General features: G+C 41.9%; 1 protein-coding gene across 4 annotated transcripts; it reads left to right on the plus strand.

Annotated features, from left to right (window-relative positions):
* The first annotated feature begins 466 nt into the window (after positions 1–466).
* On the plus strand, positions 467–29,686 carry CDH17 (cadherin 17). Of its 4 annotated transcripts, XM_009676020.2 has the most exons (18): positions 467–757; positions 2,875–2,944; positions 6,058–6,156; positions 6,811–6,948; positions 8,557–8,695; positions 9,570–9,728; positions 10,447–10,646; positions 12,330–12,461; positions 13,466–13,616; positions 14,313–14,528; positions 15,805–15,881; positions 17,334–17,525; positions 18,856–19,100; positions 21,085–21,215; positions 22,502–22,738; positions 24,776–24,892; positions 25,000–25,116; positions 28,817–29,686. In XM_009676020.2, the coding sequence occupies exons 2-18, from the start codon at positions 2,888–2,890 to the stop codon at positions 28,927–28,929; spliced, it is 2,520 nt and encodes an 839-aa protein (XP_009674315.2). In that variant the 5' UTR covers positions 467–757; positions 2,875–2,887; the 3' UTR covers positions 28,930–29,686. The 4 variants fall into 4 exon arrangements, with proteins under 4 accessions (XP_009674315.2, XP_068789128.1, XP_068789127.1 ...); XM_068933027.1 differs by lacking the exon at positions 6,811–6,948 and having other exon boundaries at positions 636–757; XM_068933026.1 differs by lacking the exons at positions 467–757; positions 2,875–2,944 and adding an exon at positions 2,655–2,830.
* Positions 29,687–54,953: the final 25,267 nt, after the last annotated feature.

Consider the following 54,953-nt stretch of genomic DNA (forward strand, 5'->3'; position numbering starts at 1 on the left):
CTATTCACCTTACTATAGGTGCTATAGCACAGAAAGTAGCAGGCATTGACTCCCTTGAAGAACTGAAAACCTAAATAGGCATGAAGGATGAAACATGGGGGAGAAGAGTTTTTATATTCATCATGAGATGATTATCTGGAAACAGGCAGAGAGATTTGCCTAGAATTACCCGATGTAAATTTATTGCAGAGCTCACAGAGAACTTAAACTTTTTGAGTCCATGTCTGATAAATTATTCCTATAAATAGGCTGAGTCCTCCCCATGCACAGATCTGCTGTGAAAAAAGTCACTTTAATGTCCAAGTTCTTGTCTTCTGACCGTGAATTATCACTGTGACTAGGAGAGTAGCAAACCTGATCTCCACCAGAGGCCCACGCCTTCTCCTCTCCACCTGCTCTCCTACAGAAAGGACAACTTGCCCCTGGGGGCTCCAATCCATGCATTGCTTGTTCATTTCCTGCAGCCACACTGAAAAACTGAATTCAGACAGAAAATCCCAAAGGAAATAAAGAGCCATGAATTATCTCAGAGCCACACTGCTTCCTTACATGGCTGCTATTTCATACCACACCTAGTCATTAAGGATCAATAATTCTCCATGCTGTTAATGTTTGAGCCGCTGAACCTCTAGGGTGAGTTTGAGAAACTATAAACTGTGTGGAGAAGCACAAACGGACACTACCAACCTGCAAAGGTGATTCTCACAGCTAAAAGAAAGAAATATTTTTAGAGCAAAACAAGATTTTCATGTTACAGGTAAGAAATGATCTGTCATTTCACTGGAAGAGCTTTAAAACCTGAAGCAAAGGGTTTCGTGAAGGTTTTTTCTGGCAATGTTAGGAACTTAGCTGTCCACGTAAAATGGATGACTGCTGTGCTAAGGCTAAGTCTGGTTTGTATTTGATTTGGATCAATTTCTTCTGTTTTCTCTTTACTGAGTTTTAACATCTGAAATCAATCATTTAAAGAAAACCAACATTTTTTTTTTTTTCATAGAACCACACACTTACGACTAACTGATCTTTAACCTCTAGGAATTTTCTTTGTTCTCTGAATGTTTATTATTGAAAGTCACTGGGATAATTTGTATGTTGGTTATCCTAAAGATTTCCTTGCAGGTGGGGAATCCATAAGGGATTATGAGGGGATATAGCAGTTAAATGAAACCAAGAAATGAGGGGAAATATGGGTCCAGTCCTCAGCTGGATCTCAGGCTCCTTTCAGTTAAGCTGATCCTATTCTAATCCTGAAATTTATCCTGTCTATTATTGAAAATTTTTGCATGAGTCTCAGGGGTTCTAAATTTTATACCGGACTCTATACTGGGTGACAGAGGATAATGCGTTTTGGGGCTCAGGTCCTTGGCAGTGCCATGAGATTTCATGAGATTTAGTAGCAGCTTCCAGTGGCTCAGCACTTGGCACTGAAAACACCCAGGATAAAGGTTCACATGCTGACCAAGCCATTCATCCTCATCCTACAAGAGGCAAAGTAAATGGCATGACATTAGGCAATTATATTTGCTTTCAAAGGAGAACAGTAAAGGCATTTATCTTCCAAACCCGCAATCTACAAAATGGCTATATTTCTTCTGTTGTATTTCGCCATCGGTTCTGGATGGGGATACCAGACACAGCAGACTAAAACAACCACATGAAGGAGTACATTGTCCGACAGTTCCTATCTCCTACTTTAAGACCGGATGTGTTCCTTCCTTAAACTTTCTCCTTTCCTTAACAGGCCTGGCTCCTTGTCTTTTCCCTAAAGCCAAACTGCCATAACCCCAGACCGCCGATATCCTCTTTCTTCCCCTCTTGGTAGCCCCCGGTACTTCCAGCTCCCTCCCGGCCTTCCAGCAGTGGAGTTGAGGGCAGGGTGGCCATCCTCCCTGGGATGTTGGCGCGGTGGGGCACAATGGCAGAGCACACACTGCAACCACCTTACCTGTTACCTCAATTTAGTAGGGAGCTGATTTTTTGAGGCTTCTGCTCCACAGTTAAATGCAGCTGAAACTGGCCAACGTATTCCAAAAGTCCTGGGAGGAGGAGAAAGAAGAGGCTGTCAGGCAGAGAGAGGAACTGAACAATTTTTCTTAGAGTACCTAACTGAATTATCAGCTATATGTGGTTCAAACTGGCTTTTTCGGTGGATGCATCTAGGGCCTTACCCCTTTGCCTGGCTTGTCGCACATCCCGGCTCCTCTGGTTCCCAGCAGGACAGCGAGGGATTGCCTCAGCAAGGACCAGTGCCCAGGAGCAGGGGATTACCTTCAGCCCCAGCTTCCTGACAAAGTGATTTTTCCGCTTACCTCGTGTTTCAATGGACTGCCATTTTTTCTCTTCCAGTACCCATGCAGCTAACTCCTATACATGGAAGGAGCCTAGTAATTTCAAAGGGCATAACTGCATGAGTAATAAAAATCCGCTCAGGATGGGATTTGCAAGGTGAAGCCCTATGGCACATAGCAGCAGGAGTGCTGGGAGAACAGCAGTGTGGACTTTTTCAGCTTTTTGGTGGTTATAATGTTTCCTGTGAATGTATCGTTGCCTTTAGTAAAGCAGAAATGAAAATAAGGGTTGCGTGACATCAGTTAGCCGAGTAGTGAGGTTACGCGACTTGATGGCTTGTGCTGGTTTTAATCTCTTTTTGTCAGCTCTGTGAGGCTGCCGAGGCATAGAGGAGCCCCACGGGAGCCCCTGCCACTGCAGGGCCAGAGCCTGCTCTGGCTGGCCCGGTGAAGGGCTGGTCCCTTCAGACTTCGATCCTTGACTGCTCCTTCCCTCCAGCTTCAGAGAAGTTTAGCTACAGCTTTACTCTCAAATATAGCAGGTCAGTCCTACCAAGTTAAAGTGTCTGTTACCTCTTCTTCGCAGGAGTCGAAGCAAAATGTCTTTCAGTATGTTTGGACTGTGTGGATTTCAAATTCTGCTTTTCATTCACTTGGTGAGTTACAGCTTTTCTTTTATTTTTCTGGGAACAAACAGCAAAAGTCACATGTGAGCCTTTAGGCTATAACTCACGAAGGGCATCTCAGGTCTGAAAGCCAGACTGGCAGCATGCTGCAGGCAGAGTCAGGGGAAACTGGACGTGGAAGTATGTCCCCAACACATGTGCCCCATGGCCATGCCCCATAGCTTTAGAAGTTATGTCAATCTTTAGGAAAAAAGCTTAAAAAATTGAAGTAACCGGCTACCTATTTTGCTTCTTATAGTTCCCCCTTTGATACTACTTTTTCCAATAAATGGATTTCTTGCTAATAAAGAGTTGAAAATACTGCAACAAATCATCAAACAATGCAGACATTGTTATCTTCCTAGTTCCAAGTCCTATATTATAATCCATACATGTGCTGATAAATTGTAATCTATGATAAATGTACTCTATGTATTCTATATTAATTCTATACTATATAGTGGTATATGATTTAAATCATGCTTATTACTTATTTATCTTCATTTTTCTATGTGAATCCATTTTCAGAGGATTTTCTGGAGCTGAAATGTATTAATTATGTCATTTATGAATCTGATCTATTACATTAAGTAGGTTTATTGGTTTTTGCTAAGGCTACAGAGATGGTTCTTACGTTACATTTGAAATTAAAAGTAAGGCTAAAAGAAGAGTCAAATTTAAATATAATGAAAAATCCCTCAGAATATGGAGACCCTGGAAGTGGGGTTCACGTGCGGTAGTGAACTCCTAGTTTTTGCTTCCCATTTCAAAAATTTGCTTACTAAATTAGCGCCAGTTCCTGGGAAGTCACTCTATAGCCATTACAGCTGGCTTCAAAAGAGCTGTCAACTAGATATGGCCTAAGGAGAAAACCCTATTTCCCCTTCAGGCCCCCGAGTCATGATTCATACTGTAGACATACATTTGGAAATATTTATGGTCCATATAAAGTAATTTTAATCAACAGGAAGAGATAACTCTTACTTGCTTCACAGGCTGCACTTTGAACCTGCTGGGTTTTATAGTGCCAGCCTTTGTGCTTTCATGGGGAAGCAATACACGCTATAAAACGTTACAGAGCAAAAGCTCCCCACAAAATGTCCCTGGGAAAAATATCTAAGTGCCACGTTATGCCCACCAGTGTGACATGGGAACAGCAATAATGGGTCAGATCCAGGGTCCTGCTAACCTGGTGTCTTGTCCCTGGCAGAGGCCAGAGGTGAGCAGTTAGTTAGGGAAAAAGTAAAGTGTACCCATAAACTACACTTTCCTGACATGCCGATCTATTAAATAGCTTTTTCACAAAATCACAGAATGGTTGAGGTCAGAAGGGACCTCTGGAGATCCTCTAGTCCAACGTCCCTGCTCAAGCAGGGTCCTCTAGAGCACGTTGCACAGGATTGTGTTCAGGCGGCTTTGGAAGATCTCCAGAGGAGGAGGTTCCACCACCTCTCTGGGCAACCTATTCCAGTGCTCAGTCACCCTCACAGAAAAGAAGTTTTTCCTCAGGTTCAGATGAAACTGCCTGTGTTTCAGTTTGTGCCCATTGCCTCTCATCCTATCACTTGGGTACCACTGAAAAGAGCCTTGTTAATACGTTTCTAATGTCATTAGTAGTCCCTTAGCATCCTTTCCCCTCCCTCCGCAGCTTTTCCCCTAATTCTCACAATATGCTAGCTTTCCTGTTTGCAAAAAAGTCACAAACCCTTGTCGGTGAGGAGGGCAAAATCTCTGGCTATTAATAAGCAGGATCTGGCGTTATTCAGACACAGCTTGTGACATGCACACAGCAGTGCTTTTGGGTAAATTATGCTGAACTTGGTCACGCTTTTGTCATAGTCTGAACTAAGTTTTCCCTTGGTAATATGTAAGCTGTGCCTTTCTGTGACAGGCCAAATAGCTGTCCCACAAGCAATGGGATCAAATTCAGGGGAAAAGTCATAGGGCAGAGAACATGCACAGGACAATATCACTACAACATCGCTCCAAATTCATATACCAGAATAAAGTCATTTTTCCTCAGGAAGAATGGGTCTCAGCAGGGAGTTTCATCTGCTCAGCCGAGCGACAGAGTCTGAACTCTGGCAGGAAGCTCCTCAGTATTGGCGAGACCTCAGTGACAGGGAGAGAAGAACAGGAGTTTAAGGGAGTTTTATTTTGCCTTTTAAGATACAGGTAGATTATCCAAATCGTAGGCTGAATTGTCTTGTATGCAAAAGCTGCTTTAAGAGACTAATTCTGGTTTTGCTATTTTTGATTTGCAGCTCTGAAATGTTAGGGCAGAAAAACGCATCGGAGTGTGCCCAGAAGTCTTCAAGAGCTAGGGAGGGTGTGGTTCCTAAAACTCATGAAAATTTTGCCAGATGAAACAGCATGTGAACTGAATGCCAGCCATTAGGAAAAAAACAGGCTGAGACAGTTTTATATGTCATTTTTGCCATGAAGCAGAAGCCAGAGATCAGCAGGACATCTTTGCTTAGGCTGCAGTTTATGCTTAGCAGCAGCTGAGGTGAAGGGGTAGGGCCTGAACAGCTTGCTCAGGTGGCCAGAGCACCTGAGGGCAGCGGGGTAGAGGGCCTAAGGAAGTCCACTTTTTCCCTCATAAAACAGCGCATGGTCATGTTTGGATTTACTGAGGAAACTGCAAAGAGTGCAGCCCCAGTTTTTCCCCTTCCTCAAGTCGCCTGTGTGGTGTTGGGTCTCCCAACACACTCGTGGCCGCAGGACTGTGCAGCTCCTAGATGGGATGTGGCTGGTCCTACTGGGGACCCAGGTGGTGCTTCAGAAATGCTTTTATGGATTTCCTCTTGCTCTCAATCTGTCCTCAGTTCGTTGGTGCATGTGTTTGCTCTTGAAGGCAGACAAAGTTGCATTAAATTATGTAGTGTTTAGGAAAGGGCAGGATCTAAACGTTTGTTTTGAAATCAAATTAAGATGGATATGCACTAAAGAGCCAGGAGAGGCTCAATATAGGCCAGCAAGTATCTCTTACACTATGCTACACCAAAATAATCTGTGACAGCCTCTGTGAGGGAGGGTTGCTGATCATGCGCGATGACGCTAGACACCCCTCAGCCAATTTCCTCCACTCGTCTCTCTCACAGGCTATGAGCCAGAATTTCGGGGACCTACATCTAACTGGACCTCTGAAGGACATGAATTTCTCTGTTCCAGAAGGACCCGGAGTGCGCCTCATATACCAGGTAATCAGTGTCTCTTGGTATCAAAAAAATCAGTGTTTCTTGGGGTCAAAAACCCCGTAGTTTTCACACACTGATCTCATAGTGTTGTCATCCATGCTGGTGGGGCAGTCTCGAGACATGATCTGAAATGGACTTTGACTTTCATTATCTGAGAATTCAAGTGTCTTCACGCAAAAAAAAGAAGACAATCCCTTCTCTCAAATACATTTTAAGAGGATATCTTAAAACAGGGATGACCACAATCAGCAGTCCTAGAGAACGGGCATCCATGTAACTTGTGTCACCATTTTCTTCAGGCTCTGAGGTTTCTTTCCCAAAACCACAACCACAGAAGGGCAGATCCAGCTCCCAGGCAAATGGAGGATATGTGTCATTATTTTCCATTGCAGTGCTCAGATAAACCCCTGTCTTAGGCAGACATTTTCTTTGGAGGAGAAACCACAGTTCAGATTTCCTGTAGCCTTTAGGAAATAATGTGAAAACTCTGTTGAGGATCAGAAAAGAGCAGCTTGCTTTGAGTGGACTCTTAGAATACCATTCCTCCAGAAAAACACACTGTTGGCAATAGATTTCAAAAGACATAAAAGCATTAAATTCTTTAAATTATTCTTGAAAAAGGCCTTGATTTTTCCTCTGATTTTTCCCCCACTCTAGTTCACAGCTGAGCCACCCGCTGTGAGTTTCAGCATAACTGGTGAAAAAGACGGAATACTTGACATCGTGCCGAAGACAGGAGTCCTGTATCTCAATGGCTCTCTAGACTGGGAGACCAAATCAAAGTACAGTCTGCAGGTGAAAACTCAATTAAAAACAGGAAGAGAGGGTTATTCATGTTTATGCATTTTTTTTTGCTAATACTTGAAAAGAGTAGAAAACTGTGCTGATGTTTCAATTGTTTCTTACCTCTCTGTTTACAGCCACCTTTTTTACTTCTAATAATGAGTTTTTTCAAAGACGCATGATTTTACAGTCCTGGAAGACTTTGCTGTTAACCTAATGATGGCTGTGGACTGTGAGCAGTTAGAACAGGAGAGTGCTCTTTAGCACAGAAAGGTTATGTTGAAAACAATATTTACCCTGTTTTCAAAATCAATTCTATAATTCTCCTAATATAAGGAAAGCACTTGATTGGAAGTGAATAGACTGATTTGGCACCATGAATGAGACCTGCTTGGCATCATCCCCACTTGGGTGGGGTGAACCTCATAGTTGGAATGTGAAAATAAATGATTATAATCTATTTAGGAAGATTATAATTATCTAATGACAAATGCTGTGACTAAATGACATTTAGACACAGAGACACGGATCTAACCTCTGGCAGAAGGCTGTTTGGCAGACAATGGAGGCTATTAGAGGAAAGATCACTGTGTGCCTGTCCCATTACTATATTCTTTTCGTAAGCATCTCCTTGGGAGCTCTGTTGGGAGTGGGATGCTGAGTAGGAGATCTCCTTATCAGACGCAGTACAGCCCTGTGCTCTCATTCTGTGTCAAAACTGGCACTGCCTTTTTCTGAAGCACTATCAACTGAGAAGAAGATGATCATGAAAGGATCAATGTCTGAACAGACAAAGTACATGACGATGTTTTAGCTAGCCTCAGCTATCTTACTAAAGAACAAGATGCCTAGCACTTCAAGCTTAATGATTTCATGTTCTCAGCTCTAAAGCACCCTTGGATTAGTAATATTAAAGAGGACAAATTTTCTAACCCCAGAAGTTATTAACCCAAAGCTTAGAAATCCTTTATAGATAAGAAGTGATGACAGAACTAAAAAATGATGCTTGTTTAGGCAAGAACAATCATGATTTGATCTATTATGTGCAAACAAAATAAAGTCTGACAGACATACTATATACCTATAAAGCATAGAATGTTCTCTAAAAATCACACAAGGCTGAAAAATGAGAAGTCAAACTGTTTGGACAAAAATGCAATCTGAACTAAGAATTAAATGTTCCTAACAAATTGTTGAATCAGCTTATTTTTGTAGCTGATATTTACAATAGCACATTCAAGTCCTCTATATCGTGTTCGATTTTCTCCTTGTTCTTTAGAAAGTATCTATTTCTATTTAAAGAAAAGCATGAGGTCTAATTGTACAAGAGTCCAAGTAGTCTACTGAGACTGGAGGTCAGAAATAGCTTTCTGAAAAACATCAGACGAAGCAGGGATAGATTATTATGTATTGTTGGCATTACATACTGTTCACTATTGTCAGTGAACTACCGTGATGAATTTGTCCCTGTGGATGGAGCCACCCAGGGATGGCTCTCACCAGATTTGCATCACAGTAGGAATGACTTGATGTTTGCCATCCTGACTGATTTAGATCTTTAAACTCAAATTTATATATTTGAAAATGCTTCTTTGTTTTTCCTTCTTTTTCCAAATCAAGGTGGAAAGTCTTGACGAAAAGGGAGAGAGAGTAAAAGGTCCATACACTATTATAATACTTGTTGAGGATATCAACGACAACCCACCAGAATTTGATCAGGCAGAGTACACTGGAGTAGTGAGGCAGAACTCACGTCCAGGTAATTGTCATCATAATTAAGTTTTATAGTTAACAAGAAGTGAAATAAAATGCTCGTGTAGCTGTGTGATATGAATTTACTGCAACTGATACTTCTCAGAATCAGGCAGCCTTAGATTACGGGCTGCAGTAATCCTGTCCAGAAATCATGGGAGTACAGAAAAGCAGTACAAGACTCACATCCTGGAAATGAAACAAAGAACAAGGCCAACTATTATTACTGTGAGCATGAAATCAAGAAGAAACTTTCACTAAAGAACGAGCATGTAAGGCTCCATGGTGCAAGAAAATCATTCTGTGATTTTTTAGTATTTAATTCTTCAGCTTCGTCCAAACCAAAAAGGTTTTGAATGTTGCACAAATCAACCAAGGGCAAAAATTCATTTACGTGGCCATGAATCTCTATTTTTTTCCATTATCTTTCACTGTGCCATGGCAGTGTATGATTGTTTGTATGATTGTTCCTTTAATCACAACTGTGTCACAATTGCCAAGCACTTTTCTCAAGGTGTTTTTCGTTGAACTGATTTGTGTAAGGACTACAAAGTGGCCTAAAGGAATGAGAGATACCAGTGGAATACAGTCCTGGTGGAGGCCCTCTTCGGCTGGTAGATAGCTCCTTGAGTTAGTTCTGTCACCTTCTATATCTGCTGCTATTTGCCGCTGGTGTGACTCTACTGAGCAGGGCTAGTGGAAGGGTGACCCGCGAGACAGTACACAAGCAATGTAACCTCCACGCACAAGCACGGCTTGCTGGGAGTACCGTGTCGCGGAAAAACAGCAGCTTCCCGTGAGCGGCCTTCCCTGCTCTGCTCAAATGTTCATGTCGAGGTTTCAATTTTTTCTTATCACAGTCCCTTCTCTAATCCAAACAGGCAAGCCCTTCATGTATGTCCATGCCACTGACCGTGATGATCCTTCAACTCCCCATGCACAGCTGACTTACAGCATTCTCCACCATTTTCCCAATCCTTATTCGAAAATGCTTTTCCAAATCGATAATGTAACTGGAGCTATCTCACCAAGCAGGACAGGTAAGTACAACGATCTTATTTTTTGTTTTTCAAAAAGTAAGCATGAATTCCTGGGTGTATGCAGGAACATGGAGACAACAGTTTTGTTGTCAGATTCTGAATAAGGGTAGTCTGTGGGACATACTCCACTGTGGCCCTGTTTTTGAGTATTTTGTTCATGTTTCCTATCAAATTCAAGTGAAGTTAGCAGAGCTGGAAATCACATCTGAAAGCAGAATGAGAAGTGATGCAGATCCTCTGGCGCTCTGGAATATGCACAGTCAGATCTTAGGGTTAATTCTGTTCCTTGAAATCAAGAAAACCAAAAGCGGTAGCATGAAAAATGTGGAAAAAATTGGGCCAGCCATGTGATCCTACCTAAAATGCAATGATGTAGATAAGCAGGCTCTTTCGCTGGGCTGAGTAAATCCTTAAAGAAAAGAATGAGGGCTGTTCGATGATGCCTCTGCACAACAAAAGACTGCAGCACAGAGATCTCCTGAGCTTAGCCAGGGTCAGTGGAATGGCTATGTCCACATGATGCAGCTCTGCATCGTTCAGAGAAGCCAGAGAAAACAGCTTGCCAAGATCCAGTATAGAGGTCCATCTAAGGAGCGAGCCTGGAGCAGATGCAGAAGCAAGGTGCACGTATGAGGCAATGGGCCAGAAGAGACTGTAGTTGAACAGTTACCACAGCCTCTGCTTCATTTCACTTACAGCTCTTTGTTCCGTTCTCTAGGCTCTCAATACTTAGATCCCAAAAAGCAGGACACCTTCACCCTTGTGGTCACTGTGAAGGACATGGCAGGGATGACAACAAACGCTTTCACCAGTAGCACTGACGTGGTCATTACTGTGAAGGAAAGTCTGTGGAAGGCCCCCCCTATAATCTACATCCAAGAGAACTCCACCCAGGACCACCCCATCAACATCAGCCAGGTAGGGCCTGGAGCTGCAACAGTGATGACTGGCAGCTTGGCCTTGATCCTGGCATTTCTCCTGAGCACCACTGAATCATCTTCTCCCAGCGAATGGTGAAGATGCGCCCACTGTGCTCAACACCAAGCTCTGCAGAAGCTCTGCCTGGCCTGAATCTGAGTAAAAAGAGGCTTTGGCACCTCTGAATTCTGTTCCATGTGGCATCCTTTGGAAATGATCATTAGTGCAGATCTCATTAACCCATCTTTAGTTTGAAAGAAGTGGTTTCAATGTGACAGCGATACAGCCTAAGTCAATATAACTATCAGACTGACCAGGCACTGGCCTTCAGTTTAGAGAGGCTATTAGCATTCTCCATGTGTGAGAACATGCTATGAGCACAGGAAACCTTTGGACAATTTTGTTACAGTCTAATGACTGGAAGAAAAAAGGTGCTTTGCAAGGCCGTTTGGCACAATATGAAAGATAAAACCAAGGATGCACCTAATGAATTAGTTTAGGGACTTAAGCAGACCTTTGAAGTGTACTAGCCTGGAGGAAAAGTTCAGGAGGACCGTAATAGGTGATACTTCCTGTGACAGTAACTGTGTGGCCTGATTTCCTCTCCTGATGACATGCCCTTGTGTAGGTGTCGAAGAGGAAGGAAAGCCATATGTAGCTTCTGTCAAGAGGCACGCTGCTGCCTGGGAGGATGAGCAGCGTGTCCTGCTATACGTGGAGCAGTTCTGTGCCTCTGCAGACACGCTGCGGTTCTCTCTTGCTGGGTTTCTCAGCACTCCCAGCCTTGCTGTGACACCAAGGGCTTTGAATGAATCAAGAGCTAACTTCTTTAAGGTCGTTTTGAGATTACCTTCTTCCTTCTACAAAAGGCTGAAAGGGGACCAGCTCAAACCCTGGTGTGATCAGTTCCCCACATTCAGAGACATCTGCTGCGACCAGCTTTGTGTGATACATTGCACCTGCTATATTAAAAGGACCTAAATGCCCTACTTCAGTTTCCCACATCACCATATTATCTTTTACCATTGACATTTCACAGTGCAAATGCAAAATATTTTGCCTATAATTGCACAGCAAAAGTGATGTACACAGCAGTAAATATTGACTAATAGGCAAACACCCTTTCAGAAATATTTGACTTTCTATTTGCTCCATTTCTTTTTAAATGTAAAGATGCCTACTAGCGATCCTTTGTTGCAGACCTTGATGAATGTAAACAGTATGCACACACATATGTACAGATAGGTACTGGATATTTGCTTTGTTATTCCCCATCTGTGAGCTAGCTAAACCAAAACAAGAGGCAGGAATAGATGGTTTAAGATGGAATAAATTAGTGTCAAGACATTCAAATAGTAATAATACTTCCTCCTTTCATATCACCTTTTATCTGCACATCACAAAACTCCTTCATACAAAGGTAAATGTCAGGGCCCATCTTAGATAGCTGAAGACGATGAAGTAAAGCGGCTTTGCTGCAACAGTTTGGTGAGCAGATGTGGATTGTCAGCCTGGTTTTCTGAGGCCTGCTCCCAGCACTGCCAAACTGTAAATTTTCTCATTTATGACCTAAAGAGAAGCTAACAGAAAAGCAATCTTTTCTGTTCGTGGTCCAAAAAGGATTCTTGTCAAATCTCAGTCCGCAATTCTCACTTCCTATTTTAACTTACTTTATGTTTTTAGGTGCGCTCAAATGAGCCAGATGCAATATATGGGCTTTTTGAAAAAGAAAACCTGCCCAGGCTCCCGTTTTCTGTTGATCAGCAAGGGGTTATTTATGTAACTGAGCCATTGGACAGAGAAGAAAAGGATGCTGTAAGTAAACATATAAAACCTAATTGATGGGAGATACCATAGCAGGAAGCTGATTACTGGTGTATAAATAAATACAAGCAAGCTAGAGAGGACAGGAAAAAAGGAAAGAAGAGCTTGATTTTTTGTCATTTCTATACGGAAAAGAATGGCTTAGTAGATATGAAAGCACATTCATCAACTACACTGTAAACAGTCTTCAGCTTGGTACTTCACAACACTTCTCTGTGGTCTTGTAGCAGTCACTGCCCGCTGCATATGTGCAGCACAACATGGAGCTTGCTGCGGCAGAGCTAAAGGAATTTGAGCTGTGGCGTAGGTGGAAGCAGGGGCTTTTGGCATTTCACATCGTCCTAATTTACTCCAGCACGCAGCTCAAAGGCAACTCTCGCAACAGAGAGAACAAACAAACTTAAGAAATGAGCTTGCCGTTAAGAAAGCCAGGAGCTTGCCGAGCACTGCGACCGAGTCCCAGGCACTTTCTCTCTGCCTCTCAGTATGTTCCTACAGGTCACTCCACCAGGAGAACCTGTGACCTTCCTGTACCAAGCTAAGCTGCAACCACGTGCACACATGTGCATTTTGCTAACTAAAGGAGTTTAAATGGCAGTTGCAAAGTTACCCTGAAGTTTCCCATCCAGGGTTTTTCAGACAGAAAACCCTCTGCCATTCTTGCTCTTGGAGGAAATTTGTGCACAGAGAGGCCAAGGATCAGCTATGCTGGAGGAACCCCATCCTCTCATGTGACAGATTTGTTTTTAAAATTACAAAAACGAGGTATTCTTGCCTTTCTCGGGGTTTTGAAAGATGAAGTTCACAGGACAGTGAAGTATTCAGGCCTTTTCAGCTCTTTTGAGAATCCAGGTCATAAGCAGTAAGATGTCATGGAAGACCTCTGAAGTAAACAGTGTGAAAGGATATCTTGTTGTATGCAAGGCATCCATTTAAATGTAATCCATTGTCATTCTGGAAATTCAACACATCTAGTAGCAATGTTCTCGTTGCAGTATTCATTCTTTGTGATCACAAAAGACAAAGAGGGAGAACTGGTGGACAAACCCCTGCAGATTTCTGTTGTCGTGGAAGACATAAACGACAATCCCCCTGTGTGCCAGAATGCTCTCACTGTCCTTGAAGTCCAAGAGAATGAAGGTGCAGGTAAGCAAACAGGCTCTACTCTTTTACATACAACATTCTGGGGCTGTTATTGTTTCCAACTGAGCGCAAATAAAGCTAAAAATTCTCATCCCAAACAGTAAAATGTAGCTCCCCTGAAGGAAAGTTTCCTAGTGCAAACAGCCGGGTTGTTTTCACTTTGATAATTCATGTGAAAAGGATTTTAGCAACTTAAGAATGACAGACCCCAGACCGGTATTTAAAAAATGTTGTTTCATTTAAAATATAAAATTACTTCGTCCCACAACCAGAGTTTTGTACAACGGTTTAGAATGTAAAAAGAAAAAAAGCCCTCCGTTATTAGTGGGAGAAATATTGTTCTAAGTGGCATGAGCCCATTTTCCCAAATTCTGGTGCTCCTCCAGAATAATTCCTTTTGACCATTACTGAAATCTGCCCCTAAGTGCTCAAGGCTAAAGTGATCTGCTGTGATTACTTCTGGGCAAAACACATAGCACTGTCCTTTGGATTACTCAAGCCCAAAATCGGGCTAGGATGGGATACTAGAGGAAAGACTACAAAAAGTTAAATGATTGTATCCATTGTAATGTTTTGCATACAGTTATTTTTTTATTGTGACTCTATTGTTTGCATTGGTATCACTGTAAGCACTACAGGCGTATGGGGAGGTAGGGCTACTGCATTATCTGACTGACTCCAATCTTTTCTTGGCCACAGGAAGCAATATTGGAACCGTGTCTGCTACAGACATGGATGAGAAAGGCACCCTGAATTCTCGTCTGCAGTTCAAAATTGAAAGCCAGGTTCCTGCAGTTCCTGCAAGTGATCTGTTCTTGATTCAGCAAGACACTGGGATATTGCAGTTAATTAGCCGTTCATTAAACAAGCGTATTGCTTCCAGCTATTCCTTGAAGGTGCTGGTGACAGATGCAGGTATGCAAAGCCTGTTATAGATTGGAAAAATTTTGTTCACTCTGGCACCCCCAGTGTTCAGTGTCCAAGGGGTTACAGGAATCCTAAAGGATGTATTAAAGGGAGTAGCAGCACTGAGAGCTGTTTTTCTCTGGAATTGCACTTTCTTGTTGTAGAGATGCAGGGAGGTTAATGTTAATTCATAATTTAAGAATGGAAAGCTACAAGCTCTAGGGCAGAGCACAGATAAACCGGGTGGGCAGTTTGCTAACAAATACTCTTCAGTAAGAGATTTCCTTCCGTAGGGGAAAACACTGAAGAGATCATATGATTTAGGGTTTATATACTATTTTTCCCCCCCAAAATCTCTTAAAAGGGGTCATGAAAAAAAATGGATGCACTAAATGCAGCTGCCCAGAAAGTCCAGATAATATATTTTAAGAGATTAAGAATAGAAACTTATCTTTAAAAATAATCTTGTCCGTCATGCAAGATCCCGGGAATCCCTTATGGTTCACTGAATGGAAAGGGAATCAAACTCCATACTAAAGTTTAAAGCTTTAGCCTGGAATTCTTACAGTTTGGCAAAACTTAGGCAGTGGAAAGAATGAGCATGTAAATAATGCAGAGCGACACGTCTCTTAATAAAATAGCATCACTTAAATGGATGGAACTTTTGAGGGGGAGAAGACGCTGATTTGTTTTGGATGTTTATCTGGATTTCATCCAAACAGTTTTGTTTAGGATATTCCCTAACTTTCTGTTCATGAAGCACATATGGGAAATACCAAACCCAGCTATGTCTGATCAGATGGAGCAGGCTTGCAGATCCCTTGCCTATGGGCACGCCTGCTTAGGGAACACTGTTAAATTGACATGGATCTTAGGTTCAAGTCGAACTGCAACAAAAAAGAAGGCGTTGTCTGATGCCCCACCAAGAGGAGAAGATAGAATAGCCTCTTGGGGGTTACTTTTTGACATGGAAAAGTCATACTGAGAGAGCAAAGACAATTCATAGATGTCCTTTTGCTAGTAAAAGGGTATGGTTAAAAAAAAGAGGGAAATGAAAAGAAGCAGAGTGGGCAATATTGAGGGAACTGGGAAAACAAGCAGGAAGAGAGATAGTGAGTTTCTCACTGACTATAAGGTATTGGAGATTGTCTCCTTCTTACAGCAGCACGGCTTTGCTCAGATCAGGTGATGTGACAGGGCTTGCTACATAGTGAACCCTTCTGGAGCAAAGTTGTTTTTCTGCAGGAGGGCTGCTGTGATATCATTTTGTTCTCTTTCTGTGCAGTATTCCAAACAATCTGTGATGTGCAAATACATGTCATTGACATCAACGATCAGATTCCCATCTTTGAAAAATCAGATGTGAGTATTTTGATGTCCTTAACAAACTTTTACTAAATATTTGACACTACATTGACTCTTTAACTCAATGTCTCCTGAAGTTAATGGGAATCTGTCTGTTAAAGAAAGAAATGGTTCTATTAAAGCACTTTATTCTAGGAATGTGGGTTCTGGAAGGGAAGGGGAGAAAAAAAAGCTTTCTAATCAGTTAAAAAGTCTCAAAGGGAAAAAAAAACCTGATGTAGCATCTCCCAAGTTCCCTTCCAAACACAGTATTAATGTATCCAAAAAACAGAAGGTGAAATGTGCTTTTAGTTGAATGGAAATCGAACAGGCTATTTTCTTTAAGCAAAAACAGTGACCTAGTAATCCCTGCCCAAATGCATTCCTGCTGGCCCTTGCTTCAGGAGACAGCTTCAGGCTCTTGCCTCTTACTTCGCTGGAGGTGCCGAAGTCTGCCAGCGAGACCTGCAAAACTACAGTGATTTCCATTAGTTGGCCTAGGTCTCACTTCAAACGCTGCAGTGGGTATAGTGGGTCCTAAACATTTCCACATTGCCTGAGGAAGCTATGGGTGGGCTCCTGCACTGGATGCAGTCACTTCCACTAGGTGTCTAATGCCCCATGTATTTGTAGGCAATGACAGCAGTGGGGTCAGAAGAGCTGTCCTGCTAATCACATGTAGGTGTTCTCTTTTGGGGAAGCTGAATTTTGTTTTAGGCTTGGCTGACAGCATTGATCACTCTCTGCTGACTATAATGGGAGCTTCAACATGTGCAAACTGTCAGCCCATGTAAAAGGCTGTTAAACCTCTCACGAGCAGGTCTCAATCCAGGATGTGCTCTCAAAACCAAACTGCTCAGTCAGGGAACAAACACATCAGTGCAATAAGTGGAGCTGGGCCACTACAGTAGCAGCGGCTTATGGTGCATGGAACAATTAAATATTTAACAGTCTTAGTGGCTAGGGCTTTCAATGAGGGCAGAAGAGACCAAGGAGCTGCCCCTACTGCCGTGAACATTTAAATATTGTATGTAAATGGAGAGTTTTCAATAGAAGAAGTAAAAGCTGTTCCACTATGTCTGGTATTGCAGCTTTACTGGTAGCTTACACAGACAGAGATCCCTTCACCTTTACTAAATGTACAGCTAATAGCCAGGAGGCTATTTGGAAAGGGATATAGCAGCTTTGCAGAGACTGTAGTACCCAGCTTGCAGCTCTGGATTTCCCTGGGCAGCAAGGTACCTCAGCAATCCTGCTGTCAGGCGCTTCACTAATATTTTTGTACATCTCTCTTTAACCTAGCTATGTCTGTGCTGTGAAATGGAGCCAATGCTTCCCTACCTCAGAGCGCTGCTGTGGGTTGAAATACCTTAGTGCTTATGGGTCATGAGCCTGTTGTAGTGCTGACATTCTTATCCTCAGCTGGTGCCCGGTGCGTCATATTTCAATGATCTCTCTCTCTCTCCACAGTATCAGAATGTGACTGTTGCAGAAGATCTCCCAGTGGGAACAGTGATATTAGAAATTCAAGCTACTGATGCAGACGAGCCTCTCACAGGGAGTTCTTACATCATTTATGAGGTTAAGGAAGGTGATCCGAACAAAACGTTCGTCATAGAGACAGATCCTGAAACAAACCGAGGATCCATCAAGATTAACAAGGTGAAGAGATGGGTTTATTCTTTTCATCTCTATTCTTTCAGCTCATTTCATTTGTCACATACGGTATCTATGCTGGTGACCATTTGCAGACAGACAGGTGGTCTGTGAGGCCACCCCTACGCCATGTTCAGATTGCAGAAGGCCCCACGCTCGAACCCACGTGCTGTGTCTGTGCTATGCCCAGGCATACCTATCCTTGTGCCTTCCCCATCAGCTGTTCGCCCTCTGACGGCTCTGCTGCTGTCCTGTGGTCTGGGAGCTGGCTGATGAAGTAGATCTTTACACATCCTGGAAAGAATTGCATTATTTAAACGATTTTGCAGCAGTCTCTCTTGAAAACAGGAAGCCAGCTAAGCACTGCCATGTGCTGTGGTCACAGTGATGAACAATCACAGTGCAGATCCTCCTCCTTGATGGTGCTCTGGGCCCGTGGTGACTTTTGCAACGGGAAGTGCAGGTGACTGGCTTGTCTCCACATCAGAACAAAAAGGCAGTTTGTTCCTGCTGAGGCAAACACTAACTGAGATAAAGCCAAGGTTAGTGTGTGCTGCGGCGGATGATAAACCCCACATTCTGAACACTGTAATCAGAAATTTCAGGAACATTTTCATCTATGAATTTCAATAACAAAGGTATTATCCCTTTGAAATTAACCTTCTCAAAGGCACTTGTAACTATGGGCCCAGAAAAATTATCATTCATTTTCCAAGTAGTGACACACTGTTTGCATGGAGTCCACCTGCAGCCAGACAGGCCAAGGGCAGGCAGGCAGATGAAGCGTTTGGTGGATTATATCTCTGCTGAACCCCAGGGTTTTTTTTTTTTTTTCCTGAGGAGGCAATTGTGAGAAACTCCATGGTGTTTTACACTCTCACATGACTTTTACCAATGAGAAGTCTTCCAAGGCCTTTTTGTACAGAACTATAAATACTATTGTTGTAAACAGGATATACTTATTAAACTTAGTCAGGCAGGTGGCAACATTATTTGGAAATGCAGTTGTTGAGGGAGCCTCTGAATGGGCATATGATTTCATTTAAATTCATTCTTCCCAGTGTCATTTTGCCCTTGACGGGTCTCTCTTGTTTCTTCCAAATCTGAGCTGCAATCTCTTCCTTGGAAAGAGGAGGATTTTGTTGTTGTGTCTTTTGGCTTCCCATGGAGGGAAGGGCAGGGGGAACTCTCTTTTTCAGTTCTGCAGCAGCACCAAGGGCACTCTGACGTTGTGCATCGAGCCCCATTGACAGGTGTGTTAAAGATGCCAGAATGAGAAGTTCCTCATGTCTGTCTAGGATATGCTAAAACAAAGTATTTTTTCTAATTTATCCAGGCTCTTGATTTTGAAACAACTCAAGTGTACAACCTGGTGATCCATGCCACAAACCCTGAGCCTCTGGTGACAGGAGTGCAGTATAACTCAAGCTCCATTACGGTTTTCAAGGTTTTTGTAACAAATGTGGATGAACCACCCATTTTCAGCAGAGAAGCTTACCTAGGAGAAGTCTTTGAAAACATTCCTGTTAATACCCTAGTCATGACGGTGGAAGCACATGATCCTGAGGGGGATACTGTACGGTAAAAAAAAATGACTGTGATTTCTGTATTATATTCCGGATGTAGTTGTCATTATCAGCGTTAGCCCAGTCCTCGCTCTGTGAATATCCAGTTAAAATCCTGAGATGAGGTAGGGCTTAGAAAATTATTATAATAGAATGACAAGGAAAACATACCTAACATTTGGCATACAGGAAAAGAAAAGACATTTTTACCAAAGTTGTCTGTTTCTCATCTAATAGAAAGTGCTAGGTGTAGTTTGGCAGTGGCCTGGGACCTACTTGAAGTAGACTCTTGGGAAGAGCTTTTCCAATCATCTTTCTCTCTATACTGTAGCAAGCATCACCTAGTGGGCCCCTTGAACCAGGAAACTAAGTGAAAAATACATATCTCCAGGAAAAAGGTAGAGCTGGTTTGAGAATAACAGAATTTCCAAATCCATATTACCAAATACCTTTAACAATGAATGAAGTACGCACAGAATACTCCTAGGAACCAGCAGGACTGTGGCTGCTTTTCTTGTTACTCAGGTGACAGCACATCAGCAGAACACACAACTTAGAAAGAAGGTCAAGTCTATATTTGAAAATTCATTCATTTTCTTTTCTACACAACTGTTAAAGACTAAAGGCCGGCTTCCAGTATAGATGCCAAGATATGCTGGGAAGTCCACTCATATGATTATGAGTGGGATGCCAGAAGTCTCGAGCTGGTGCAGCCAGGTGGCTCAGTGCTCTGTTGTATGGTCAAATCACCTCGAGACTCTGCCGGGTCATGATCTGTGCATCATGCTCTGCTGCGTGGTGTGCATGTACCTTTTATGTTAGTGACAGATAGAGGAATTGCTTGTGGTTCTTGCTGCATGATTTCCAGCTAGAATGCTGAAAAGGTCAATCCAAACTATATTAAACAATCCTTGAAATTTAACTAAACTTCAGTAAAACACCAAGTAGTTAATGGATTTGCAGTGTCTGTCTCTTAGGCCTCCTGTGGAATTCTATTCCCAGGGGGATTTCATCTGGCTCTTTACTTTCCCTAAATTTTGGGAACTTAGCACGTTTGGCCTTCTCTCAAGCTGGTTTGAGCGTGAGCCACATAGTCCATAAGCTCTGGGGGATGATGACAGAAACAGCTGACAGGAATTCATGTTTACATAAACCATATTTCTGCTAAAAAATAGGTTAAAAGAAATAAAATAAACAGCATAAAAAATAAGAGACATATAAGCACGTTAGAATGCTGTTTTCAATGCAACAGGTACTGAAAGAATGGAAGCGTTGCATGAAAAGGTCAGGTTGCATATAGTCAATGTCCGTATTTTAACTCAGTCATATGTTCATCGTTAAATCTCTGTATGTGAATACCCTGAGACCTTGTTTTTTAAAAATAATATAAAGGCAATGATATGGTGATGTTTAAAACACTCACCGTTCCAAGGCTGCTCCTACAGTAATTAGAGGCTGTGTCTAGATGTGCAGCAGATGACCAGTGCAATACATCTTGGGGTCCCGGCCCCTTGGTTGTCCAACAAAGGGCCTTTCGCTGCACTACTACCTCCACCCCAGCTAGCCTTTAGCTTGTGCCACCATTGAAACCAAGACATGGGGGATATGATGGTGAGGGAGGGAGGATGGGTTGGGACAGCAGACATTCTTGGGCTGAAAGCTTGGAAACACCTTCCTGTTCCACAGTTAGGAGGAAGACAATGCTGAAATTTGCATAGGATGCTGCTTCTTTGGAGTGGCACTGACAGCCCTGGGGTCCTGCTCTCATTGTTTATCCTCTGAACCTAATCCTCATGAGAAACCAATATTTTTGGCTTCCATTCCTCTATCTGTATCTCCTGGATGGCTGTATTATCAGGACTTTTTCAAGAGTGCTTTCTTTGAGTGCAATTGGAATCAAGCTATTTGCCTATAATCAATGAAGAAGTACTGACTTCATCAAGAGTTTTTCTCTGATTTGGAATAAAATATATGTTTTTTTTTTCTTTTTCTTTCCAAAGATACTCCTTAGAAGGAGATGTGAGGAACTGGCTGAGGATTGATTCGTCCACTGGGAAGATATACACTGCTTCCCCATTGGATCGAGAACAAGAACAAGCGTATGAAGTTCAGGTTGTTGCATCAGAGTCAAGTAAGCAAAGAAAGGACTACGTATACACACAGCAGGATCCCTCACCCTTGCTGCCTTATGAGCAACTACCATACCTCTTGCAACACCAAGCTTTCTTCAGGAAGATACAGGCAGCAAAACTGAACCCATGAAAAGTACAGGAGCATGAGCTACATGAAAGAGTCTCCTAGACTGGGGTCATCAGGTGCATTTGATGCAATAACATAGCCACATGATTTTAAATAACTTTTGACGTATCCTTAGAAGGATTTATTCTTCAGCATTTACCTTTTGTAAAATAAATCTTGATGTTGCAGGTAATGAAGATTAAAAAAGCTTTCATGAAGTTAGGTATTATATGCCATTATATTTGCTGGAGCAACATAGCATACAGAGAAGGTCATCATTTCTTCAGTGATGTCAGTATTAGCATCTGACAGTATTATCTACTATATTTCTCCTCCACAGCTATAAAAATTTTAACCCTTCTTGTAAGTGTGTTTCAGTTTCTTGAAGACAGATGTGGAGAGTAACTGGTAATCTTGTATAGAATTTCATTTTATTATGAATAGAAACCCCATATTAGTTAGTTTGAAACACATTGGAGTTCATAGTTCCAGCCATTAGGATCTTCCAAGTAGTCCATCTGAGGATTATGTGATTTATACTGAATAGAGGTTAGAAAAGCTGGGCTGTATCTGACTGAGTAAGGAACAAATCTAGGTTTCCCCTTAAACACAGATAACCAATAATGCTGGCCATTATTTTCCGGATATGATACGTAAAGACGAAGTTATTGTATGTCAGGAAAAAGGAACGCTTCCTCAAACATTGAGCTGGAGCGGGGCCATTCTTGTGGGAATGGGCAAAAAGAAATGAAAAGGAAGGTCTTGGGCCCCTTGTCTTGGGCCGGAGCTAGAACACTGACTTGCATTTCCTACATATAGAAGGGTGGAGGGGAACATTTGGAGTTTCATGCTTAGAAGAGTGCTCTAAAGAGAAAGTGCTCTCACCATGGACATGACCGCTTACCAGAAAGCATGGTCTAGCTGTGTCCTTTCACTTGCTAGTGTTCCATAGTTAGCAAGAGTTGGGGGAAAATAAACCCTATTATTTTATAAGTGGTAGTAGACATCATGAGTCCCTCAGGACCTCCTGAGACTCTGCCTCTGCGTCCTGCAGACAGAATACCCCTACCCACTGCATGCCTGATGGTGAGCCAGTACACTTTTACTTATAGCTGCAAATGTAATAGCTCAGACTGTAAATCCAAGATATGATGTATAACTATTGTTTACATTCTACAGATAATGTAGCTCAGAAATCCACAGCAACCTTCATAATAAACTTAAAGGATGTGAATGATAACCCTCCACGGTTAGCTATGAATTATACTCTGTTCTTCTGCCACCCGCTCAGTGGAGGAGAGAGAACATTGATTCAAGCTACGGATGATGATGAACAGAAGTATTATTCAACATTTACCTTTTCTCTTAAGGATGATATGAAGACAGGAAATAATTGGGAAATCTCAAAAATCAACAGTGAGTTGATAAGCCTACTGTTATATGGATTTGGCACTCTTTAAGTAATTTGGGAAATGTAAAGAAATACTGAATTCCTTTTCATTCTTACCAATGTATGTCGAATATTTAATGCAGAAAAAATTTAGGTTGTTAAGAATTTACATGCATTTTGGTATGTATTTATGTGATACCTAAGTCGTTATTTTTTGGAGCAATGGCATTTAGCATATTAGCATGCAAAAATGTCACTAACATTTAGGAGAAGAGAAACACGTAGCAATAAAATACACTGTGTGCTTAAATGAATATAAGTCATTTCTGATAAAGAAACAGAGCAGCTTGCAAATTGTCTATTACAAGCATTTCCTGTGCAAAGGGAAGTTCTTCCTCACAAACTGACTGGAGTTCTTTGAAAGGGGTCAGTAAGCATATGAATAGTGGCGATAGAGTCTGCTTGCATTCCCAAAGGACTTTTGCTGAAAGGTCTCAACAGAGAAAGAAGTGTTGTCATAATGTAAAAATAAAGGATTTTGAATAATCCTTTAAAATGTGGAAGTTGAAGAAAATGGTCAACTCTTGCAGTGGAGGGTCTTTGCTAGGACCTGGGGTGTTCAATATATCCATAATAGATGTGGTGTACAACGAGGAGGCAAAGTTCATTGACGATACAAAGTTATTTGAGAAGGAATCAAGTGTGAAAAATTGCAGACGGTCTTTGTGAGACTGAGAGGCTGAACAACAAAATGACAGATTAAATTTGATGTAGATACACACAAAGTGAGACACATGAATAAACCCCACCTTCCTAAATTCACATATGAAATAATGGGCTCTGAGCTGACCATTACAAGCCAGGAGCGAGACTGTAGCCTAACGATACGTAGTTCCATGAAAATGTCACATCAAATCATCAGTAGTGCTCAAAAAAAAAAAAATCGAATATTAGAAACTGCTAGGAAAGGACCAGAGAAGAAACAGACTTTGTCATTATGCCCTTGTATAAATCCATGGTTTGTTCACATCTTGAACGCTGGTCCCTCAGTCTCAAAAAGATAAAGTAGAGCTGGAGAAAGGTTAAGGCAGAGCAGCAAGGATGATCAGAGTTATGGAATAGCCTCATATCTATGTGGAATGCAGTATGTGGCAGCAGTAAAGTAAGCTATCATTCTTCAGGTTGGGAGGTAGTGGGGAAGAATAGGATAGAGGTCTGTAAAAGTCATGAGGGATACGGACAGGGTGGCCAGGGGTTGGTCATTCACCCTTTCTTGCAATACACCAACTTGGGAGCCTCAAATGAAGCTTGTGAGAGTTACTTTCTGTGCAAACTGAAGGAGGAAGTAGTTGACTGTGGAACTCTTTGCCACAGGGTGTTGTGGATATAGAAAGTTTCCAAAAGTTCCACTGGAGATTGGACAAGTTTGTAGAAGACAAATCCACTGATGTTTGCTAAATGGACATCAGATATTACATCTGGCTCAGAAAGCCTCTGAGCTGAAAATGCGTGGAGAGTATTAAGATAAAATAAAATATATGCTTGCTTGTTCTTATAATCTCCACTTAGTCTAGAGGCAATAAACTGTCTAGATGGTCTAGATGGACCTTTGGTCTTATCCAAATGGCTGTTACGTTCTTACTGTGCAATATTTAAAAGGATCTCAGATGTCGCAGTGTAAGCACACTAGAAGGATGAAGTATGCTGTGAAGTTATCTTGGGAACAATTTAAGTCACTTACGGGGTATGAGAGTATGGGATCATATTTTGGTTTAGATGTGATGACACTGGTGTAGCACTCCTCAAGATTTTCCAGAAATTAAGAAGGAAATTCTCTGCACATATTATGCAGAAGGCTAGACTAGGCATTTGGATGGTCCCTTCTGACTTAATGTCTGCAAGCCTGTGAGACCTGGAGGGATGTGGGTAAAGAGGGGAACTACCAAAATGTGCAAAGCAGCTTTCAGAAACAAGACCTCAGTCACAGAGCACTGCAGCTAGTGTGAATGTCTAGCTAAATTTCTTCCTTGTGCTAACACAAATGTCCCATTTCTTACTTACAGGGACTCATGCTTACCTTTCTCCAAAACATACTGACTTTGAAGAGAAGGTCTATAATGTTCCAGTAATAATCAATGACAATGGAAGACCGCCTTTGGAAGGAGAAGTAAATCTTGAAGGTATACCCGTGCACAGAACTGTTAATTTCCAGAGAACAGTAATATATACGAATATTGAAACTGAGCTATTAAAATTCCCATTAATTTTGTGGCATTTCTTTTTGCAGTAAATATCTGCGAGTGTTCAAGCGAACAGTCATGTTTTATAAAAGTACAACGTGAGCACTCCTGGCCAAGCACAGGGCAGGCAATTGGGATTCTTCTTGGGGTATTCCTAGTCATTGGTAAGTGACTTTTTCTTGGTTGATATGAGGTGAGCCCTACCAAATGTGACAGTGCTGTTGCACTTCCGACAACGATTGAATGTTACAGAGTAAGCGAAAAGATGGAAGATCTCACTGTGCTCAAGCACTGTGATCATTGTGATCATGTAAATTTCTGGTCCAGGGATGACTTTTTTGGACTTTGTATCTGCATGCACATGCACTGGCACTGCAAACAGCTGTTACTAGGGAAAAGAGTGCACTCTCAGCAGATTTGCAGATAATACAAAACTGAGGGGAGCAGCTGATGCACCAGATGGTTGTGCTGCCATTCAGAGGGACTTTGTCAGGCTGGAGAAATGGGCCAACAGGAATCTTATGAAGCTCAACAAGGGGAGATGCAAAGTCCTGCACCTCAGCCCGTGCACCACTACAGGCTGGGGGCTGACTGGCTGGAGAACAGCTTGTCAGAAAAGGCTCTGGGAGTACTGGCGGACAGGAAGCTGACCACGAGCCAGCAATATGCCCTTGTAGCAAAGAAGGCCAACTGCATCCTGGGCTACACTGGGCAAACTGTTTCCAGCAGGTCAGGGGACTTGGTCACCCTCTGCTCAGCACTGATGAGGCCACACCTGGAGTGCTGGATCCAGTGCTGGGCTCCACAGTATAAGAGGGATATGAACATACTGGAGTGAGTCCAGCAAAGGGCCACAGAACTGATTAAGAGACTGGAGCATTTCTCATACGCGGAGAGGCTGCGAGAGCTGGGATTGTTCACCCTGGAGACGAGAAGTGAGGGAGCTGACCAGTGTGTATAAATATGTAATGGGGGGAAGGAAAGAGGATGGAACCAGACTCTTCTCAGTGGTGCGCAGTGGTAGGACAAGAGACAATGGGCACAAACTGAACTTCCACTTAAACATAAGAAAAAAATGTTTGTGGTGAGGGTGGCCAAGCACAGGAACAGGTTGCCCAGAGAGGCTGTGGAATCTCCATCCTTGGAGATATTTCAAAGACGCCTGGACACAATCCTGGGCAATGTGTGCGAGGTGGTCCGGCTTTGAGCAGGGGTGTTGGACTAGCTGATCTCCAGAGGTCCCTTCCAACCTCAACTGTTCTGTGATTCTGTGAAAAGGCTGTATTTGCAGTAATAGTCTCTTTGTCAGTAACTACCACCTTTTTGCTGTCAGAGAATGGACTGGAGTCCTGTCCTGGGCTTTCAGATTACAGTGAAGATAGTGAAGCATCCAGGGATGTTTTGCTGTTTACTGTCTGTAAATTTCCATTCAATTCCTGACCATAGCTTAGAAATTATGATTTTATTCACTGACTTTAGTTTCTTAAGTTTCCATTTTCCAGTGAGAGAACTGCTTTGAGTTGTGGGAAACTTGCATTTGTATGAACAAAGCATGGTTATATTGTTAAATAGTACTGAACAGAATTATATTCTTACAGGCATGAGCTGATGCAACTTTGATAAATAGCTTAATACTTTTTCCAAAACAAGACAAAATCTTGTTTGGCATTCTTTTTATAACTGTAAGAGCAAAGCAGTCAGGATGACTGTTGATCGGATCCAGTCCCCTAGGAAGCTAACAGCAGAAAGAATTCAGTGCACAATCCCATGTGATTTTTGAATGTGATGGTCACAAACAACAGACTAGGAGACTGTGAGTCATCTGTGGAGAGGGGAGAGGGTGTGGGAGACCTGTGGAGAAAATCAAATAAAAGAAATTAATACATTACAGACCTCATATTCAAAAGAGGCAGATGAAATGAGAGGATAAAAAGGAAAAACCCCAAGAACTTATGTAAGTAACAATTACATCATTTCTGAAAGAAAAGAGAAAGAGCCCCTGAGAACAAGTACCTAAAAAGACAAAATTAACACTCTATGATGACTTTTCTTGTGTAATTCACAAATCCCTAAGGAAGAGAAAGGGCTGGTGCAGATGTGACGCATATGTGTTTGTCTTTTGAAGACAGAAAAAGAAAAATTTCCAATTCAAAGAAATCTAAAATGGAAGAAGCCATACTCAGATCATGCAATTGACAAAGAAAACCCTCATACTGCATCTTCACCATCTCTGCTCAAGCTTCTGACATCACTCATTTCTGCATGATACCTTGGTCTGACCACTCACTTAGTATGATGTTATATATAAGTGAAAATTTTGTTGGATATCCAACTAAAGATGTTTTCATTGCAGGAGTACTGGCCAACTTTAGAGAATACAGTAAAAATTGCTACTGGTTCATGACTTAAAAAAAAAAAAGTGTGTGTAGCTCATAAAGGCTTTTAAAAAGAATTCCTGAAATGAACGTGCTGTTTTTCAACAGAGAGCTTTTCCACTTTAAAGCCACAGTAAGTCAGCTGATAGCCTCTCAGATGGATTTAACAGGGATCAGAGATGGGTAAGGGACAAAAAGAGAGATATAGAAAGAATTTACAAAGCCTTGAAAAGTTACGAACTTTGAGTTTGACTTTGAAACTCAGAAGATATGACCAGAAAATCGACCATTTTCTGGAGACCTAGACTAGAATGGACTACCCCATGAGCTAAGGACTGTTTCAGACCTCAGCACCTTCCCTTTCCGGAGCAAGGCATCTGTGAACTTATTTTCTTTAAGAGAAACACAGAGCATAGGCACTGGAGAGCAAAATACAACACAATAAAAAAAATACTTCAAATCCTCAGCCAATCCAGGGCACCACACACTTTTAATAAAACACACTCCCTCTCTCTTGTAAGGTATTCTTCCCATGTAGGAGAGAGTGGCAGTATAAACATCACATGGCAGATATTAGGCATGTTGCTTGATGAACTACTCAGATACTACAAAGATGAATGTGAAATAAGGACAACTAGTGAACAGAACAAATTTTCAGACAAATGAATAGGGGAGGGGGTGTAGATGAGCACTTCTGTATATTTTATTACTGTATAGGAAGAAGGAGATGTTGAAATTCAAAGAAAATTAACATTGATAAAGAGGAAATAAGTTTACATATTGTATAACAAGCTTATGATTTAAAAAGTATTAAATATACATATAGAATGCTGTATATAATTTTTATATAAAATATATTGCATTTAAATATTTAAATATTTATGTATTCATGCATTTACGTATTTATGTATGTATATATTTACGATTTATGAGGGCAACTATAGACGCCTTAGACTGGATATGGTAAATGATAATAAAGAGCATGAAGCCTTCTAACCCACGCCAGAAGCAGATCGCAGTCATTTTCAGCTTTAGGTGCACAAATCTCTAGTATCCAGCAATTATTTCTAAGAGATACAACAAAGTTACCTAAGAAGAACAATTCTCATGTCAGTAGTCTTAACTTTTCTATAACAGAATTGCCATTCCATTGGGAAAAAATAGGGACTACAAATCAAGTAAAAGATGACAAATCAATGCTCAAAATGCGGGTGCTGAAGAATACGTTTGATCAGCTATTAGAGGGGAAGGTCTTGCTGGAGGACGTCCCTTCAGCCCCTGATGTAGCTGATACTGCCCACCAGCATCTCAGGCCACTGAACCCTCTACTGGTCCAGCACAGATTGATCATACCCCAAAACCATTTATTTCCTTTCAAGATGTAAAGCAGTGTGACAATTACAGCGTGAGTGTCAGATCTTTTGCTAAAATATATTTTCAGAAAGTTTTCTCTGCCCTTTACTGACCTTCTGTTCCCTCTGTTTTTCAGGTTCCATTTTAGGGGGTGTGTTTTTTCACATGAAATACAAACAGAAAGATAAAAAGAAGAGCCATCGGGAAGATGCAAAAGATCAGGCTGAACTTCGTAATCTGGCTAAATGACTGTTTCTTTCATCAAGAGAATAAATGACCTTTGGGTTGGGAAGAAGTGACCTTTGCGGCTCCCAAAGCCCAGAAGTGTATTATCATGAACTGAGGATACAAACATGCAAAAGCAAGCTCCCATGGTTTTGTCCTCAGTTTTATAGATAACATTATTCAGTCACAAGACAAAAACTGTCTATAAACTTCAGCAGCAGCCATTAATAAAAATATCAGCTTTGACAAGTGTTAACTCATGATGACACCAAATGCTGAGCTCCTGCAAGGATCAATACGTGGGACCAGTTTGGCAGCTAAAGTAAATATGAACTTTCCAGAGGGCTACATTTTATCTGACTCTTTGGCTCTTTATGTATCCACCTCTAAGGCTCTTTTTATCTCAGTGTGTTGCTGAGTAGCAGAAAGGGTAATAAAGTCCACTGCTGCATTGAAGATGTCCCATGAAGTAGGAGGGATCCCTCTGACTCTCAGCAAAGCAGCTCCTAAACTTAGTGCAATCTGTTCTCCTGGATCAGGCCTACGTATGTTGTGCTGATGAATTTATACTAGCAATGTGTAAGGACAATGTGACATTTCATTTTTTCATTTACGACATGCACTGGCTGTGACCAGTTTGTGAAGTGCCATGGCTTTCAGTTTCTAAGTTAAAAAAACACATGTTGAGTCATGTGGAAATTGGGTGATGTGATGTTTTATCATACTGCTGCAAATAAGTTGCTTGCCCTTTTGATAAGAATAAAAATGTTCTCTACAGGTTTTAGCGTCTATTTATTGAAAAAAAAAAAGAAGAGGGAGAGAGAGTGTGAGAGAGAGTGCGTGAGAGCAAACCATGGTTGCTTGGTTACCTGTTTTATTTAACCTTATGTTTTGCATAATGCAGGTTAGAAATGGCCCTCAGGTCAGAGTGATACATGGCTGTTTGAAATAAGATGCAATGATTTCTGGAAACACTGGTATATCGGTTTCAGCAAACTGAACTTGGGCCTAGGTTGACACTCAGAGAAGGAAAGCCTTTCTCTTGACAGCATGCCTATAGAAGGGCATTTCTGGTGACAGTTTGAGGGAAACTTTTCTTTCAAGCTATAAACAAAAACTGACAAGTATTGTGCTAAACTGAAAAGACAACATACTTTTCAAAACGCTGAAGAAAAGGTCATATGGAAAAGAGTATATTTGTTTATGTAGGGCTTTTTGAATAACTTTTGCATGCAGCACAGAACTAGAAAGAAAATAACACTTTTTTGGTAGCATTGCATTTTAATAGGTTTTCCTAGAATGCTGCCAGCAAGAACTTTGCTTTTGGGCTTCAGTGACACAGCTCAATTTTTGCATTTCTTGCCCCAGCTTACCCAGCTGTTGGATCTCTGTTATTTGCTGTGGGGCTCACTGCTGGAACGTATTTATTTTATGATGGGAATGCAATCCATTCTATTTGGAAAGCATGACGTTAAATTACATCAGTGAGTCCAGGGATTGGGATCAGTATGCTTTTTTATAAATAAAGGAGCCAAAGTTCAGGGGTCGTTGTACTTGTGTATAGCAATACAGCATTATCTGAAGATGGGGAAAATATGCATAAATTCCCCTTTGTTCTATCTTCCTGACCTGAATGTCTCTCTGTTTGCTAATCTTGCCCAAAAATATCTCCTATTTTCATGAATTTCTTTTTTGCAGCAAGGGGAATAAATAGCTTACCTAATTTACCTGCATTCATCTCATCATCAAAAGACTATACTATGTTACTGGTTTGATGCTAGGACCTTATCCTTCACCTCAGCCTATGCAGGCGTTGCTTTGGTTTCTATATCTCACGAGGCAATTCACCTGGCTTTCTGCCTGCCCGTCCTCAGGCCTGTGGAGCGCAAAACCTCCAGCCCAAATTAAAAGTCCTCCATGTTCAGGGTCTTGGCTACATCTTCAAAATCTTCAAGACTTTCAGCCTCCTTGTAGCAGATGTCACTCCTCTTGTAAATATTAATCTACAAAAATTTCTTCATATGTGCTAGGAGGGTTTATTCAATCCAGTCCTGCTCTGGCTCCTCTGTTAGTTCTGTCTCTTTTCGGAGCCAGACAAAAAGCTGTCACCCAGCTTTATTCCCCAGCAGACTGCTGCCCCAGCCTCTTTTCCAGAGGCAAAATTCAGTTTTCATTGGGTCTCTAGAGAGGAAGAGAAGCAATATTTATTACTGTTCCTTCTTGACATACTTTTCTACCAGCCCAGCTGGTTCCCTGCAGGAACTACCGATACTGGAACTTTTTCCCCTTGTAGATCACAATTTCATCTGAATTTGAGTTTTACGGTACGAGCGCATCCTTTTCAGCTCCTAAAATTCCCGTAAGTGTCTGTTACTCACTGCATCCTCCAAAGCACAGTCAAGTTTCCCTGAAGTTTCTTGGTAAGAACTAACATGACGTAAACCGCAGTGTAAAGATATAGGCAGCACTGAAAACAGAATTGAGAACAAACCTTTAAAAAATAGTTTGCTAAAGTTAGGCCATGTTATTTTTCTGAACCACAGGAAGTTCCATCTGAACCTGAGAAAAAACTTCTTCGCTGTGAGGGTGACAGAGCATTGGAACAGGTTGCCCAGAGAGGTGGTGGAGTCTCCTTCCCCGGAGATTTTCAAAACCCGTCTGGATGTGATCCTGGGCAATATGCTCTAGGTGACCTTGCTTGAGCAGGGAGGTTGGACTAGATGATCTCCAGAGGTCCCTTCCAACCTAAACGATTCTGTGATTCTGTGATTCTGTGATTTTTTCTTAGAACAACTCTGAAATGTTGGCCTACATTCATTTCTCAAGTTCAAATAATAGGTTTGACATACCTGCATGATACGCACACTTATATGATCTATTACCAAGTAATTAGTAAGGTTCAAAGCATTAAGCCTGAAATAGTGCTTTAAATGCATGGTAGGTAAAAGAAAATGGAAGGGAAGCTAAAGCTCTCCTGCTTTATACCCACAAATTATTAGAACAGCTTTACACATTGGTAGAAGAAGGACAGATTTTGAAAACAGTGTTGATCACTTTGGACTTCAGTTACAACCCTTCTGCCAAAAATAATATCACACAAAAAGTCCAGTGATGAAATCTGCTGAGGGTATGTACTCTGGCAATGCTCATTGTCATGGCTCCTCCTTTAAGTAAGCAACATCTCATTACAACGTTCAAAGATAGCAAAAGATGTTTCAGTGCATTCTAATTCTTTTTTACAAGATTAGAGAATTATCAGGGTTTTGATTATCTCCAGAATTAATGACATACATTAATTAAACTGTCATTATGCCTATTTTTCAACCCTTTTGTAAATACAAACTTGAAAAAATATGAACAAGATTTTTATCTGGGTTTACAGAACAAATGCCACAGAGCAGCAGCTCCTAGAAAAAAAAGTGCCCTTAATCCATGTTTTGAAGTCCTGCTCACATGATCAAATACTGAACAGAGAAGATTGTATCCAGCATGCATAGCTACTGCTTTGCCTATTAACTGGGATAAGATATGGCAGCTGTAAGCAGCACAGTGGTGGGGGCAGCGGGTGGTGTGCCAGGAGCGCAGCCAGGAAGCCAGGATGGCCCGGCTGGCTGAAGCCACCGATGCTAGTGGAGGGCTTGCTGGTTGAACCCAAACCTGACAAATGCCAGGATAATTGTGTGAGCGGGTCTGGCTTTTCAGCTGTAAATAGCTTTTAGTGAATAACCTGTATTATTAGGGTTGGCCCACCACTGTGTGGAAGAGCACAAAGGGACCTGGGGAGTGGTTAGGGACTGGACCTATGAGGATGGGTGCTCTACCAATCCCGCTGAATAGCAGGTGATCCTAGATGCAGCTCACTAGGAGTTTGAGAAGACTTTACACTTATTCTTCCAGTTTAAAAATGAACCTATTTTTGCTGTTATATTCCCTAGATTTGCCAGAACTGGGAGCTGAAATTAGCTAATTTCTTTGCAAAGACTAGAACAAGGAACCACATAGTTAATAGAATTAATGCTCCTTCTAGACAACAGAAATCTTGTATCCAGTCTCTAAATGTCATTCCAATGTTATTCACGTCTCAGACAAGTCCTCCTTTTCCGTTTTTTGGCTTGGGGCACTGAACAGAGGAGCCAGAAACAAGCATTTTAAACTGCAAAACAAATTCCTAGAGCATCAGGAAACTGCTGCAGCAGGTCCCCTGCGGACTGGACTCAGAATAAGGGAGGCATCACAGCTTGTGTCCAAAGGGTACAAGAGCATCCACTAGTGCAGCTAAAAATGCATGGAAATATTCAGAGAGATGAACAACAATATAGCATTAAGGATCCTAACCCAGGAAAAACACTTGCAGTTTGTTAATTATGTATTCCAAAAGCAAAACAGAAGATGAAAAGAAAAATAGCAACAGATCTTTGAACTTGTTGCCGAACAGCATGTTCCTCCACTGATAATGGACATTTGTACAGGCTAGGCAGATGAACTAGTTGAGCCTGTTATGTTTACAGCTTGGGGGCCAGAGACAGCGATAAGTATTGTTGCAAAAGGATGTTATGCCACAGCTTAACTGAAGGGGAATAAGTGCCATGCTTTTGCAGTCGGGAAAATGACAGTTATTATTTTCAAGAGCTGCATGTGCACTTACATCCAGTTCCTTCAGTTATGATATCGGTATCCTAAGCGAACTCATTTCACCATTCCTAAACCATTCTCTAAGATGCATGTTAACTCTGAATATGGTCAAGAAATGTATTTCCACAGTCTCCTTTTCCAATATACTGTTTTTCAGGACTAACATTTAACCTGCAAGTCCTCTGGGGAAGAGTAGGTCCACCATTTCTCATTGGCAGAACTGAGCAGTAAAAACAGAAGCTGGAAGCTAGACACCAGGGGTGCTCGCCAGTGCAATGATCCCATCACCAGGTGAAGAGCAGGGATTACCAGCTGCTAACTGTCAGCATACGCACCCTTCATGTTGCTTCTCCTCTCTGAAGATTTTACACCCTGAGGTCTTCAATGCAGAACTAAATTTTCTACATTTGAATTATTTCTTTTACTTGGGAAAACTGAAGTGAAGCAACACCTGAGCAGCGGTGTCCACAGAGCATTTACTTGGGGGACACTCACTGGGAGGCTATCACACACTTCTGTGCAGTTCCACAGGGTCGCACACGCTGCTCACCCCTTCCCACCGAAGCAACTTGTCTATCCATTCTCAGCATCAAAAGGGAATTGTGGGAAGACAGTGGACGACTAGCAGAACTGGAGTGGAGCAAGTAAAGATCTACTGGCTTGATTTACCAGAGTTATAACTCCAGATAACTTTTCAGAGCATTTGTAAGAACAGAAAACCTTGCTTGTTCCAGCAAACGGAGCATAATGAACACAGGTGGGGAATGACATAGCAGGTTTGGCATTGTTTTTACACTGTTAAATCTAGGCAGTGAAGGATTACCAGTAGAGGTGGTAGTGGAGAGCATTGAAGAGCAGAGGGAACAAGAAGGCAGTACCAAGCACGACATGCCAGAAAGTGAGAGCAGAAGTGTACTCCAAGCCTCAGCTGAAGACTTGTGTGAGTGGCCATGCCTGAAGGCTGTAAAGCTCCTCTGAACAGCCTGCCTTTCTACCTGGGCAGAGCTTACTGAACCTCAGGATGCAGGTACATGCCTCAGGATCTGGCAGCTGTTGTAGGGAAAGAGGCAGCAAGTGCTGGTGGCTTCAGAAGCCAGGGGATTTCCAGGTGCCATCCCTCTTATGCTCCCTTGGGTGGTGGTTGCTGCTGCCAGATCTGACTGAGAAAGTGCCTGTTTTTCTTTCATTTTTGGCCAATATCTGAACGGCTACAGACTTTTTTTTTGGCCCTTTCAATAACTCTATTGATGTTAAAATCTACTCTTATTAAACATTTTCCATTTCCCCAGGAAATATTTTGTGTTAATATATTCTTATCCTTTCCTTACTGATTTAACAGCAATGCATTTTGCCAAGTCTAATTTTTAGCACATTACGTTTATTGTCTTAGGCCCTAGTCGTAAGTGTTTCTCTGGGCTCCATTTTTTTCCATGATGCACAATGCACTTCTTCCAAGTGAAGTGCAGCTAATAGCAGTTTGTTATTTCTGCATAAGTCAGGCTGTCAGTGTGGTCTAGCAGACAGTGTGAATGAGTAAAGAGATGGGGCATCTTCCTACACGCTTACATCAGTGGAGCTGAGGCCAAAAGAAAGCTGGATGATGCTTAATTAGTTAGGACAACATATAAATGAAAAGGGGAAACATGAGAAGCACTAGGCAGTGACTGTGATTGCTCAGTCTTTTGGATATGTGGGTTCATGTGTTAGTAAAACATTTTACACCAAGTCATTTAGTTATGAATATCTCATATTCTTGGAGCCTCCTGGATGTTGGGCTTGCAACCAGATTTGTCACCTATTAATCTCTGTTACCTTGCCTGAGCTTGCAGGCGAGGGTGACCCAGGGGACAGGGGAAGTCTGAGCACCCCCAGGGCAGGCATTGCAACCCCCCCATCCCAGCGTCTTATCCATGCTGGTCACTTGTTGGCTTTTCAGACACCAGTCCCCATGCTTGTCTCATTTTTTAAAGCCTAGAGCTTGAATGCGCTAAGCTGCAGTTATAAAAGTAGATGTGTTCTCTGCCAGCTATATGCCTTGTCTGTTGAAGCAAGACCTGAGAAATGCCTTTTCAGCCAATTTGTGGAATTTCATCATCTGCGAGCAGCTGTGGGCATCCGCAGTAGAGTCCCTGCGCCAGGATCATCAGCTTCCGCCAGCACTGCTGTGATGCTGCCTGCTCTGGCAGACCCCACCTCCCACTCACTTGACCTGGCTGAAGCCACCAAGAGGCTCCTCTTGAGCTGTTTGTGAGAATGATGCACCCTGCTTTCACAGCAAGAACAACTCTGCACAGACTGAACAAGCTCCCAGCATAGACAGCAATGAGTAAAAGCAGTAAAAGCCGTGGCCCATGGTGGGTCAATGCCATAGCAGAGCCTCTGGGAGTGCCGAGCAGCTCTGTCCCGGGATGAGGACTGCTGGCTTGGGAAGGGAGTCTGACTGAATAGCCCTCCCTCCCTGGGCACCATTTAACAGACCTGCAGCTCCTCAGGGGTCTGATGCCAAAGCCTGCCACAGTGGGAAACCGACAACAGGCCAGTCCCAGACCGGGGAGGACTGTATTCCCAGGGGCTCAGGGAGGCGTTAGGACAGTGGAGCTGCGGTGATAGCCACTTTCCCAGAGTATCTGGAGTGAAAGACCCTGTGGACATTTAAATATTATTGATATTAGCAATCTCCAGAGCTTGTTTAATTTGCAATGGCCTATCACCCAGCCTCCTCCTGCCTTTGATGTGCATTCCTGCATACACGCAAAGCGCATTCATTTCCTTTTGCAGTGTTTTCATTTGCTGCTAGAAAGCCTCTCTGTCAGGCCTGCGGCTATTCAAACAGTGTCAGTAGTTTTCATATCACTGAGAAAGTCTTAAACAAACACTGCTAGTTTTCTTCGGCACTGCATACCAACATATTACCATGGTCAGAGAGTTTTAAAATTCCCACAGTAAGAGCTATAGTTTCTGTTCAGAAATTACCCACCATCATCACTACAACTATCCAAAATATTTGCTTGAAAATGGAGTTCTTGCAAATGCCCACTGTGGAGTTATATTTCTAAACCTACAGCATACAACAGGGCTTTCCTTTCCAAAAGAGACATAAATGTATCCACAAGAGCACACTACAAGAGAAATAAAATGGGATGTATGTACATCTCAGATATATCCTGAAGATGCTCTTAACCTGCAGAGATATGCATGTGGCAATGTTACCTGGAATCTGCAAGAGATAACAAACCAAGTCTTCCCACTTCCCCAAGAGATGTCTGCCTAAAATTAACATGAATGGAGGGAGAAGCTGTTCTCAGTCATCATGCCATTCCCTATTCCACCTCTTCTTGTGCCATTTTTTGTTTACATCAAATACATGGCAGAATGAATGTAGTGAATCTATCAAGGGCATTACTCTTTCTCAAGGTGTACTACTGTGTCTTCAGAAGGTGGTACAAGAAAAGGCAGGCAACCATGTTGCAGCTGATGTCTATTATCGAGGATGCAAGGTGGACCAAGCTGAAACTGGAGGAAAGCAGAAGTAAAAGGAAGCAGAAAGTAGGGTTTGCGTCAAAATAGGCTAGGTTCAAAACCACGGAGATTATGGAAGTGTCTATCCAATAGACAAGGTGGGCCCATGGTAAAAGGCCAGGTCATGATCCAAAAATCAATAAACCTTGACCTAAGAGCATCTAATAGGGAAGCAAGGGTGCAGCCTGGAATCAGAGAAATGTCAGAAAATCTAGAAAGAAAGGATGGTAGGGAAAAAAGTGACTGAAGCAGGGTATACAGGATGATTAGGAGCACTCACAAAGGTAAGTAAGTGTTGTAAAACAGAGGATAAGGAAAGGGAGATAAGACATTAAGGATCTTAGAGACAAATTAGGACCCAAGAAACAAAGAAATGTAAGTCAGTATACAAGCTCCCACGGAGTCTTTGTATAGGTGCTGACTTAGCGTCTGCCTTTGAGCCCTAACCCCATGACTGAATCTCCTTCCTAACTGGTCTGTAGCCAATAAGATGAAAATATTTGGCCCCCAGAAATTCCTGATAGTCCAGCATTTCCGAACCAAACTGTATCTCCAGAGTGAAATCCTACCTTTTTATGACAGAGTAAACAGCCTTCAAGACTTAATTTAAATCCAAGACAGCTGTTTTTGCCTGTCCAGTAGGGCAGATCTTTACTAGGATCTTTATTAGAACTATCTTTCTAGGATAGTTCCAGTTGAACGGGCTCTATAAATTGTGCATTTTTTCACTGTTGAAACTGGGAGGTCTCAGAATAGCATAGCTTGTATTTTGCCTTTACAGGACATCTGCCTTGCTGTTCTGATTACTTGACTGATAAGTAAGTTACAGAAATCTAAACAGTGAGAAGAACAAGGACCATGCCGCCTGTTGCTTTGATAGCACAGCCTTAGTAGCAAAGTTAGAGGCATCTGCCCCCACAAAGAAGAGTCTGCTGGGTTTCAGTGTATCAGTGTAGTGATGAGGTGACCATCCACTTTGGCCGCTCCAAAGTAAAGTGGGCTTCCCTGGGACATTTAATCTGGTCCCATTTTGGAAAGTGCAGTTAGGGGGACCACCCTCTTGAAAAGCCTTTGATGAACCTGTCATATAAACCAACATGAAAGCATGCATTCTTCAATTATTTGGAGGAGACAAGCTTCTGGTATCAAAACAGTAATCTAGAAGTGCAATGTAAGCAGCCCCTTGGAAGATGTTTTGCAACTCAGAAATACCATGACTGTCACTTTCCAATTAGATGGACAGATTAGCTTGACAAAGATGTCTCAGGACAAAAGAAACGTGAGGATTGCTCTAGGTTTCCAAGAAAAGAGGTCATCATTGTATCATGTCACTATACGTAGGTATAATGCTAAATGTTATGATAAAATCCTGGAACTTCACTGGAGCATTAAAAGACTAAGTATTTTAAGATGCCTAAACACCTGCATCAGATGTAGAACACGGTCTTCCACTCACTGCTCTGATAGATGTAGTTGTGTTCACTGAATGTCAGCTTAATGAAGATATATGCCTTCTGCTGTCTTTGAAATAGGTCACTTCTGAGGAGCAGAAGATATAAATTCCCAAATTTAACTTTATTCAGAATCGAGTAGTTTACATAAAAGACAAAAAGCCTGGACTTGCCCTCAGTATGAACTTCATCTTTCACTAGCAATTTCCAGGGTACCCTCAGGCAGTACCCTAGTATGATCTAGCAGAAAGTATTATGGGTTTATTCATAGTGTGCGTGAGGAAATATGCTCTTAATGTTGTTAACTCAATCGTGCCACATGCTGCTATGAATGGCAATATGTCATTTAGCTCAAGATACTGCAGAATATCTGTAACCCTCCCTCCCACCCCCAAGCAGTATTTTGTCTTATGTTTTTAACTTTCTAAACACGGTGGAGTCCATCATGTTCCCAGAACAACTTAGGGTAGGATCGTAAAAATCCTTGACCAGGTCCTGTATCAAATGTCTTGACTATGGTGACAGTATGGCAGAAGCATGGTCAGATGCAGCATGCTGCTGCATCTCATAGATTTTGAGGGGTATGTGTAAAGGTAGAAACAAAAATGTACTGGTGACAGTCAGATATCCTGTGTGCCCTAATGACATGAGATACTACTGAAATAAGAAGAGATAGAAGGGATAAAGTAATCTATTTCAGTTAAAGCCATTTAGGAGAAAGTCAGAAAAATATGGTTAGAGCTGGGAGCTTGTCTCAGGTCTCCAGAATCAGATTTTGATTTGGCTAGCGATCTCTAAGCCAATGTTAAAGAGGGACATACTGACAGCAATGATGCTGTCATGGGAGGCATGTGATATATTTGTTACAATATCAAGAAATTAAGCTAAAATGTAGTAGCAGATCATGTGCATGATCTTAGCCATCATACTGAAGCAGAACATAAATCTTTAGGATGTAGTGACTCAAACAGATGCAATCATGCAAACATATTCTAACTTTTCAAGTTCAGTTTTGAGAACTAACTCTACTGGGGTAGTAGAGCTTAGATGTTCCACGACATGATAGCCAGAATATGCCTTCAAAAGATTACTGAACAAATGAAAACAATATCATTTTTAGACTTGACTTTGACAAATGGGAGGAAATTATACAAGGTTTGATTATAGAATAAAACTTTAGCAATAATATTGAAAATTTACATTTGGCCTAAAACCAAAACTTGCAGGCCCTAAAGCACACACTCTGGTAAATTAAGCAAAAAATAGTCAAGTTAGTTGAATTGAAGAGCTCTGAGAAATGAATATGGAATAAACTTTGAACATCTTTAAGTCAGATATGCAAAACCTGCTTGCAAGGAAAGAAGAACCTATAGAGAAGCACTACAGATCTAATTGACTGAGTATCCTCTCAAAGAAGATACTAGGAATAAGCAAAGAGTCTTCACACAAATTCTTATGAGCAAAGAAAATTATGTTTTGCCCATCAGGAGCGCAGAGATAAAGTAAGAATAATTCAAAATTCAAAACAGATTTAGATGCCGCAAGGGAAATTAAAAACAAACTGACATTTTCCAGAAGGGGAGACACAACAGAGCAAGGACTAGATGGCTAACGCAGCTCATGCGATGCCTTAGTTTACAATAAGAAAAATGAATCTGAATACGGAAAAAGGACAAATCACTGAAAGGAAATTATTACATTTGAGGCGTAAACTAGACTTTCAGGTACTCTAATAGTGGGCTGCTGTCCATCTCCTAAATTTGGAAATATTAGGTATATGAAGCCACAGTTTTGGTAGCAAGTTAAAAATGGTATGACTGTGAATGGAGAATAGCAAATATGATGCCTTTATTTCAGGAAGTAAAAAATGGCATGCTGGGCCAGGACCAGTAGTTTGACTTCAGGAGTAGGTGCAGTTTTACAGAACAAGCACAGTCTGAAAGAAAGAAGAATTAAAGATATGGAAACAAATTCAGAATGAGATAAAAGATAATATGAGTTTACAAAGTTTATTTATCTCAGACTGACAGAAGAATAAATTTCCTCTGGTGAAGAAGTGCAACAGATCTAATCCTGCTGAGCGTCAGTCAATATTTCGATACACTGTCAAATGGGAAATGATTAATATAACCAAGGAAGGTGGAAGACAGTACCAGAATTAAAAGGCATATAAGGATTTCCTACAGCGGAAGAAAAAACAGATCATGTTGAAAAGGAAGCTATTGGGCATGTTATTAGTACAACTTGTCAAACATTAGCCTTTGTTTCCTCTAATTAAATATTTTCCTTTGGGACTTCAACAAAAAATGTAGTTTTACTAATGATATTTGCTAGATACACAAAGTAATGGTCAATACTGTGCAGGATCAGAAGATCACAAAGGAATAAAAGGTGACCTTGAGAAGTAAGTAATAGAAATCAGTTGGAAGTTTACAGTATGAAGGGTGCAGTCACTTGCCTCAAAATAATTTCTTCTGTGTCTGAAACAACACATGGGAACAACTAGGGGGAAAGGCCTAGTTTATTACTATGTTGTTTGATGAGCATGAGCTGCTGTTGCAATACAGCCATGAGAAAAGCAAACATGTTCTTCGCGTGTATTGGAGGAAATACTTTCACTACGGTAAGAAAGTGGGAATATCTTTCTCAGAGACACTGTGAGACCTCACCTGAAATACCGTAGACAGCTCTGGTCATCCCCAGTCAAGAAGGATTAATGGAAACTGGAACAGATGCAGACATTTATCAGGAGATGGAGACTATCCTACATGAGGAAACAGAGCTTAGTCTACTTAGTAAGGAACAGAAAAGAATTAAAAGGAATACAAAAGTTTTCTATACATACATCAAGAAAGAGTAAAGATCAGGGGGAAAAAAGTAGATATATAAGGGAAATTGGCATAAGATGTATATCTCAACTAGTTACAAAAAATGTTAGTCTAGAAGATAGAATATGGTTGTTATGGATCAGAAGAGTGAAACTGTGGGACAGCCTCCCAGTAGAAGCAGCGGAACAAGAAAGTTTTGCCAGTACCAACTTACGGCTTGGTCACTGTATAGGAAGGAGTATACATGGCATGGCTGCCTGAGAAGCAGGAGATTGCACTTAGCATTCCCTTGTGCTGGAAGAGCAGGCAGGCCTCTTTGTACGGTGGCATGCCAGGAAGCCCACACTTCTTAGGTCTAAGCCACCACCCTGACCACCAACCAGAGCTCTGCAGCTCTCCCTACTCCACAGGTACCTGGAATTAAATATTCTATAGGGGCAAACCTAAAGGAGCTCGTCTCCTGCAGCCAAGAGTGTCTCTCACTCCAGATCTGCTTTAACAGTGTAAATCATTCCTTCCTTTTGAATGAGAAGCTGTTCACATCAATCTGGCTGTTATGCTTTATGCATTATTATATAAACTATACTATTGTAGTAAATCATCTGTTATGTATCACTGATAATATTCTATAGTAGAAGAATGCATTCCTTATATTGTATCCCATTTTTAGGCTTGCCAGTTCTCTTGGTCGCCAAGAACATGTATCTCCATACAGACTCTTTGCTACTTCTTCCAATGGAAGGTTATCTCTCTTTAAGTTACAGAAAAATTGTATTTACACAGGCCATGGGTTATATAAAAAAGCTATGAACTGCACATGATTTTGTAACGTATTTTGTTTGTAACAGGAGATGTCTTCGGTAGTACAGTGGGTGAAGTATAATAAATACATTCTACAGTTAATGTCTAAATGAAAGAAAGCATAAAGTGGATTAAGTGCTACCCTAGTTCTATCATAGACATGTGATTAGGAGAACTGCTCTGTTTAAAAGTTTCAAAATCTGTTTGAAGTCTAAGCTTGGATGAAGCTAATCTGCACAGGAAGCAATCATTTTTCTTTCTTTCTATTTAACTGTTGTTCTTGCGTTTCAGAGGCCTTAGAGTTTGTGCTATTTAAGCAAACACACTGCTGGGCATCAGGGAGTGGACTACTGCAAATCCTTCCTCTTGCACAGCTGGGGAATGTGTTCAAACGGCTGGGTTTGCTCTAGCACCCGGGTCAGAACATACGATCTCAAAGGTCAGACATTCAGAGTTAAGGCTTTGATCTAAGGTTTTAGACGCACGCTATCCTAAAGTTGCAGATATTCTGATCACAGCTTCTGTTTTCATCTTCACTCATTAAGTGTACGTTATTTCATTGTAAGTTCAAGGACAGACTATGCTCAGGGTCTGCACTCAGCAGATTAGACAGCAGTGTTCCCATCGTCAGAAATTCCTCACAGTTTAAAAGGCTTCCACTCCACTTGAGACAAAACTGAAGCCTTTCCAGGTTTTCCCTGGGGACAAAAATAAGGAACGGGGCCCAACTTAGAACCGCTTGACCACGTTAGGTACGTACCTCCGGCACAGGAGATATGAACACGGACGGGACTGTGTGCTCTTGGCTTCAGAGGCTCTCCATGCCTCAGGGCGCTGAGGTGAATTTTTTATTTACTGGAAGTGTATAAATAACTTAGGATTCACTGGGCCCAGGAGTCAGGAAATAAAGAATAGAAAATCAATGCTTGTGGCACAGAATGCAGGACAGGAGAGGAAGCAGGCAAACTGCTACTGTCTGAGGAAGCTTGCATTGCAATTTAAGGAAAAGGTAGCTGAGGAAATAGGGAAGAAGGGAAAAGACACAGAGGAAGCAGAGATAGAAAGGCATGTGAATGCAGGAGGAGTTCGTGTAGGTATTCAAGGAGAAAAGCACTGACCCATAGGAACAGGATGGAAAGGCAAATAAGAAGACACAAAATCACAGAAATGCTTTGCGCACCCTGCAAAGCTGGTGCTAAACTTAGAACATACCTAGGTGCATTGAGCATAATTAAGCTTATTTAAAATTAAGGTTTAAAATTAAGCACAAACTTAATTGCTTTCGTGATTGCCATCCTAGAACAGACAGCGAATTAAGAACAAAAAAAGAGTATAATGCCTTGAACACTGAGACAACCCCTGTGTTTGTAATGAAGTGTGCAATGATTAGTGCTCTTTTTCAGTTTGGGAGCTGATCTACTCACTCCTCCTCCTTCCCCCTTTCCGTGAGTGCAAAAGGAAAAACAGTACTGGGAGAAACTACCTGGAGCTGTTTGTTGTCCATGGGCTAAGTGGGCACTTCGGGGCACTGAAGACGTGATTCCTGCTGGCTGCCTCTCTCCACTCTGCAGTCTCTAACGCCTGCTTTCTCCCTTTCAGCCTCTATGTTCCGATGCTGGTGCTAGAGCAGTGGGGGAACCAGAATTTCTGTTTGGGGGAATTTTTTTCTTTTTCTAATTCAGAACTGGAACAGAGCACCTCAAAATTTTCACAAAGCAAATGCACTGATTGAAAACCTGCCATTTCCCGGCCATGAGACTATTTCAGATTGACTTTTGCCTTTTCAACAAGAGAGAGAGAAAAAAAGAAAATTTGAAAAAAGATTATCTTGAAATAAAAGAAAAAACATTTCATTCTTAAAATTTGCAGTTGAAATTATTTATTTAAAAATAAAAAATAAACTGGAATAGTCCATCCTATTTAAGGGCTTTTTGAGATTTTTCTTTTCCAAAGTAAAATTCTCTGGACACAGCCATTTTTTCCACACAAAGTTTCACTGTTGACAGGCATGGCATTGTTTGACCAAAAATCAAGTGTTCCACTGGAAAAATCTTGACTCATTCTTGTGTGGCCCTCCCCACCCTTCTCTTTCTCCGCAGTATCTTTCTTTAGTCTTGATCAGTTAGTTCCCTGTCAAAAAAGCTCCACCCTTCAGAAAAAGGAGCAAACAAAGTATGTTTTTTGCTCTTCTGTTCATTGCTGTACATGTCCTGCGCTATTTTTCCTCAACTCTTTGCCAGTCTAGTCCTTCCCTACTGCAAGTTTCTCAGGGTAGCCTCTGCCTCCTGCTCTGTATTTGCACACTGGGACTAGTGCGATGGGCAGGATCCCATCTGGCATAGCTCTATGTTGTTGTGGGAAAGGTAATGCAAGAAGCCTGTGCTGCATCCATTGAAATATAGATCTTGTCCAAAATCCCCCCATCACAGAGAAGACATCTCACTATGGTCAACAGGAGCGTTACAGACAGAGCGAGCAGAGGCTGGTCCAGCAAGACTAGATTTTGTTACGCTGCGCGTTCACTGTCCTAGCTTGTCAGCTGTCTCAAATTTGAATAATGTGCAATAGGTGCCTACTAGTGACACCTAAGAAATTCTTACTGAGTGCTGCTGTCTGTGGGATAGCAGCACTGAAGACATAGGCTGGAGGCAGGTGCTGGTTTCTATCAGCTAACTGCTTCTGTAGTATGGGAAGAGAATTTCTAAGAACAGAAAATGTGAATTAGTGCAAGTGCTGCATAAAGGTATTTTAGGAAAAGGGGTTAATGCACACAGTATGTCTTGCTATTAATTCTACATAATCCCAGGACAGGTGAGTTCACAGTTCCAGTGGCAGATTCAGGGCCTGAGGAGGATTTATTGTTATTACTTGATTTTATTAAAGAAAGCATCAGTGGAGGAGAGGGCTGTTCTAGTAAACACAGTGGAAAAATCATCCATGCCAAAGAGCCTTATGTATCCTGAGAAGCCAAGTGAGCGAGGAGGGAACCTGCCAGCCAAGTGCCCCTGCATGATATTTAAACCATCTTCGACTCTGCACTGAAAACAGGCACTTGTTTTAACACGTCTACTACTGAAATGTTAAACACAGATAAACATCATTCAGATTCCAGCTACCATTTGGCTTCAGGTTATTATAACACGCAGGTGGGTCAGGTTTGCCGTGAGATGTTTTGCCACGATGCCCAGCTGGGTCCGGCGAGCCACCGCTGTGAGCTGCCTCCACACTGGCGTCGGGGGAATGGCAGTCCCCACCGTGGTCAGAGAGCTGCTCTGAAGTGGTGTGAAGTAATAGCAAGCTGTAAATCTTACTGAGTGGAAAGAACAAACACAGCGACGTAAATTCTCGCTGGAGTTTGGCGGCAAGGCATAAATCCTGACTTTGTAAATCTCAGTGGAACTACTATGAGTATGATTGAGTAGGAACTGGGATTGCTGTGGAAATGACAGAGGTTGACTGAAATATTTATGGATCTATAGTTACTTAAAAAGAAAAAAGTTGCTCCGCAGTATCTAAATTTGTGAGCAGAAGACTCTCTTATCCACTCAGTATTTCAAAATAAGCAGTTAACTATCTTTGCCAAAGGAAATCTTTGAAGATTCATAATATTTATTCCTTGTAATTTGAGTATTTGATGTGGTGTCAGTCCCTGAGTCCATGTTTTGAAAGGAGAGGTAACAAATGCTTCTGAATAAAAACATAGCTTCATCAAACACTGTCATGCCAAGCTGCAGCCTGTGTCACAACGTCTCCACTAGAGGACCAGTGCCCCACCACAGGCACTCCTTTTGGGCAGCGCTGCGTAGTCATTCTCACTTCCAAGCAGCAGAGGTATCCATCACTAGCCAGGGTTTTGCTGTCTGCAGAGCCCTCAGATTCGTGTGCTCTGAAAGTGTCCCAGCTCTCTGCCTCCGGGACGCTACAGCTCCACTTGTGGGAGTGTGATCCTGCTCTGTTGCCGATCGCCTCCTCTGAGAAGTGCTGGGCACCTGCTCTGTAGGAAGGGGCACCGTAGTTTTACTTAACCATAGCCGTTGCGGGGAGGGAGAAGCTATTTTTAGGGCTTACATATGGCTACTTTAGAAGTGACAATCCTCTGGTTCCTGACAGGCAACAGACATCACCTACGAAAGGGACAGTATCAAAACCAGCAAAGCAGAGATTGAGGTGTTACACGCTGCAGGGAAGCCCTCGGCAGACAGCACTGGGCTCTTTAGTGCTTGAACTTGATTTCAAGTCCGAACTACATGTCTGTCTCTGTTATTTGCAATGACACATGCAGCAGCGCAGCACAGAGGTAAAACCTATGGCGTTTCTTTGCACTCAGAGCTGCTGGCAAGAGTGTTCAGCAGACAAGAGGAAAGAATCCTGCTTTACAAATCCTTCTCACACAAGTGTTTCTTTCTTTGTGTCAATGGAAACGCGCATCACCATTTATCCTGGCACTGGCCAGCAACTGCAATGAAGCCAGAGGTCTCTTCTGTTTGTAATCTCTGCTGAGCAGATGAATAATTGCTGTGCATCATCAGATCATTTCTGTTTTATAACACCCTGTTCATTTTGCTACAAAAATCTAGCCCTGAGTATAGTAAATTAATTTCTCATTTTTTTATCCTCATATTCCTTTTGATATTTAGAATGTGATTTCCACAGAAGAACAGAAATGCTGACCTGTGCCTGGGGCTAGCTAACATCAGATTGTAGGTGGTGTCTGGCACAGTACTTTTTGGGCACCAGCCATCTCTTAGCAGATGGGCTCCTTTGCAACAGACTCCTCTTAGTCATCCAGCTCACACCCAGTCATCACTGACTTGCTTTTTCATCCTTCTGCAATAACAAGATAGTACTGGAAAGTTTATCCAGTCCAGTCCTGGCTGCCTAATGTCAAGTTTAAAGCTTCCATGGCCTTTTTTTGTGAGTTCACCTGGGTACATCCCATCCAAACTGTACTACAATGTGCTAGTCTTCGTGCATTTGCTCAGCAGTTACCTTCAAACAGGAGACAACTGTGTCTCAGTAGTGCTGTGCTCTAAGTAAGTGTTCACCACACAAAAATCTCCAGAGGACCCGCCAAAATGAAAAGTATGTGTAGTTATCCACTGTATTGTCTAACCATACCAACCCCCAAAAGTACAAAGAACATTGGGCCCACCAAGATCAACAGGGATCCTCCCCATGACTTTGCAATGAGACTGAAATTGCACCCATCTACCATGTGCATTCAGCAACATCCACAGTAATATATGCAGTGGAAAATATTCTCCATAGGTAGTCCAAACAAAAGGAAAATGGAGCTTGGATAAAACCTATTAATATAAAATAGCTCATCTTCTGGTGAGAGTCTTCTAAGATATTGTACTATAATATATGCCATCTTTCTAGTTTACTTTTTTATTCATGGGACTTCTTGTATGAGCTGTTAATTTCTTTGGCTCTGTAAAGTGGTAAGGATCAATCCTCCGTGTACTGCTGGTGGAAAAATAGCTCTGCTAACAATGGCACAGCCAGAACTGCAATGTAGTCAAGCTAAACAGAAAATAGCCAGAGGGATAGAAAAATTCACTGATACACAAACACGGGTACTGATAGAGGGGCTAAGGCTGTGACTCGTGCCCCTGCTCTGGGCTCCTGGGGCTGATGTGGACGGCTGCACGCAGTCCTGCTGTGCTGGTGTGGTCGGGTTCCCACGGCGCACCTCCCTCCCACCAAGCCTCCCTCTGACCGGGGCCCTGGGCTCTCACAACAGTGTAATGGGGTGGTGAGGACTACAGTGAGCTACACTGCATCAGTGAGCCCAAACTTTAGGGAGAAGTCCTCACTATCGAGGTGGCATTGAAGCTGTATGGTTGGGGTACTGATTTTTTGGGGGTACAACATAAACATAAAAGGAAGAACCTGCTGTCTGCTTCCCCATCCAGCTGCAATGCCATTTGGTCCCCTTTGTATGTCACCTCCCAGGTCTGGGCTTCTTGGAGACCAATGCAGGGATCTTTCCTCTAATACAAATCTCTGCAAAGTGGTTCAACTTGGTGGCAGGCTCTGTAGCCTCTTTTCATAGGGAATGGCGGCTTAGAGAGGTTTGCCTGCTGATCCTCAAGCTGGTGTTGAGACTCTGCGTTCTTCCATTAAAGAATCAGAAACACTTTGAGTGTGGCCCATTTTTAAAGAAGAAAATAAAAATTCAAGAAAATGTTATATGTAAAGGTGATTGTAAACAAAATGTGTTTTGGAGTTTAATTGAGGCTTTGCATGCACATACTGATGTCAAGATTAATTTATTGTGCTTGGTTGCTTGAAAAAGCATGGCAGAAGCATCTTCCTGTATGCAAGAGACATAGCTGCAGCAAACCTCCTTTCTATCTTGTTCCCTACCAAGACATTATTTCAGCTGCTGCCAGCTGATAATTCTTTAAGAACTGGCTATCTAGAATGTCATATTGTAAGTGTGCATTAGTCACAAGGCATAGCAGAAATCTCTTCAAGGAGATTCTCCTGCTTTGCTAATAGGGGGAAAAGGATGGAGCTCCCCAACTGTAGTTCTTCAGTTTGCTACAGCTGGGAAATACCTCATTATATCCTTGATGGTGTTTGAGCAAATAGTTGCTAGTGCATGTAGGTGCCCATTTAGTCAAACATATTTTGCTAAGAATGACTAAGGAGGTACCTGTGGACCATGACCACAAGTCAGCTGGAGGACAGCAATCTGCTAAACCACAGTCAACCGGTTGCCTTTGGTTATATACTCATGGCTGTTTTGGGGTTTGAGGCACATTGACAAGACAGAAACTAGAGAAGAGAGGTAAAATGCTCAGCTAATTTAAAGATGAAATTTGGTGAGATTAGGAAAGCGACTGAACGGTAACGTTGTGCAAAGTAGAAGAAAGCTGGATTCGGTGACGTCAGGTAGACAAGAGCAATTTTTCTCACAAAGCAGATCATGCTGTCTATTATAAAGCTACCAGAGGGCTCCATACCATCATGGGATGGGATGTTTCCTTTGCTTGACTGGGTGAACAGGAATTCTTGTAACGTGGCCCAAAGCGCATGCCTTCACCTCTACAGGAGAAGCATTCATTCAGCCCACAGTCACATGCCCTGTCATGTAGTCATGTATCCCAGAAGTGCTTAGAAAAGAACAGAGGGATGCATTGCTGTAGCCGTCAGAGCTTGGCTTCGGTCTCCTAAATCCATCCTTAATCGAGGTGGGCTCATCTTTTCCCTAGCTGAGTTACATCAGTATGGCCACTCAGAAATTCCTGCTGAATTACAAAGCCCCTTAAAAATGTTCATCCGACCACTAACTGTCTTGCAAACCGGCATGAAAAGTCTCCTTTTCACCCTGCTTGCAACTGACATTAACCACACTGTGAGCACACTGTCCCTATCTCTAGACTGTTGCAGTACTGTTATGGAAAAACACTAGGAGGAAACATAGATGGTATATCTTTTCATATAGCAAGCCACTTTTGAAATGAGTTATATTTTCCTGAGATCCCTCTGTTTGAAACAATAATTATTTTTCCTTACACCCAACATTAAAATTAGTGGCAATGTTCTCAAGTCATCAGCTGCATGAAAGCTTGCAAGTTGTACATTTTTAATTATGTATCATTTCTCTTACTCATGCAATTAATCTCATTGCATGGGTCTCTCCAGAAAGATATTTAACTGCTAAGATTATTCACACATTAGCTATCTATCAAAACAACATATTTAACATATATCAAGATGTGATACAGTTATTTTAATAACATAATTTGCTTAATTATATAATCTGTTATTTTACTAACAGAGTAATAGCAAAACTTACTAAAGTATACACAGAATCCTCATTACAAAATATCAGAACCGACAATAAATATCCAAGAAGTCAGACGAAGAAAATATTGTGAAAGGGCAGGATAATCCAAAGTGTATTTTTCTTAGATAAAAAGTGTTGTGTCAAATCTGAAAGGGTCATTGTGTCTAGTCTTGTTCGTGCTGTGCTCTTCTGTATTAATGGACTTTTTCCAATGTACTATACAATGTGCCAAGTGCTTGAGGATATTAAATTCTAAGCGTCACAAGCTGTTGTGCACTGCAGATTCAAAGCTGAATACAAACACATCTGGTTTTAGATGCTTTGTAAAGATCTCTTAGACTGATAAGATTAGCTTTCCAAAATACATACTGCAAACAAGAGAGGCAAACATTACAGATATGGGTTGGCTTTTATGTAGTCTTAATAATCAGAATTCCCTGAAATTCCATGGAATTTCTACTGCAGAACTGAAGAGAAGACTGAAATGGAACTACGGGATGTGGATCACAGTAATTAGAGAGAGAACTACCTCTTGGGCCTTTTGATCGTGTTTTTCATCTATGTGTGCTTTTCTAAAACGTTTACAAATCCCAAGCACCATGCTATATTTCATAGGCAGGAAGCCTGAAACAGAAGAAAATCTTTTCCTAGCAGCACTGATTTTAAAATTCTACTTTATTAGTTACAATTAGACCTACAGACATGCAACTAAATGTAACAACAGATACTAGAGATTGCAGCTATCACCCAACACTGAACTCTGTCAGTAGACTTCAACAATATACTCAATAGCTTTCTACATCTTGCTAACATTTATGAGTGGCATTTTGTTAGTTAAAATTGTGTATTTAGAGAAATTCAAATTTAGAGAAATTTAGAATTGTGTATTTAGAGAAAATACCATGAACAGTCAACATATACTCAGCTGCATATGAGTACTTGGGCATATTGTCACTGGAGCTGGGTAGATGTCTTTGATATGCTCTCCTATTCTGAGGCCTTTGGGCTTCCAGCATCAGCCATTACATTAGCAAGCGTTCCTGGGTGTTCCTGAAGTCAAGAACTATCCTCAAATCACAATTTCTATGATTTAATGACAAGTCTATGCTACCTCACAAAAGTGCTGAGAGCTCCGAGTGCTGAGCGCAGTAAGACTTTCAAAACACTGAATGTTGTGAGAGAAAGAGCATGCACGGATACAGCCCTTATATAGGTTACTTTTAGTATAGTCGTTTGCCAGCTTATGAGCTTTAGAGAGAGCTGTTTGACTTGCCTGTGGTTCTGCCACGGCCAAGTGGTCACTGGCTGGGAAGCGTCTCAGCGGTGCGGCGCAATGGCTGGCAGGGAGGGTGAGCATGCAGCCCCAGGGCGACGGCTCAGGCCCCGCAGTACTCGAGCTGTGAGAAGCTGTGAAGGGCTGATCTTAGGGGTTGCATAGGGGAGTGGTATGATAGAGGAGCTGTGTGGAGGAGCATAGGGAATGGGGCAGGACTTGGGACTCTGGGCTCATCTGCTAGATCAGGTCACTTCGTTGCTCTGTGCTACCGATTTGCTTTCGGAAATTTCCTTTTGAGATGACATTTACGGCATAATCCCCAGGCAAGTACCACGTCCTTCTTCAGTGTTCACATGACACGCACACCGGGGCCTTCACCCATGTGCGGAGCTACTTAGTGCTCCTGTAAAAATCAGCACCTTCCTCCTTCCAACGTTCGTTCTTCAGAATGGGTCCAACTGTGTACGTCTGCAAAAGTGACTTTTTTTTGCCTCTTTCTAGTGATCCAAAGCCCAGAACGTGCTGGCTGTATTTAACAAAAACTCCCCCAAAGCCACAACAAAAAAATCTGTCCTCATTGTGCTCCATTTAAAAACCATAGAGAGCTTTGCTGCTGACAAACATGAGAAGGACGATGCTGCTTCTTCCTGCCTGTGCTGGATCTGTGGCTGTTGTGCTGCTGCCCTTGAAAATCCAGTGCTCAGTCAAAGCCTTTCAAGCAAAGAGCTCTGTGCACTGACAGACAAATGCCAACCAACCCTAAAAGTAACACTTCTGGGCAGTCACAAGACCAAGGAAAATAAAGATAATATTGTAAAGGAAACGGAGGGAGCTGTTACAGTGTTAGGGTGTTTTTTGGAGACAATTTATATTTAACCTACTTAAATAAACTGTAGCGGCTGTTGTGTGAATGCAAAAATGGATTGAAAGTTTCCATTTGATTAAATAAGGAGAAGAAATTACCCTGTGGCTAGTCTGTACATTCACTGATCAACAACGAAATCTCGATGGAAACTAGTGACCTGCCGCTGTCAGCATACAACTAATTTGAGCCGAACTTAAAGGGGCCAGTCACGCAAGCGGCACTTTGGATATTTAACATCACTTGCAAGCATAGCTCTTTGCCTAGCTCACGTTGCTTTCTGTACAGCGATGGAGGAGACGTGCTGGCTCTGGCCATGCTAGTGAATTGAACGGTACTCGGTTACACCGGTACCAAAGTGCGATTGCCCGCCGGAGGGGTCCCTGCACCCTCTGGCCCTTCCGGCTTCCTCCAAGCGTGCTCGGGGGGTGTTGTGGCAGTGGGAATGCGTTGCTGCTCTGCCAGGCAGAGAGGCATGTGCACCCCACCGGTGTCTCTTCTTTCGTTGTCCAAGCCCCCCAGGAAAAGCAGAGCTGACTGCACTTCTCACACCTTGGGAAATCCCGGGGGCTTACGTGTTTGCCAGTGAGACCTGCTCAGTATAAAAAGATAAGCCTTAGCCTAAGCTTTTCCACACTAGAATTCCTGACATGTTTTGTCCTGTGTTAGGCTTCTAGGGGACTTAAAAACAGAGATGACAAAATCAGGTAATTACAGATTTTTTTCTGACAGCTTGCTAAATTTTGCCATCCTTATGCAATGTCTTTCCCTCAACAGACCATTGCCAACACTTAAAATACATTCTCAGAAGAATTTACAGTAGAATACTCCGCTCTCAGTTTTCCTCCAGAGAGAAAGTGTGCTGAGGGAGAAATATTTAACCCATATGAAGAATTTTAACATAAACAACATAAACAGCCAACTGTCCTCCCACTTGGTGCTCAGAAACTTAGTCCAAGTATTTTCCTTTATTTCAAGATTCATTATCCAGCACATGAAAAATGCTCAACATCGCTTGCTTAGTTTAGAAGAAAGTTGTTGTGGAGTTCTTGTTATTTCAGTGTTTACTGGAAGCATAAGAATACTTTGCTTTCTCCTCCCAATATTTATTGGCTCTTTGAATTCCGTTAGTAAATTCAAAGGAAGACGTACAAGCAAGGCTGCTCCTAAGTAACTTTTCCATGCCTTTTTGCAGGGACTACATATTTTCCATGCTCTTAAATCTCTACATTTGCCCTGTGGAAACACAAAACCTTTCCCCTTTTGGGGAATTTGGCTGAAGAGATCTCTGCCATCCTTCTGAGGCAGTTTCCTGGTGTTACTTTTAATTAGGAATGAGGTTTAAAAACCGTAATCATATCTCTTTGATTTCAGATTTCCTCACAGATCTTATTTTTAAGATTCATTCTTATAACTTTCTTTTTAGATGTTCATCTTCATCAGCTTTGTAAATTCTCTGGATCACATGAATCTCCTGACTTTTAAAATCATCTCCATCTTAGCTCTGTGTCTGTATTTTTTTCTGCTTTACTTTTGGCAAGGGCAGAGCCAGAAAGGTGTACGGGTGGTGACCGTGACCTTACTTTGTGCGCGTGCCTGCCAGTCGCAGTGCTAATCCACCTCCCCGCCATGCGGCATCTTCTGCAGTCAACAGAGCCCTGTGCACAGGGAAAGCCCAATGCCACAAAAGCAGAGCCACAGCAGCTGTGCGTGCAACCCGTACCCGAAGACCAATGGGGGGAAAAAAAAATCTATTTCTTTCTTCCTTTATAATACCGTGTGACACTCAGAGTTTATTTCCAAAGTTTTTGGTTGCTCTGCCTCTCTCTTTCCCTTGCTGGAGAAGCAAAAGGAGTGACAAACAGTGAGGGTGAAAAGGAGGAGAGAGGACAAAGCTTCTCTCCTTCGCTTTGACATTTGAGGAACATCAGTTCTCAAGCACAATTTTAGGGGAAAACATAATGCAGTTTGGGGACCCTCAAATTTGTCTTGGCTTGTGAATGTCTCTGTAAGGCTGGTGTTTCGGGTAAATCACTTCCTGGGAATCCTAGTTGTGTTACATTTCCCTGAAGTTGCTTTTAATGCTGGACATGTTTCAGTGGGAATTAGCAAGTTTTATTCTGCATCAACAAGCAAAGGGAGACATTTTAGTTGTGCAGTTACGAGCGCTGTTACAAAAGCAAAGTATTAAGTAAGAAAATGCTTTTAGAGATCCTATTTAACAGCAAGGCTCCTCCTTAGTTCCTCTGGTACTTTGGCTTGCAGGAGCTCTCATTTCCCCTACTATTTCTAGGGTTACTTAAACCCCCTAGGGTTTTATCTCTTTTTTCTTCTGTTGTTAAAGATAGAAATCCTCCGCCTCATTTCTTTTTTTCAGCCTTTGAAATCCTTCTTGTTTTTAGTTTCTTCCCCGTTGACAGTCAGAGAGGAGCGGATTGCTCCCCTCGTCTTGGAAGCTTCTCTGAGTTTGCAGTCCCATCGCTTTCCTCAATTAGTGCATAGCCTGATATTTTAAAAAAATCATTAGACACTGACAGTACATATATATTTTAAACTCAGGCCTCCCAGTTTGCTCTTAGCTTTACATGGTGCCCACATATGACAAACTAATAATAAGGATTGTAGGTAATAACTCAGCTACAACTGAACTGGTTATGAGCGCATTTTTTCTAAATTACCTTCTCCACCGTGGGAAAGGCAGTAAGCTACGTTAGGGACTGGGTAATAACTCAGAAATTGGACTGTGCCCTGTCTGAAGAAGCTTTCAAGACAAAGTCAAGGCACATGAATTAGAAACAGTCTGTCTACTCAGAAAAAGAACAGAGCTCTGTTTGCTAGCAGGTGAAAGGGGAATAGTTTCATGCCATGGAAAATGAGA

The sequence above is a fragment of the Struthio camelus genome, chromosome 2 (assembly GCF_040807025.1).
Source record: "Struthio camelus isolate bStrCam1 chromosome 2, bStrCam1.hap1, whole genome shotgun sequence".
In the NCBI taxonomy this organism is placed as follows: domain Eukaryota; kingdom Metazoa; phylum Chordata; class Aves; order Struthioniformes; family Struthionidae; genus Struthio; species Struthio camelus.

Coding starts and splice junctions, on each gene's coding strand:
- CDH17 (XM_009676020.2), top strand. CDS start 2,888: ATGTCTTTCAGTATGTTTGGACTGTGTGGATTTCAAATTCTGCTTTTC. Junction 19,101..21,084: donor CCTGAGGGGGATACTGTACG/GTAAAAAAAAAT, acceptor TTCTTTCCAAAG/ATACTCCTTAGAAGGAGATG. Junction 21,216..22,501: donor GGTTGTTGCATCAGAGTCAA/GTAAGCAAAGAA, acceptor TACATTCTACAG/ATAATGTAGCTCAGAAATCC.